Source organism: Anser cygnoides, chromosome 3 (assembly GCF_040182565.1).
Source record: "Anser cygnoides isolate HZ-2024a breed goose chromosome 3, Taihu_goose_T2T_genome, whole genome shotgun sequence".
Classification (NCBI taxonomy): Eukaryota; Metazoa; Chordata; class Aves; order Anseriformes; family Anatidae; genus Anser; species Anser cygnoides.
In genome coordinates this window covers 116,410,057-116,477,189 of record NC_089875.1, presented here as the reverse complement: position 1 = coordinate 116,477,189, position 67,133 = coordinate 116,410,057, and the positions used below count along the sequence as shown (strand labels likewise).

Below are 67,133 nucleotides of genomic sequence, written 5' to 3'. Positions count from 1 at the left end.
GTTAGTATTACCTTGACAATGAATCACATATACTGTCCATGTTCTGTGTGATATTGCTCTAAGTCTGCGTTGTGGTTTCTGTGTTTTCATGCACGTGCATGTATTCAGAAATCTACTACAAACTTTTCTCAAGATTCTCAGCAGCTGAAAGGCATTAGTGATGCTACTGAATTCAAGATATGGAGGAGCCTGCCTCTCTCGAAGGGCAGTTGAGCATATCTTCCCTCCCTTGAGGCAATATAGGATGAACACATGGTCTTGCTATTGCATTTTGTGGGGGATTTGCACACTTCTCAGTTTTCTCCTTGGTGGCATTGCTTCTCGTCTCAGCTCTGAACCACTAAGCTGAGTTCGCATTCTTCAGCTTCACTTCTCAAGAGTGGAGGAAAATATCTCCTGAATGCTTGATTCAAGCATGGCTTTGTCTCTTTCCAGTAGTTTTATGATTCTGTCTGTATACTTCACTTTTGCTAAGAACATTTAAGGGGAAAAAAACATCTTGCTTGGTAGAATTAGAAAACTTTTTTGTTTCTAAGAGAAATTCCAACATGCCATTCTGATCAGTTTGATATTCATTCCAAGTTTTTACTGGGTTTGATATAAGAGAGGGAATTTGCTCATGTTTTCTTTCCTTTTTCACTCCAAACTTTAATGGCAAAACACTTTTTCCTAGAGAAGAGCGCAGTGACTTTGGAAATACGGATCACATCAGCTCCTACCAGCATACATGTGTGCAGATATGCAGTGTATATATCATTTATGTTCATGACCTTGAAATAATCTAAACAAGTTCAGCAATGGCTGGTTAGCATCTTATTCCCTGCCATGAAACACCTGAGTCTTTCCCTACTCTCTTTGCTTCAGTATGAAGATGTTAGTCTTAAGTGATTTGTTCTCAAAGTTGGGAAAGCTCCAGATAAACTTCCACTAATTTTCATTTTTCCTTCTATGCCTTCCAGAGGATGCTATCTTAAAATGGTGCATTTGCAATTAAGAAGAGTTTATCTGTTAAATCATTTTCTGCTTCTTGGATAGATTTTACTTTGAGTTTTTCTTTGCGTTATAAGGTCCAGCCCTCTGTCTGGGAGCTGCCCATACCCCAGTAGAGATCATAACATGAATGCATCACCATTTAGAGAGAGAGATTGTGAACAGCAAGGGATTTCAAATACATAAACAGACCTCTTCTGAACACTGGGAATTGTTAAGATGAAGGTTTATAAAACATCATGGGTGTGCGTGTTTCCAAATCTTTTATTCCTTTAGGAAGAAAATATTTTTGGAGGATAACACTTCAGGTTACACGTTTTTGCTGAAGCTCTACTCAGTTGTGATGTGGGACATTAGGCTACCACAGTGTGAAGACTGTAAAATTAATCCACTGAGTGGAGAGGGCCCTCCTATTTGCACAGAAGTTTTCAACATCCCTCTGGTAGTATAACTTATACTGCAGTTGGAACCTCGTAAAAGAAAGGCTTAGGAAAAAAAAAAAAAAAGAACATTGGGTCTGTTCTTTGGGCATGATTTCTGGTTATGTATGTATGTATGTTTCTATATGTGTTGCAGTCACTCGGTTCTCTTCTTTGATCTACATCTTTTATTAAATATGGTCTATTGTGGGTGTATTGCCTAGATTAATAGAGAGGTTTGGGTTGGAAAGGACCTTAAAATCAACCAATTCCAAGCCCCCTGCCATGGACAGGGACATCTCCCACCAGACCAAAGCCCCATCCAGCCCTTTCCAGGGAGGGGACATCCACAGCTTCTCTGGGCAGCCTCAGTGCCATGCTGCAATAATTTGTATTCAGTCATCTGACATAAGCCATTTCTCATAAAACACATTGACAGGGAAATTAAGAATTAGTTGTCGATATTATCTCAGGACTGACAGACTGTCATAGTTCTTCATGTCCATACCTGATTGTTACAGAGACAAAAATTGGCCATAGTCCAAAGACAAATATATTGCTTTCATCTGATTTAAGCCACCAGCAATAAGCCAGGGCTGTATCTATTCTCAGTGATAGTGCTTCACCTGAAAGAGGTTGAAACATCACAAGTTGAGTACATCGGTACTAGGAAAATCTGCAGGATCGCAGATAGCTTGTAGGTCTGGATGTCATCCAGTACCTGGGTGCTATGAGGATCATCTGGTCTCCAGAACAGCATGGCCACATCCAAAGTACTTTCTGGGAATGGTTTCTGGACAATGGTTGGAAATTGTTGGTGGGGTTCTAGTTTGCCTTGGTTGAAAATGTTCTGGGGTCCACACAGTCAGCTTAAGTTTAGGTGAAGAATTTCCTAGTAGGAATGTGGCTGATGGAAACAGTCACCATGAAGTCTGAAAAGATGGGAGAGGGTGGAGGTAGGTAAGTATGAAGTATGCCCTTAGGAAATAACACCAAGGAACTGCTATTACGTTGTTTAAACCCAGCTTATCTTGAATGAAGGACTGACCCATTACAAGCTGGACATAGACCCTCATTCCCCTGCTGTCAAAAAGCTGAATGTGCTCCTAAATTGTGCCAGAGAAGTCTTTCAAAAATCACAGGGAACATGAATCCCCCAGGTACATGATATATGTAGCAACTCATCTCGGATGTAGTGTCTCACACCAAATGAAGATGGATAAACTAAAGCTGATCCTGAGAGTGATGAACTGTGACTTTCTTCAAAAAGAAAGCGAAAGTACTTCATTTATTTGGAAGGCAAAATGAAGGCTGAAATGGTATCAGATCCTGTAATACACTGGGGAAATAAATGCTGGAATGGGGAAAGAGTTATCTGATCTACAGGACAGATTCAGCGTAATAACAAATAGGTGTATACTCAGACTGGTCATTAGAGAAGGATTTCTATTCATCACTGAGTAAGAATCAGGAAAAAGCCCATGGAAAAAGCAAAAGGAACAAATATCTAAGCTGTACAACAGAAAAAGAAAAGGACTGCAATCAGTTCGCATACTAGTTGCCTGAAGTGCTGGGTGCTGAGATCATCTAGCTCCAAACTTTCTCTCTAATGCTGTGTTCCCTCTTCATCTGGATATTTATATAGCTCTATAAATCACATTAAATACATTAATATTAATATCTGTACATGATCTCAATATATACATCTTATATAAATGTTTGAATGTATATAATATATATATAAAGAAGATGCACTCTTTCATCTGTGACAGGGAAGCACACAATGGGGCAAAATGCTTCTGGGAAGTGCCAGTGACCAGACCCTTTAATTCTAGGTGAATTGGTGCAGGTCAGACAAACTCTTCCACAGACAGGTCCTTCCTCCTTTTCCCCAGCTTTCTACCATCAAGAAATTTAAATCATCAAGAGTTTATCACAGAGTGTTTTAGTAGTGATTATAGTTTAGCCAATAGCAGTTGTTATAACAGCTTTAATAATCCATCCGCACAGTACGAATCCATCCACACAGTATGAACGACCTGGTAATCAGGTGCATAATAGACTGTCCCCTTTCTCTGTGGTTGCAAGAAAAATCTTTGCTTTTGCACAGGTTTCTGTATGTTAGGCTACAGCTCCAGATAACTTTTTTTTTTTTTTTTTTTTTTTTTTCTGTCAGCAAGGCTAACTTTGAGGTATGCTTATTGTTGCGTTCTCTACCTGTGTCGTACAACTGGTTATAATGCTGTATGATGGGGGATAAGTCCTGGTATTGTGGACTTGAGGAAAACAGGGACCCATGTGTGAAGACACAACACAGTGTGATATTGGGCTCCATCAGTAACATCAAGTTTTTGTCAATCCCTCTCTACCAACTCAAAAGGATGCAGCTGTATGTGTGGGCACACAAATACCAACAGGTTACCAATGTGTTCAAAAACTAAGCAAGCAGGAGCAAAACTGAGAACCACAAATTTGAAGTCTTATTATATCTAAAGGATAGTGTTGGAGAGGTGGTCAATGCACAAGCAGAGACTTATTTCTCCTAATTACACCTACTGTGATATGTTGGGTGAAATCTTACCAAAACTACTCACTAAAATCATGGTGTAAGTTAGATTAGCTTAACCAAACAAACAAAAACATACAGGAATAACAGGGAAGTTTGTAGCTGAAATAATGGCAGGTACAAACCCAAGTACATTATCTCCAGTGAAAGATGCATAGGTTTGCTGTCACAGACTGGAGCCATTTTAGACTGGAAATTTGGAGGTTCTCTGTGATGAGGAAACAGTGAGTATTTTGGAGAAAAGACACGGAGAGGATTTTTGTGATGCAACTTGGTAAAGAGCCTGGGAACTGAGAATAAGGAGCTTTTGTTTGATTTTTTTTTTTTGTTTGTTTTATTTTGTTTTGTTTTCATTTGTTTGTTTTTGGTTTTGTTCTTTTTTGTTGTTGTTGTTCATGTAATAAGTACAGTTTATATTCCTTTAAGTTCAGAACTTTGTTCAAGACATACTTGACTACCAGCTTGTCTGTGCTTATGGGAAAGGAGGTCAAATAGTTGCTGTTGATCACTTTGCAGTGGATTAACCGTGCTGTGTAACCTTTACAGCACAGTAATTAGCAGCTCTGTGCCCTGTTATGAGTGATGCGAAATCATGCACTCATGGAGAACCTCAGAGCAGAGAAGTGTGTGTGTGTGTGTGTGTGTGTGTGTGCACTCGCATGAGCAAACAAGACCAGTGGAATAATCCTATTGTGTTTAATATGATTGAGGCTGGACCAGCAGAGTTATTTGAAAACAGATCAAAGAAGCTTACTGAGATGATGTATCTTCAGGAAGATGGTAGCAAAACGTTCTCAGATATAGGGTCTGGTTTTGGGTGGTGCTGTGCGGAGCCAGGAGTTGGACTCCTTGATCTTTGTGGGTCCCTTCCAACCCAGGATATGTTATGATTCTATGATTTATTTTATTTTATTTTTATTTGCAATGAAGATGGTGAGAGTCTATGTGGGACAGTTATGAACTGAGGTGTGTTGTGATTTTCCACCTCATCAGACTATCAGCAGTGTCTTTAATAATTCCATGTAGGTAGAATTAAGTGTTTGGAATCCACTTTTGTATCTAGGGAAACTAAATATAGTACGAAGATGCTACACTTTCTAGCAATTAAAAGATAAAATCATTGCTGAAATTGCTGGAGGGTGTCTGCTTTCAAATTCAGATCAAATCCTTCTATTAAAGGAAACATTTAAAGGGAACATTTTATTTATTTGCAGAGGAGGGAGTCCAAACCAAGTCTGAGCAGTCAAGATTCGAACAGGAAGTTTCTTGTTTCAAATCCATCCAGAACTGCATTTAGTTCACTAACATACAGCCCGCGTGAGGCTAATCTCTGCCAACACGTGTTTGAAAGCGTTCTTAAACTGATGGTACGAAGTAGAGAAATGCAAGTAGACACAGATCAATCAAATACTGTTCCCTGTTCTTTGTATTCCGCTATTTAAAACATTTCAAAATCCATTTCAGAATTTTGCTTTCCTTGTTTAGACAGCAACCCCTTTTTCTGTGGTGGTCACATCAATATTTCATATGCCCTGGTGTTTTTTTTTTCTTTTTTTTTTTTTCATAAATGGTTATAGTTATGTTGTGTTATTAAAACAAACAAGCAAACAAACGAAAACACAAAAAAAAACGAAGAGTAGGGAATCTGAGAAATCATCGAGTCCGTCTCTGGCCCTAACTCTTCTGAAACTATTTCTACTAGATGTTTACTAGATGTTTTTAAATGTCTAGTATGAACCTCTTTTGTGGCAATGTTATCCTCATTGCCTTCTTGTCCTCTCTAGCACAGGCAGGGAGCAATATTATTCACTTTTCAATGCATTTTGGCACTGGTCAGTGGTCTGTCTTGTATAGTTTCCATTTCAGATTTAACAACTTCTTTTTTTTTCTTATTTTACTGTCTTGTATTTTTCTGCAACTCTGCTCGTCTTGTTGCTTTTTATTTTTTTTTTAATTTTTTTTTTCCTAGACTCTTCAGTGAATTATTCTCTCATTTTATATGTGGGGGTCTGCCCACATTTACAACCCTACCAACACAAATAGGGTCTACCAGCCAAACAACCCAAATAGGTGATAAGTACAGTTTGTCATTCGGTATGTTTTCTTTTGACCATTTTTTCCATGAGCAGGGGAATTTGTGAAGCTTGATTTCTTATTATTGTTTATCCATAAACGTACGTCTTCCTTCTAAACCAATCTTGCTTCTTCTGTCCATGCTTCTTAACCTTAGCAGATGTTGAAAGAGAGATCCTGTATGCAGAAATATTGGAGTTTCTACTGCCTGAGATGTTTAATGTCTCAGAGTGAGGACACTAAACAAAAGCTGATACCACGTTAGCCTCTATCAATGACACGAGTGATGGTTTTGCCTCCTTTCTTTCCTGGGAGTTGTGGTTCTGCATGTCTTTTATCAATGTTCCTACTCATTTTTCAAAATGTTGAAAGGGATATACTTATATCATAGATTTCTACTAATTTATATTTTGAAGGGAATTAATAAGTTCAAAATTTATTGGGGGAAACTTGGGCAGTGCAATTGGTAGTCTTCTTTTCCTTAAGAGACCAAGAAACTAGTTCAACTGCCTAATTTTCATTAGATTTTCTGAAGTAGTGTATATTCTCAGGGATAAAAAGATTAGAAATGAGTACTGAGGAGGCCTTTCACTTCAGAAATTTTATTTTTAAAATGTTGAGAAAACTTTGTTTTTCCATTTTTCTTTTTTAACCTATTTCCTCTTTTGAATGCTTCCATGATGAAAGTGCTATATTCTGTTTATTTGTCTCATGCTTAAATATAAAAACCATATAGGTGTTCAAAATTCAGATATTTAATATTTCATGAACTCGTGCTAGGTGAGATGAATCTTAGCCTTCATATATGACATCTTCATATGATATAATTAACTCCAGAAGTCTGCTTGCCTGTGCATGATGTGCTGTTACTTTTTTATTTAGTTATTTGCTTTGTACCTCTTCTTTGGAGACTTGGGACCACAGGCCAAAATCAGAAGATCCCAAGGTGCTGTCCTTGGCTGAGACAGGCTTTGTTGAAGTGAGACGTACCAGATGGTCAGAGTGAACTGTCAGCAAGTGGCCTAGTTTAAAGCACTTACCTTTGGTAAGTTCTGCAGGCCCAGGGGACAGAATTAATGGCTTGATTGATCACATAATTTTTGTATGCAGTAAGTTGAAAAAAATATTCCGATGGGCATGCTAAAGCAGACATTGCTCACATTTGCAGAAGAGGTTGCTACAAGTTGTTTTGCAGGGATGTGTATGGAACAAGTTTGAATTAGGTCCAGTTTTACACCTAGTTCTCCACTCCTACAAAAACGGAGAGTTTAGAGAACAGTTTGCCTGACAGGCATGGATTTTGTAGTGAGATGAAATGGCTTTTGGCAGTAGTGAGACCTAAACTCTCTGTTTATCTGCAGTAATTGATATGAGCTCATTATACGTAGGTTCCATCTCAAGGCATAGCAAGGTGCCTGAGAGATTATTGGACAAGACATCTGAGAAAAGTTGTTCTAGGTGAAAGAAAGAAAGGAATTAAGGAATCCTCCATAGCTAGATGCGGTGGAACATGCACCCCTGTAGGCTCAGCTGATTGTGGAGCAGTGGAGATAGCTACTGTGCACAAGTTAGGAGAAAATCATATATCCATATCATATCCATACAATTTCTTTTCACATAGAAAATATTTTGCTTCACTTGAGGATTATGTATTAAGAATAATATATATATTATATTATTTTTTTGAGGGGATGGAAGAATAAGAACATAGTTTCCCTTTCTATCTGACTTAAGCTATTCGTCCAGAAGAATTGGCACTACATGCAGTTACCTACAAGTAGAGGGAGAGAGTTCAGTTTTGACAAACATAACTTATTGAAGTTTTCATGCTATCAGTTCCCTTGTAACTTTTCAAGAACTTACAGGTGACCAATTCATAACTTGAAGGTCAGATTGTTTATTAGTGAGAAATCTGAGTTTAGTTTGTGTATTGACAAATAATAGTGGTAGTTTGGATACAAATTTTCAAATCTTGAAGAAAAGCTTCTGCACCAAGAAACTTGCAGCTAAAATATAATGAGCAGGTGAAGACAGGCTGTTAAAGAAGTGTGAACTTGCGTTAGAGGCCAAAAGAACAAATTCTGATTTTTTTGTCTACTTTCTTTGGACTGTGACTTGAGCCCTACCGTTCACTTGAATGCTCAGCTGAGAGTTGCGCAGCACCGGGTGTCCGGGTTTCAGTTAGGACAGAGTTAATTTTCCTCCTAGTAGCTGGTAGGGTGCTATGTTTTGGATTAGGATGAGAAGAGCGCTGATAACATGCTGATGTTTTAATTGCTGCAGAGCAGTGCTTACACCAGGCCAAGGACTTTTCGGCTTCTCGCTCTGTCCTGCCAGCGGGCAGGCTGGGGGTGCAGCAGGAGCTGGGAGGGGACAGACCCAGGACAGCTGACCCAAACTGGCCAAAGGGGTATTCCATACCATCTGACGTCATGCTAAACAATATATAGGGGTGGCTGGCCGGGGTGGGGGGGCCGGCTGCTCGGGGATAGGCTGGGCATCGGTCAGCGGGTGGTGAGCAATTGCATTGTGCATCACTTGTTTCCTACACATTATTATTATTAGTACTATTATTATTATTGTTATTATTATTTTCCTGTCTTAATAAACTGTCTTTATCTCAACTCACCGGCTTCACTTTCCCGTTTCTCTTCCCCATCCCAGAGAGGGAGGGGGGAGGGTGAGTGAACGGCTGTGTGGTGTTTAGCTGCCAGCCGGGTTAAACCACAACACAGGGACAATTTGAAAGATGGGTATCCCAAATGAATGAAGAATTGGATTTTGGTGGTATATTGCTGTTCTAATCTGAAATCTGTGGATGAAAATTAACTGTGAGGTTTTGGTGCAGTAAGGATGCACTACTCCTATCATACACATAGTCTGTTCCTTTTTACTTATGAGTGTGGATTCTTTTCCTGATTAGGACTGTTAATGTAAACATACTCTTTTCCCACTTCTCTGTTTGCTTAGCCATTCAGATCTTCTCTTCATCAAAAAAAAATCTCAACAGTATTTCTAAATGGAGAGAATGTCACCTCCCTTCTCTCTTTCTCTAATTTCATGATTCTTTATTTAGACTAGTGTCTTCCACACTTCACCTTTCCCAAGAGAGGACTTCATGGGTAGTTTTGAGATCAGCAGTTTTCTGCTCTCTGGAGATGAGGAATTTTTGGATGCGTCTTAAATTTGTTACTGGACACTGCATATAGTCATGAGTTGCTTGCCATGTCTTCTCAACCTATACAAATCCTTCTGCAAAATTATTGTGCATTGTTTTAAAACTCTGTATCTGCTCCTTCCCAGAAATCTGTAACCTCTCAAGAGCTTTCATTTTGATAGCAGCAGACTGACTGATGCACTTGCATCACCATCCTTTGCGGTGCAAGGTGTCTCAGTGGGTTGGTCATTGTGGGGAAGATTTCAATGTCAGGAGCGTTAGAGCTCATCCAAGTGACACGTCAACAGGGAAGGGTTGGACATGTGCACAATTGCTCCACTTGACAAATTGCGTCCAAGAATTAATATTTAAAATATCACCCAGAGTGGTACTAGTAGCTTTAGCATAGTCAATGACTCAGTTAACGTGTTTTGGCAGCTAGAAGATGAGGCCCCAAGAGAGAATGGCACCCACCACCACTGAGCTCTTCTGTGCCTTAAGCTCTGCACTGGCATTGGATTAATTAATTCTGTCACATGTCATGATGCATGACTTGGAGGTTCGCACAGCCTTGCCCTCTAATGAGCCCTGGCATTTACTTCTCAATGAGAGAGTGTGAGTGCCCTAAGAGTAATTAGGATGGACACATCCTGATGGATGAGGCTCTTTTACTCACATTCTCCTCTCTCAAGCCATTGTGTGTAGCCAAGCTGAAACTACATAAGCAGAGCAGAGTTACTTAAGTTTTATGTCAGCTGATCAGTGTGATGTTAAACATCAAGGCACGCTTTTTTTTTTTTTTACAACCATGTGAATGAACAGGCTTGCAAGGCAACTTGAATTTGGCACATGGCCACGGTTACTTTGAACCGATGTTCCATGTGCTGCACCAAGAACACTGCACAGTGGTGGAAATGATTCAGTTCACAGGGGCTGCACTGTGCTTCGTGCTGTTTGTTGAAAAAGTACATTACAGTGCTGGTGTGTACCAGTAACTGAAGTCCTTCTATTCTGATAATGTTTTTGAGGGTTTTGTATTAAATTATTAATTCATTAAAAGGCTGCTCTAGAAATAGAAAATTTCTATGTACTGGTAAGCTGAATGATGTTTCCCTTCCCTTCCCTTCCCTTCCCTTCCCTTCCCTTCCCTTCCCTTCCCTTCCCTTCCCTTCCCTTCCCTTCCCTTCCCTTCCCTTCCCTTCCCTTCCCTTCCCTTCCCTTCCCTTCCCTTCCCTTCCCTTCCCTTCCCTTCCCTTCCCTTCCCTTCCCTTCCCTTCCCTTCCCTTCCCTTCCCTTCCCTTCCCTTCCCTTCCCTTCCCTTCCCTTCCCTTCCCTTCCCTTCCCTTCCCTTCCCTTCCCTTCCCTTCCCTTCCCTTCCCTTCCCTTCCCTTCCCTTCCCTTCCCTTCCCTTCCCTTCCCTTCCCTTCCCTTCCCTTCCCTTCCCTTCCCTTTTTAAATCAACTATTCAGTCTTGTGTTATTACAAGCGTGCTCATTATTGACTTTTTGACTTTCGTCTCTCTGTTCATGACAGTCTTGACATGAAAGGTAATATGCTAACTGGGTTCTTCCAAGCTTAGGAAGACCAGCAGTGTCTTGGTTCTCTCCAGCCAATAGAACATACCTGATTACTTATCTTCCAGCTATGTCTTTTTTTTTTTTTTTTTTTTCCCCCAAGGTTCCTGGAAAAAATTGTCCCACAGCTTGAAACTGTAAGTCTTACACCTTCACTAAGCGCTGCTAAAGTAGTTCATCAGTCAGTTCACAACATTTGCATTGGTACCACATCCTAAACGTATCCTGGTACACTCAAAATACTGTTATGGAACTCATATACACATATAAGAATTAATGACTAGTCCAATTAAAATAAGGCAAAAGCTTCTACTAGCCCAGTTAAAATGATACCCATGCATCCACAATCTAAATAATTTAATTAAAATTAAAGGTGTGAAATCACCAATTAACAGCAATATACAGGCTACATTGTCTTATTGCTCTCCCTCTTCTCCAAGCTACTTTCTCACCCTTGTGGTTGCCTGTGGCTTCCTGTGGTCACCAGCTGAGGATTGTCAAGTGCCTCAAGTTACCCAAATTGCTGTTGATGGCAATAGTTTCTTCACTTCAATTTTGTGGTTTGCTCGGGGATATTTTATACTGTTGTTAGCGAGTTGCTTTTCCAGTGATCTATGATCCTGCACTATGCTATGATTTTCGCTCACATGTGGTTATTGGACTTTTGCCTTTTATGATATGACTAAACCTTACTAAATATGAACAAGTCCAAGGCTTAAAGCCTCTTAGCAGGGTCTGTGGTTAAAAGAATAACGATCTGACCATTTGCTTTTGCTGCTAGAGGTTTGCCACCTGACTGCTTTGCTGCTATAGCAAGCAAAGCAAGTCAAGACCAGTTAAGATGAGGACTAACATCAGGACTTGAGCTATGTGGTTTGCTGCTAGCACTGACAACATCATATCATGAACACCACCTGCAATAAAGTGAGGAATAAACTCCGTCCTCTTCCACTGCTGCCTTTCAAGGGTTGTTTGCCATAATTTCTGCAGCTGGGGGAAGCAAAATCTTTCTTGATATAGTGATGATCAAGAGATAAGTGACATGTCCCCAAAGGACTTCAGTTTATAACTTCTGGTGTATGACTCCATAGCAAATATCAACATATTCCCTAAAAGAGATGTTATAGGCCAGAAGTTTCAGTGGGAACCTGAAAGTCCAATTCTTCTGGTACTGCTTTGGAGGAGAACCATACTCCTGTTGTCTTCTGTTGTCTGCCAAAGGCTCTTAGACATTACACCCATCTTTCCCTTTTCCTCCTTTTTACCCATTCCTTGTTTTTTCCAAGCCCTGATCCTTCTGTGATATATCATTCTCTTCAACCCTCAAACCCTTTATTTATATGTGAATAAAGTGGAGGAGAGGAGAAATAGGACACCGTGTAGCATCTGCCTTTGGGACTCATTGCCTACAGAGCAGCCAGTTACCTTGGTCACCTCTTGAGGCTTTCAGGGGAGCAATACAACACTGGTTGTGGGGGTGGGGGGGTTGGAGCTTATCAACCCGAGAGCTTTTCCGACATCTGCAACTGTTTTGGCACAGTGACAGTCTGGAAGTCTGAAATCTTACCTAGTGTGAATTTTCTGTTCAGAAAAGCTTGTGTTTTTCACCTTTCTCTGCCCTGGTTCTTCACCCTGTAAATAAAAGATGGCTGTAATGATGAGCATTATCTGCAAAGCAGCTTCAAGTCAATTGAGCATAAATCTCTGTGTTCCTGTTAATTCTTTAGTGGACAGTCCTGATGTCACTTGCCATACAAAGTTTTTGGTGCTGTAGCCTGGATTTTGGGTCAGCCGGAAAGTAACTCTGGAGTTCCATGATCCTTCCTTTTATACCCTGTGCTCCTGTACCTCCTGGCCTGGAGGATTTGTACCTGTGCAGAGCCAGGCAAAAGCTGGTGAGGCTGCAGGGTAAGTGGAGGTGAAATAACTGGTGCCAGTCTGTAACTGGGAACTGGGTTAAACTGCATCATCCCTCTGACATATGCTTCCCAAACCCTGAAAAGGAGAGAACATGCTGCTTTTCTTTTCTACTTAGCCATCAGGGAGTGATACCCAGCCTCAGTATGAGACTCTTCCCTGGCTCAGAAGAATCTCCTGATTTCTAGAAACCACTTGCTTCTTCCTATCTTACTTTGACATTGTACAATCCCTTTTTGTCTTTTACTTGTAGGATACAACTCTATCACTTCTCAGCAAGCACAGAATGACACTGACGCAATTCATGATGTTCTTTTTTAATAAGAAAAAATGTGTCTTAGTCTGTATTGATTTTTGGCAATAAAGCATCACTTGAATTTGTTATTTATGAAAATCTGTCAGTGACTTCTGTATCCTCTCACTCTCCAGCTGATGGCAGGAAGGTGACAGGGCTACTCTCTGGTTACAGAGCAACTACAAATATTCTCTGCAATATTATTTCCATATCCAGGAGTGGGTTCATTTTCCTGTGTTGCCCAGGAATGCGCTTTTCCTTTTGTTGTTTTGATAAAAACAGATTCTGTGAGGCAGAGTCATGTAGGATCACAAATCTGGCTTGGTGAGGGAAAATCATAGTTGTAAATTTTTTTAGGCTTTAAATTTTCTTAATATAATTTAATTTTACTATTTTATTATTTTATTTTTATTTTATTTTATTTTATTTACTGTTGTGCAGGTTGAAAGTCAGGACTTCAGTTAATAGAAAAACATTCTGACTTCTGGGTGGCAGTGATGATTTGCACGCGTATTCTCACTACAGCCCAGTTTTAAAAATTCCTGGACGTGATGGCAAACATGAATGAACTGCAAGACCAAAAGAAGCTTTTATTAACTCTTCGCAAGCATCCTTTAGTCTTGCAGATTCGTTTCCCCTTTTGCCAGAAAGCAAGAATCACTCGATGAGAAAACAAAACAACAACGACAGAAAACAAACTGAAACAAAATACAAAAAGCACACAAACCTTCAAGTTTAAAAGCCTCCTCGGTTTGGTGGCATGGGCAATAGGCAGGATTACGGCTGTGCTCACAGGAGGGCTCCGGCAGCATGTGACATGCGGCTGGACAGAATTTGGCCAGCTCCGACGGCTCTGGCTCACACCCCTGCCTCTGCGCCGGGGTCACTGCAGCTCTGGGAGGCTGATGGGCACGGACACGGGAGCTGGGTGCTCTGGAAAGTGATTTTGGTGCTGTAAAGTGGAGGACCTGCAGTGGCACTGCTAGGGAGAGGAGAGGAAAGGGGCAGCACAGCATCCCCAGCCTGTGCGCCCAAGTCGGGAGCAAGGGGAAGGAGAGGGGCTGGCTTGTCCTGAGGGGTCGGCGTGATTTTCCCCTCTCCCCCCTGAATGCTAGAACTTGAAACGCCAAGGGCACTTTGGATTTATGCTTTTGCAGATTGCTGTGATCTGGACATTGAATAAAAGCAGCTGTGGAGCTCTGGGGGGGATGCTCTGTACGGAGTTCGTGCATGAGGTATGTCCTGCTTCTCCTCTTGTTCTTGTAAAGGAAAATGCTGAAAGTGGAGGTGTGTGAGTGCAAAAAATGCAAGTGCAAAAACGCATGCAGATGTGTACAGGTGGATGTCTGCACTGTCTATATTTAATATATCCTTAATTCAGGTCTGTATTTATGGCAGCTTCACTAATACTTAGTATCTCATAGAATCCTCTTGATTACCATTCTGCCTGTCTCCTCCTTCCTATGGAATAAATCATCCTAGGAATGAAGACTTCAGGGTGTAACCTTCTGAAAGGTATTTGAGAATGTCAGAAAAAAAATCTGAAAGTTTTAATATTTAGTGGCTGCATAATCTTTCTTTCTTTCTTTTTCTTTCTTTCTTTCTTTCTTTCTTTCTTTCTTTCTTTCTTTCTTTCTTTCTTTCTTTCTTCCTTTCTTCCTTTCTTCCTTTCTTCCTTTCTTCCTTTCTTCCTTTCTTCCTTTCTTCCTTTCTTCCTTTCTTCCTTTCTTTCTTCCTTTCTTTCTTCCTTTCTTTCTTCCTTTCCTTTTCTTTCCTTTTTTCTTTTCTTTCCTTTTTTCTTTTCTTTCTTTTCTTTTCTTTTCTTTTCTTTTCTTTTCTTTTCTTTTCTTTTCTTTTCTTTTCTTTTCTTTTCTTTTCTTTTCTTTTCTTTTCTTTTCTTTTCTTTTCTTTTCTTTTCTTTTCTTTTCTTTTCTTTTCTTTTCTTTTCTTTTCTTTTCTTTTCTTTTCTTTTCTTTTCTTTTCTTTTCTTTTCTTTTCTTTCTTTTCTTTTCTTTTCTTTTCTTTTCTTTTCTTTTCTTTTCTTTTCTTTTCTTTTCTTTTCTTTTCTTTTCTTTTCTTTTCTTTTTCTTTTCTTTTCTTTTCTTTTCTTTTCTTTTCTTTTCTTTTCTTTTCTTTTCTTTTCTTTTCTTTTCTTTTCTTTTCTTTTCTTCTCTTCTCTTCTCTTCTCTTCTCTTCTCTTCTCTTCTCTTCTCTTCTCTTCTCTTCTCTTCTCTTCTCTTCTCTTCTCTTCTCTTCTCTTCTCTTCTCTTCTCTTCTCTTCTCTTCTCTTCTCTTTTTCTTTCTTCTCTTTCTCTCTCTCTTTCTCTCTCTCTTTCTCTCTCTCTTTCTCTCTTTCTCTCTTTCTTTCTCTCTTTCCTTCCTTCCTTCCTTCCTTCCTTCCTTCCTTCCTTCCTTCCTTCCTTCCTTCCTTCCTTCCTTCCTTCCTTCCTTCCTTCCTTCCTTCCTTCCTTTTTTTCCCTCTCCTCCACCTCTTATGATGGTGGTAGTGTCACTGGGTATGTGTGATATAACCAGGGATAATTTCAGGATGTAACATGTCTAAGCAACAAAATGGACTTTTGATAAATATTTTTTAGCATTTCTGGAGGTCTGTACAGGTCTAGCACTACCTTTACTACAAAATTTGGAATGAATTTGGAAAAGAACATATCATTTCAGTCTCTGGGCAACATGAGGGGCATAAAATATTGATTGGCTTGTTTGAATACAGATTATATAACTGATATTGATTTGATATCGATTACTGGCTGATTTTAAAGGACGAAATTGAAATGGATGTCCCAGAACACTCTCCTACAACAAGAGAGAAAGTACTGGCAGAAATGGTGTGTTCACGTCCCTTCCTCACAGCTTTGGCTGCTGTTCCTGAGGAGGAAGCAATCGCCAGAAGCTGTAAGACGAAGTCGGCACAGTGAGGTGACGGCACTTCACGCCAAAGGAAAAGCAAGCTCCTGGTGTTTAGCAGAATTATTAAGTCGTTTCAGATGCAGAGTACTGCTGAGGTACACCTGAGAGCCAGGCATCAGCAAATCCTAAAGCCTGCATGCAGTTTGGGAGTGAATGGGCTGTGTTTCTTTGCAGAGCTGGGTGCAGGAACTCTGTCAGCCTGGCTCACTGAAGTTTGTGGTGCCAAACTACTGGCCTGCTGGTACACGGGCAGCACAGGGACAAAATTAGCATCAGGCTCAGCCTGTAACAGGAGAGAGATCCAGAGGGGGAAAGGGAGTTAGCATTTTCAAGCTGCATTCCTAACCACTGACTCCCTGTACGCGTGCATGTCGATCGCTAACCCACTCTGATTAGGTTTGTGAGCTGGAAAATTGTTGCCTATGTATTTACTCCATGCTTATCATACAGCCTTAGGGTTCTACATAAGACCAGAACAGATGGGATTTTGTATGCTGGTCATCCAGAAAACCACTCTTCCTGGGACAGGATCAGGCTTTTGGGTGTCACCAGGACATTTGTTTGATGGACAAACAGCCAGCAATGTTGAAGCAGAGGGGTAGGATCTCCTCTGCAATAGCCCCACACCTAAAAGTGTTCCACGAGCTTAATGTGAAACAGCAAGGGAAGTGAGTTGGGACTGCCTTTCTGTTTTTCTTTAGCTTGGCTTATGTGCGGTACTTTTCCTCGCTGCACGTTGTCCTGTAATGCTACATTGGGGTGCTGCCCCCTGGTCAGCACCAAGTGCCTGCTTAAAATTGTGCTGGATGGATGATTTAGCCTTGGTTTTGGTGATCCATGTAATGTGGCTGTGACTACTTTTCCTTTACTTCTAGGCTGTCTCTGCTGATTATGCAGTTCCTATACGCGAGCAGCACGTGCTTTTTTTTTCACAAGGCAGCCTGGGGAAAGCAAGGAATGTGAGACCTGCTTTATGGCTGCAGGCTGTCAGTACCATAGAAATGTTCATATTCAGTAAAACCTTTGCAGCTTCTTCACATCCTATGAAATGTCTGTTCTGTTTTCTTTCCTTTAGGCTCAGGCTTAAAGGTACACCCTAATTCCTTCTGCAAGGCTAAAGGGGGCTAGTATCTGGTGCATGTAAGTCAGCTCGCCACCAGGACTCCCAGGAACTTTACTGCAGGGATGTCCCAACAAGAAAACACAGCCCTGCCTACCCTAGAAATGGAGCAGGGGTGCATGCCCTGAAATTTGTAGGCAGGAGGAATTCAGTTGTGGATGTAAAAAAATTCTGGTGTGCCAGAGCACTCTGTGGAGATGCAGTGGGAACACACATCTTTTCCTCCTAATACGTTGGCTTTCAAAGTTGAAGAATTTTGCAATGAGGATGCAAATCCAGAGATGAGTATTTAATCCAAGTAGGGCCCCTGGTGCAATGTGTTCACCTTTGTGGGCAAGCTGTGAGTGAGTTTTGGGTGCTGCCTCCCGTGTTCCTTGGTGAGGGCACTGGAAATGTCCTCGGCTGTGGGCAGGGGCTGGGGTGCAAGGTACTGCAATGTGCTGGTGGTATATAAGGTCCTTTGCAGTTAGGTGGTCTTGGGAACGAAAACCCAAGCAGAAGAAAATGCATGTCATTGCTTGTCAAACGATTTCATGGTTCTTGTGTTAATTTTTTTTATTCCCAAATCAAGACTCAGTGCTTCTTAAGCACTCCAGATAAAATATTGCTTGAATTTCAATTCATATTCTTCTGAATCCCTTGTAGCACTTTCCTCTCTCCTTCCTGCACCTACATCTTCTATGATACATTTAGATTTTGTGATATAATATCATGGTGACTTTCAATTTCTTGGGTGTCCCTAAGGAGCACTGTTGATGCCTAATTCTTGCCAAAGCAATGACAATTGTCACTGACAAGTGCACTTCTCCATAATGTGTATTACCCATTCAGGTCTCTTGAGTTGTCCTTCCTTGTGCACTGGTCTACTTACACCTAATTTTGCATTAACAAGTCTTTTATCTAGGCTGAATTCAGCAGTTTATTGAATATGCAGTTATTATGCTCCTAAAATAATGAAATTAATCCTTTACATCATTGCTTCCCAGAAGGATCTGCCTATGTTGGAAATCAGGATTTGGGGGGAAGATCAATGTCTCTGATCTAACAATGGGAGTTAAGAAGTGAGTGGTCCCAAGTTTCTCTTTGACAATTTTAACTAACGTCAGGAAAAACTTACCTAGGGAGGCTTTGAAATTTCCATTATTAAATGCTTTAGAGAATTGGCTGGACAATCATCTGTAACAACATAGCTGATTTCAGGTCAGGATAAATCCTGGTTAAGAACTGCATGTCAGTTTGAAGTTCTCTCCAGCCATCTTTCAGTGGTAAGGTTTGTAATGATTGCATGCCAGAAATTTTGTTTCTCTGTGTCTGGCTTCTGGAGGGCACAGGCAATCCAGGAGGTTCCTGGGATGCACTGATGACGGTTTCTTTCTCCAAGTGATAGAGGAGCCAAAGAGGAGAGGTGCTGTGCTGGACCTCGTTCTCACCAACAAGGAGGGGCTGTGGGGAATGTGAAGCCCAAGGGCAGCCTTGGCTGCAGTGACCATGAGATGGTGGAGTCCAAGATCTGGAGGGCGGTGAGGAGGGAGAACAGCAAGCTTGCTACCCTGGACGTCAGGAGAGGAGACTTTGGCCTCTTCAGCGATCTGCTTGGTAAAGAACCATGGGATAAAGCTCTAGAGGGAAGAGGGGATCAAGAAAGCTGGTTAATATTCAAGGATCACCTCCTCCAAGCTCAGGAGCAACGTACTACAGCAAAAAGGAAGTCAGTCTGCTTATTGTAAATAAATCATTCAAATATCTTCCATAGATGCTGTCCTAGGAAACAAAGAAAGAACAAAAAAAGGAAAATACATGCTTCAAACACAGCCTCAGGTCTCTGACTACAACATAACCTTCAAAATCATGCTCTGTTGTTACTGAAGCATTACTTAAAAGCATTGCAAACCTTTACCTCTCTTAGGACAGCCTGTGGTTTATATTAATTTTCCAAAACAGCAGAACACATTATTACTGCTCATATTGCTGACTTGAGTGCCATTACACCACCCCCCATCAGTCCATTGGCCCACCTCTGCTGTAAATACAAATTCACTTTGTTTTCCTTCTGGGGGAAGAGGTTTTAGCAATTTGCTGATAATTGGCCTTGACATAGAAGAAGAGATGAGACTCTGAAGTCCCACGGGGTTCATAGAATGGTTGAGGAAGGAAGGGACCTCTGGAGGTCACCTTGTCCAACCCCTCTGCTCAAGCAGGGCCACCTAAAGCAGGTTTTCCAGGACCGCGTCCAGATGGCAAGACAGGTTTCCCTGTGATTGATCCTCTTTCTTTCTCTTTCCTCGGGATGGTAGGGGACTGTAAAAATCTCCTTCAAATAATGGGAAAACAGGTGAGCTAGGATGGAAATATAAATATAATATAGATGGAAATATAAATAGTGAAAAAGTTATGCTGTGTACTGAAGTATCAATGGATAATAAAACAGCCTGGAAAGATTGCATCAGTGATTTGAAGCTGTTCAGGTAGCAGATACCATGAAGCTCAGAGCAGATGTGGCCAGTTCGTAGGCTGGAATTTGCTTTTGGGCTTGGAAAGTCTCATGCTATGCCTGCAATGTGCCAGTCACAAGGTATCTATGAAAGCCTTAAACCAAATGTAGTGCCCAATAAGTAACAGACACCAGTCAGGTCCGTTCTGATTGCTGTGACTCACCTCCACAGAACATCCTGATTATTATTTTTTTTTTTTTTTGAAAATTCCCTGAGATTTTCTCCCTGCTCCTTCGGTGCCCTCCCTATGCGAAGCAGTGAGCAGGGAAGTGGCTGCTGTTCTGTGGTCTATTCCTTTCCTTCAGGACACGGGGATGATGTGTACTTGCCTTCCTTGGGATACGAAGAGCCTGGCCAAACCACAGAGGACATGGTGAAACACCACAGAGAGAGAGAGCACGAAGCAAAAGTGATGCAGGGCTGGCAAAATGGCATTATTTAAACCAAAAAAAAAAAGCCCCAAAACTCTCTCTCTCTTGTCTCAGAAGTATTGAGGGTTGCTATTGCTCTTTTTTAGAGTCCGAGTCAGGATTTTGGATCTCCTGAGATCAGCTCTAGTGGAACAGTTCCATTTTAAAGAATATATTATTTAAAAGTGGAATCGTTTGTATTAATTAAATATGAATTGTCTACAACACAGGAATAAGCATGACTCCATTTCTCACAAGGAGCAGCAGATTGGTGTCCTTTGTTGTGGTTTTAAATCTGTTTTCAGAGGCACTGGGGGCCTTTCAGCATGGGCTGTGCTGGAAAGGTAATCTGTACATGAGCTATGTGGGCAAGGTGTGGTGTGTTGCTCTCTGTTCCCATGTCTTGGTCACTGGAGACCTACTGCAAAGTAAAGTTTCTAGTCTTGTGAGGGAGCAAGAAGGAACCGATCCTTGATAACTGGTTTATTTTCCAGGGCTTGCCCAAATATGCCTGTCACGCCTGATGGAGCAGTCATGTGTTACAAAACATCTTTTGAGAGCTTGTTTTTTCAGTCTACGCTTGTTAATCGGAATCAAGGATTCAGTAAAAACAAACCAAAACAAACCAGAGGGATTATCTTTATTCCTTTCTTATTTTTAAAACAAACAAACAAACACAGCCACAAAACCGCCAGTGCTCAAAAAGTGCACAGCCTTGGAAAAATGGAAGTCCTCGGCTGGACTTTGCCAGCAGCTGTTTAGCTCTACAGCTCCTCTGCTGTAGATTTGCTAACTAATGTAAATATAGCTGCAGACACCCACATAATTACTTGTGAATTTATTATTGCCTCAATTTTTATAATCATTGCATTGTTTCAAAACTCAGCAGCAAGTTTAACTGCATACTTTTAAGACCGAAAAGAGACAGAAGCACTATCTGGGGCTTTGTTCCAAAATTTTGATTCCACTTTTCATCAGGGTGTTTAGCCTGAGATGGGAGCCACATAAATCTGACTGTAGGTTTTCTCCTATCCCTGCCCTTCCAGTTTTGCTGTGATGTTACATCATGTTGATTGGGCAGGTCTGCGACAGGTATTTTCCCAGTATCACCATCCAAAAAGTTGAATTTCCAAATGTTTTCTGATTCTATATTATGGGAGGAATATGTGACATTTTAATTTTACTGATTTCTGTTATGGTTAGCTCAAAAGCAGCAGTTTAATGTCACAGAGCACAGTGCTCACTCAAAATGTAAGAAATATGAATTTGAACTTTTAACCTAGTGAATAATTAATGAAGGTGATTATTCCTCTTCAACAGGAGTGAGAGAACCTACCCTGGAATAACCAGCAGCCTGGTGGTTAAACAAGTTATCTACTAAGAAGACAGATTCCAGCACGTAGCCTGAGACTTCAGGCTTTAGACTTAAACTGAGATTAAGCCATGACCATCTGTATTTCTTAAAGAAGTCTCTTCAGCTGTGTTAGTAGGGGAAAAAAGAAGAGGCAAGGCGAATCAAGGCAAGGCAAGGAAAGGAAGGTGCTCTGTGACTGTTTTGAGATGAGTTTTCTGGTCGCTGTTATTTACCTTCCAAAGTACAGCAGCTAGTCAGGCTGCTGACTAAGGAGGCATGCCACTATCAGAAAACAAGTCTGGAGAAACACTGTCGAGCTGGAGAAAAATGAGTATTGAGAATCAGGCAGATAAAGGGGAGAGCAGCATTTGTCACCAGGTGTGTTGGGCTCATGGTAAATGTTATCAGTGTAGCAGCCAGGATGGGTGCAGGAGGACAAGGCAATGCCCATGGGGACATTTGCCCATGCCTCCCATGGCCCATGCTTGCACAATGTGCTCCAAAAAATACAGGGGATGTTTAAAATAAAAATTATTAAGAAAAAAATAGAAATTTAAAATAAAAAGTAAATGTTTAAAATAAAAATTACATCTGACAATATGAACTGGCTTCCAGCTGACATTGAGAGCTAACTAACTTTGTTATGGAGAATCTGAGAAATGGCTGTCACTGGACAAAGAAAAGAGAAAGGTCATTCCCCTTTTCCCTCTTTAGCTTTTGTCTTTTACTGATTCAGATAAAATTATTCATAGTTTCATTGTTTTTAAGACTTACTACATATCGTGAGAGAAAAGAAAGTTAGTTTCTGAATTAACACACTTGATAATGTTATCACTAGCTGTGATAACTCTTTTAAAGTGAGCTCTGCTAATTATTTCTCTGCACTTGCATAGGGGTACATGGGTGTCTTTTGTTTCACTCTACAATTTACACCTCGGTAAATTCATCTGCTTCCAAAAAGGACTGCAAAACTTATATGTGGTCCATGACTTTGCATATAATCCATTCCTTGTGCTCTCTTGTCAAGCAGTCACATTAAAGCACTGCTGCCACAGTAATTTTCGCAGAGGACTCTTTTGGCAGCATCTAGTTGTAGCTCCCTTTCTGTGATTCTGTGGCACGTGCTGCATACTGCTCATCCTCATACTGAATAACTTTTGCCTCTGAGCTACACCATGCTTTTCATTTTTTTCAGATGTTTTTGGGAAAATGGTTGGTGTTTATATTTCCATTTCCTTGCAAAGTTACAAAAATATTTTTCCCATTTCATATTAATTTGGCTGTTCTCCATAAATAGAATGCATCCATTTTTTTGGCAAGCTAACATTAGTTTATAGACTGTTTTCTTACTAATTTAGATTAGGGTATTCAAGTTTAGCCTGCATCTGCCAATACATAGTTTGGCCATGTGGCAGAAAGCATAATCTGAATCTGGTTATTACAGCTCACCTGTTTGATAAGCTTGATGTTTTAGAGGTTCACAGGAACTTGAAAACAATGGAGATTGGTACACGTATGGATCACTTATACCACCAAAGCTTATATTAAAATAACATTATATGGTCCCTTTCCCTGACTTATTAACTTCTAGGGGCTGTGAATCAGAGCCTTTATGACCTTTATAAGGCATTGTAATACTGTTGTAACTTAAAAAACCAAATGCATAAAACAAGACAAACTAATAGGGTTAGTAGTTCAGATCTTTGTTTATGAAATAATTCATATTGGAAAATACACATCTCCTAAATTTGCTAGGCTTTACCTGAGAGTTTAAAAATTATCCCTGTCCTTAGTTGTTTTTACCCAAGCCTTAGTAGGAATTGGATGCTGATCAGGATTATGATTTTTCTTGACATGGAATTATGAGAGGCATAATTATTCTGCCTTCTTCATTACATTCTCCTTTTTTTTTTTTTTTTTTTCTCTCTCTCTAAAAGTGAGATTTTCTTCTTGAATAGAGCTTCATTTTGGGGGCACAATTACTTCTGGCCTAATCAGGAGGATGTAACTATTTTAAAACAGTAATCAGGTATTTAAATTGTATATTATATTTCACTAGAACACTTTTTGTGTAAATCATGCAAAGACTTGGTTTTGATCTTCTCATATCTGAAACCTCTTTTACTCTTAATTTACCAGATATTATTTAAAGTAATGAGGAAAGTTTTTGTGCCTCTTTTTGGAAGTCAGAGATTAATCTCCCTTTTCTTTTGTAGAAAATTGGCAACAAATCTGTGTGCCTGTAAATAATATTGTTTTTTACTTAAAGCCAAGATAAGTAGTTTTTTTTTTTTTTCTTTTTCTTCAATCAGATAAGACTACTCCGTCATAACAGTAACATTTCCAAGCAGGTAATGACTTATATTGAGAAAAACATCAGAATCTCCCACATTGTAGCTGTCCAGTTTCATCAGTGAAGTCTTCCTTCTACCTCGTGGTCGTGACTTGTTTGGAAACCTGCACCTTTCCTTCAGAGGCAGGTTGAAGAGCCCAACGACTGAGCTTCTGGCTAGGGTTAGCATGTACAGAAGTTGAGACTTCTTCTCTAAAGCTACTTTTTCAAGCATGCTGGCAAATTAAATGGTATTGTCCTCATGAGCCACCAAATAATAAGTTGAGTGGGAAATCTTAATGTGGCTCAGGAAATGAAGATGTCCATAAACACTTTGATACTTATTCCTATCAAACCTGGCTTCTCCCATGGAATGGTAATGTTCACCCAAGGCCTGATTCTCTTAAATTAGGTGTTTTTGTTTGTTTGTTTGTTTGTTTCTTGTTTTCCCCAAAGCTTGAGGGACAGCAGGGAGGGAGATGTGGGTACTTTAGTTGTAGGTAGGTATCATCAGTTATGTCTCTGGCTACACAGGGCTGTTAGTGAGAAGACTGTCTGCCTTCAGGATGTAGAAGAGACAGAGAACTGGTTAAATAACGAAATGTTTTTCTAGGGGAATATTGAGTATCTCTGAATTCATTAAACATGGCTGAACTGCAGCATCTTTGGCATCATGTTAGAAAGTTCTGATGTGGAGGGTGAGGGAATACACAAAGATACCTGAGATCAAGGTGGGGTAAGTCTTTTTCAACAAAAACACTATTATTTGTCTCCTCTGGAGGAAAACAAAATGTTAGGTGTTAAAAGCAGCACTTGCTTCTCTATCACCTTTGCAGTAAAGTTAAATAAAATGATTCTTTCTCCCTTGTCTTGCTTAAATGTGCATGAGCATTCCTTGAGCAGCAGCCTATGAAGTTAACAGTAAGAGCCTGTCTTTCTGCATACAAGGAAATAGGCATAATTCTGCTCTGGCCAGGCAAAATGAAGCTGTATTTTATTTGGTCGTTTTTTTGGTTTTTAATATTAAAGGCTTCACTGATATTCTGAATTTTAAGCCCCCTTAAGTTAGACACCAAGGGTGGGATTCATCTTATCCAAATCTGGTGTTTCTGTCATGGGTATCTACAAGAGAAAAAGATGCATTAGTTTCCAGTTATCCATGAGGGTGAGTCCTTGCATCCTAATGTAGGTACACAGAGATCAATTCAACTGCCTAAGCATGGACACCTAATGTTCATTTGAGATGCTTAAAGGTAGATGCCTTGTTGTGGAGTCCTGCTACATTCAGGGTCAAGAAGAGGCACCTGTAGACAATGACCCAGTCTATACTGGGCTAGTGTCAGCTTCTCAACCTGCAAGGATGTCTGCCAGATTCTAGTTTTCCCTTATCAGGGTTCACTGTATTGATCTTAAGCACATTTCACCATTTTCCCAAAAAAGAAGTAGGAAACTCAACCAGCCTGCCTAGGTGAGTCTTATTTAATACTCCTGTTGCTTCTTCAAAACCATAATAGCCAATTAATGTTTATAACCATAATCATGTGAAGTTGTTTACATGAGAACACAGCTAAATAATTCTAAGGATAATTTATGGATACAACTCTTCATTTTACTGTGAAATTTGCACAGCTCCAGTCTGTAGACACAGTGTCCCTCAGGATATGAAAAAATTGCTAGGACTGTCTAACTAATAATTCCCAGTTTCTCAGGATTATAAGAACAGTGCATATAGATTAAGACAATAAGTTCAGCATGCATTAACACATCAGACTATGAAGCTATTCAGACATTAGCAATTGCCCTACTTCTTTTTCCCAGATTCTCAGTCTTGGGTCACTCTTCTGGGTCACTTGTCTGGAAACATGAAGCTCCTTAAGATATTCAGGGAAGGCACTTCAGAGACCCTGCCTTGCATGCCAGAACACACTGGTTCCTAGATATTGCTCACGTGGATTACTGTGGTGATTGCAATATGAATCATGACATTCTCGGATAAATAAAGACACAAAATAAAATATGTCAGAATGCTTTATGCAACTTTGAATTGGATCATGAAATGCCCTGGGAGCTGCTGGAACAGAAATGGAGATGGGAGGAAACATATTATATATGAAGAAAATTATCTTCACAATTTCTTGTGGCAAGTGTTATCTATTGCATACTCTGTTCTTTTTTTTTTATTATTATTATTTTTTCAGGTACTGAGCTGGTCATGAATGGGATGGCATCAGATCACAACGCTTCCTCCCAGCAAGAGTACCTCCCACACTACCTCCAGAAGGAAGACCCCTTTGCATCAAAGCTTTCTAGAGAAGCTGACATCGTAGCTGGGTTTTATTTGACAGTAATTGGTAATGATTTTTTAATTCACCTTTGAAATATGAATATGTTACTGAATCCTTGAAGGCAGTCACAAAGAAGGTAGAAGCTGCAGTGCATTAGATGTGTAATTGCATATTCATACCAGAAAGAAAAATCTAGGAGGGAGAGGAGGGAAGATATTAGAAATATGGTTAATGTCAACAGACAATGCTGCTCCAGCTAGTCAAATGTGAAAACTAGTGGACCTTCCAGTGAAAAGTGAAGAAACCTTCTATTTCTAATGATAGGTAGCTAGCCTGCAGTTTAATTGTTCCTGACCAGAGATGTCTTCTTCTCTTACACTGTGTGGATTTTCAAAGTCTCTCTCATGTGCCTATGCATTAAGAAAGAACATCCTCAGATGTGTTTGCTCAGACCTTGCTCAGGTCCTGACATCAGCTGTCCTCTGTTACTTACTGTATCAAACAGCATTTTCTGCCATGACCTTCCCCTATGTTTTGTTTTGCAGTCTTTCACTGTGTGCAAAGTGACTTTGTAAGCAGAATAAATGCAATTATTTATTAGCTAGTGCAGAGAGATGATAGCTAGGACTGATTTCTAGGTTCATTAATATGCCAGGCAGTTGTCATTCAGTTGGGAAACACTGGTCTACATTGCTTCTAACAATAAGCAAGTCCTTGTTCTTGCTGATTTACCATCTGAGATTTTGCCCTTTGGACAGCACTGACTTTTTTTTTTTTTTTTTTGGTGTCAACATTTTTGCTCTCAAATACTTGAGCTTCTAACTTGCCTTAGCACTTGCATTTTTTTTTTTCCTGTGGTTTTCCTTGTGCTTTATGGCTTTAGCTGATTTATTTTCCCACAGCTCAACCACTATTTTCTCAGTAAAGCCAAGCCCAGGTTGTGTAACAGTGCTGCACCAAACTGTGCACCAGGTCTCAGAAACCTGAACCCCATGGTTAAAAACAGGATATACAAGATATTCCTTCCCATTGATTTCTTTCAGATTCATTCTCTGATTCTACTTGTGCACAAAACACAAAGACCTTTCAGTCCTACCTTCATGTTTCTCATTCACTATTTTGCATGCGTGCCTCTTTTACTGCCTTTCCTCTGACTGATCTAAGAGTAATCTAATTTTACTTTCTACTGTGGAAGTCTCACAAAGGCTTGAATAATGCTTATTTCTCACCAGTCTTCTGCTTATGTCTTTAGTGAAAAACGAATTTAGAATGATAGAGCTGATAAGTGAAGCTGTAGCTCTGCTCTGCTCTGCTTAATATCATTGTGCTGTTTTCAGTATTCATGCACCATTTTGTATGTATCTTAGCTCTTCATATTCTTTATATATGTGTAATATAAAGATTATTTTTATTGCTACTGTGCAAACAGATTTCTTCACTGAACTGTCCAAAATAACCCCCCTCAGGTCTTTTTTGCTCAGTTAAGCAAACTTACTTTTAATCCCAGCAAATATATCGGAGGAGCTGAAATGAATTCTTCCAATGTATACTACGTTGCCTATTTATATGGGGTGTATTTAGTGTAGATTTATCCAGTTCCAAATAACCCTGCCAGGTGCGAAACATCTTGAAAAGCAGATACTCAAATTAAGGCAAAGACAAGAAATCATAAATTTCCAGTGAAAAACCAACCCCCAACCATGCAGGCATAGTCTTAAGGGAGGAGTGTGAGGAGACCGACTTTATAGTTAAAAAGGGCTTATAATGATTCAACTTATCTGTTGATTATATGTGTAACTTTTTCATTGCAATGATTTCAAGCAATCGTTGCCTGGCTGTGGGTCAGCCGTGCCCTCTGCAATTTCAGCTATGGCAATTGGTTTCATGTTTTTTAGACCGGTTTTTGACCAGCAGTGTTTTTGACACTGTAATACGGTAATGGATGTTATTTTGCCAGAGGCTGAGAGAAGTATAGAGCTATTTACAGGGGTTTGTTTGGAAAAGGAGAGTGTTATGCTTTTTATCATTAAGGAAGAATTACACCTCAGCCACTAAGATAAGAGCTCAGCCACTGAGAGAGGGTACTAAACAGAAGTGGTAGATGAAGCAATGCTACGTCTTCCTGCTCCGCTTGTGCATAGCTGGGGATAAGCAGTCTTTAAACAAATTTTGCTTAAAAAAAAAAAAAAGAAAAGAAAAAGAAAGAAAAAAAGAAAGAAAAGAAAAAAAAAAGGGGGCCTTTGTTTGGCTAATGTTTTAAATGTGGGTTATACTTAAACTACCACTAGCTCCTGTTGCTGTGCAAACCCCTATTTTATTACCCGTTCATGTTTAGGTGGATGGCAACATTTTAATAATATCCCGGGCCATGCAAAAATATGAGAATTTAGAAGAAAATTCATCATTGTTGTTCTCTAGGTAGCTATTTTACTTTCTGCAAACAAAAATAACCCTGAATTTCCGTCTCCACTAAGCTGATTTCTAACAGTTCAGAGTCCCCACTGCTTTTGCTGGGACATGAAGAACTGCTGTGCAGAGATTTTACGTGGTGGATAAGGTCTCTGTTTGGGGTAGTGGGGAAGGAATTATAACTCAATGAAACAATTCACTGACACAGTGGACTTGCCAGTGCTAGGTTAAAGGATAGACCAGATGATCTTAGAGGTCTCTTCCAACCTAAATGATTCTATGATCAAATTCCACACGACAGGCTTGCTGAGGCCATAAATTGTCTGTAATTGGCAGTTTTATAGTTAATCACAGCTCCCAAGTATTCAAAGAAGTAAGCAAAAGCTATGTGCCTAAATAGCTCTTGGGCACAGTTGTGGTAACTGTGCAGTATTGCAGACATACTTGATTTACTTTGTAAACTGTGTTATCAGTAGAAGATGGAAAACAGCTGGAGCATCCAGTGAGGGTATGTCTGTGTTTTCTTATCAAAACTTGTGGTTCAGAACAAACCTGTCCATGGTCTTCTGCTGCCAAACTGCATCTCTTCTTCCTGTGCAGATCCCTTCAAGAAATGTTCTTCCATCCTGAGGATGTCCGGTATGGACATTCAGATGGTAGAGAGAAGGACCAGCTATGGGGAGGTGGGAATTACTATTGGGCATCTGTGCTTGAAGCCAGAGAGGTGACTTTAAAATGTGGTTCAACATAGGAAGAAGCTGAAAAGTGAACAGGACTGGGATCCTATCAGGACATCTGGTGGAGTTTTTAGGGTCAGGACAGTCGAACAACTGAAATATTTCAGTTTGTAAAGATAAAAATGCATTTCTCTGTTTTTAAAGAAAATCAAGGGTCTTGACCAAACCTTACATTCTCTGTAAGACATGATCCTAACTAGTTCACCTCCACGTGTATTTTTTTAATCACCTTAAAAAATAATAAAAAAATCAAACAGTACACATAGTTTTAAGAATCTGATTATTTTTACATTGTCACTTCCCTGCTATCTTTTCCATCACTGAAGTGATTGATTTACTGCATGGGTGACTCACTACCGAGCAGAGACCTGCTGGCAGTCAGCTTCTTTGGAAGCCCGTGGCAAGTAACCATCAATTTGCAAACTTGTTGCGCACTTCCTTGGTGTATTATAAAACACCTTAATTGAAAACAAAATCCTGAATTATTATTTTTTTTTTTCTGATGGTTTAGACCCCTCTCAGATAGGAGAAAAGGAGTCTTATTTGTTCAGATTGCTTCCTTCATGTGCTTTTGCCTTTCACTGCAGGTTACCTATCTGTGCCTGGAGCTTTCCCTGCAGGTGTCACATTTTCAGCTATTGCATCCTTGTCTCGTTGTGTGGAGATAAGTAATAGGGTTACACTGCCATGGACAGCTCTGCCCTGAACTGTTTCCTCATGGAAAAAAAAAAAAACACTTTCTTTTATATCTGAAGAGTCTTTTGTTCCCTGTTTCCAGCTCCGGGCTCTGCCGAGGCATACAGCCTGCCATCACCTACCAGAGCTGGGAGCTTGCACCAGCAAGGACTTTGGATAGCTGTTAGCAAAACCTTTTCAAAAGCAGGGAAAATAAAAACATTAGATGACTTGTCTAGAGAGATTGTAAAGTTTCTAACATCAGGGAGTTTAAAAAGAATCCAGATAAGCAACAGTCAGAAATGATAGGTGCAAAAGGGGACTTAAATTTATCACTTGACACCTTCCAGTTGTAGCATTAGGAGGAAAGTGAACTGGGACCATCTGAAATATTGCTATTAATAATAAAAAATTCCTTCAGAGACTTATTTGATCAAGAAATCTCTCTGGACTTCCTGTCTGTTCAAAAAGATTCAGGACAATGACAGGTGTTTTTGAAAGGTCTTTCAAAGAAAATGATGGCACACTAGGTATCCTTAATTTCACTGGAGATGAAATGGGTATAAAAAGATTAAGATATATGAAATATACTCAGCAACATTGAAAGTGATTCACTTAGCTGCAAAGAAAAAAAATTCAAATGAATACCTGTATCTACTTATAATTTAGATTGAATTTTCAGAGCCATAAAAATGGGATGTGCTTTAAACTTAATTCACCAAAGATAAATCAAATTTGCTGAGAAAACCTAAGATTAAAGGATAAGCCAACTTCTGTTATAATATGTTTATTCTTATTTTTTTAATAATCTGGAAAGCAATACTTGCAGTATAAAAATAGGAAGTGTTTCCAATTAGATGAGCATTACACTTATTACTGAAAAATTCAAAATCAAAGTACCCTTCTCCTGGGTTCACTAAACCTTCAGTTCTGCAGTCCTTCATATTTCTTGTGAAATAGTCTGTTTTTAGCTGCTGGAAACCATTTTTCTCTGTCTCACAGATGTTCCCAGGTTTGGTTTCTTGGTTCTGGAAGAACACAGCACCTTTGCAAGGTGATCGTTTCATTGATGGGCCAAAGAAAACACCTGTTTAATTCCTGAGGTCTAATTCCTGAGATTTGGCCTCACAAGCAGAGAATGCAAAGAGAAGCTGATGAAAATTATTTGGTGTATTTGGAGATGGCAGTTTGGCTGGGTGGATGGTGAGCTGCTGTCCTTTGGGAATGCGTGAAATACAGCTGAGTGTCAACACCAGCACAATGTGTAGGAAGGCACCATGAAAAATGATTTTGCTGTCTCATCAACAGAGGAAAATTAGGTTACTTAGGTCTTTTTTTTTTTTATAGTAGTGTGGAGGGTTGGCCCCAGGTGGCAACCAAGCACCCATGCAGCCACTTGCTCACTGCCCTCACAGTGGGACGGGAGAGCAAAAGTGAGAAAGCTCAGACAGGTAGAGATGAAGATAGGGAGATCACTCTTTTCTTCGTCTTCTTAGAATTGCAGAATCATAGAATGATTTGGGTTGGAAGGGACCTTAAAGATCATCTAATTCTAACACCCCTGCCATGGGCAGGGACACCTCCCCCCAGCCCAGGCTGCCCCCAGCCCCATCCAGCCTGGCCTTGGGCACTGCCAGGGATGGGGCACCCACAGCTTCTCTGGGCAACCTGTTCCAGTGCCTAACCACTCTCAGAGTAAATAATTTCTTCCTTATATCTCATTTAAACCTACCCTCTTCTAGTTTAAAGCCATTACTTCCTTTCTTATCACTGACAAAAAGTTCCTCCCCAGCTTTCCTGCAGGCCCCCTTTAGGTACTCGAAGGCCGCTCTAAAGGTCTCCCAGGAGCCTTCTGTCTCCAGGCTGCACAATCCCAGCTCCCTCAGCCTGGCTTCGTAGGAGAGGTGCTCCAGCCCTTTGATCATTCTCACGGCCCTCCTCTGGACTCAGTCTAATAATTCCATGTCCTTCTCGTGCTGGGGGGCACCAGAGCTGAGCACAGCACTCCAGGTCTCACAGGAGAAGAGCAGAGGGGAAGATTCACTTCCCTCGCCCTGCTGGCCTTGCTGCTTTTGGTACAGCCTGGGATTAAGTTAGCTTTCCTGGCTGCAAGTGCACACTCACGTCAAACTTCTCATCAACCAACACCCCCAGGTCCTTCTCCCCAGGGCTGGAGAGCCTTCTCCCCAATCCATTCTCTGGCCAGCCTCTATTTGTGTTTGGGATTGGCCTGGCCCAGGTGCAGCACCTTGCACTTGGAAGGACCTTGCACTTATTACTTATCTCGGGCATAGGGCCTCAAGGCCCACAGTCCCTTTGGGCGTCACCGGCTGCACCATGGAGGGACTCCTGCTTTCTCACTTTTCTCTCGATGTTTAGCTCCTTTTTCTCAAATATACCTTCACAGAAGTGCCACAAACTCCTCTGGCTGGCCCAGTTTTGCCTGCAGTGTGTCCACAGCAGAGCTGGCTGGAACTGGCAGTAGCTCCACAAGGCTCCACCAGGCAACCCCAACCTCACTCCAGAGAGGCCACTGCAGCCTCCCCACTACCAAAATCTGGCCATTTACACCCAATTCAAGTAAGAGCACAGGGTGATGGAAACTGCAGTACCTTTAGGGGTGAGACTCCTGCTTTCTGAAATAGGTGTTGTGTTCTTTACAACTTTTTCACTGCAAAGCACTCACTCCAGGTCCAAACTCTTTCAGGTATGAAATAGTAAATAAATGGTTTCCTTTAAGGGAAATGGAAACCCTGGAATTCGGGGTATCAGTGTGATTAGCTCCATGGATGATCAACCACCTGCAGCATGGGGCTATATGGGTCTTAGATGGTGATATGGCAGAAAAAGAGATCAAACAATATGAACAAGATCTCTTTTAATGCACTGAATTCCAGATAGAAGTTATAATCAAGATTTTTTTTTTACATTTTTCTTTCTTATTGTGATATAAATTATTTTTTATGGTAAAATTTGAGATGTGATATTGATCTAAATATTTTTCATTATTTTAGAAATGTATCCCTCAACCTCCGATTATAGTGTAGAATAAAATTTAGGCTGGTCAGAGATTGGCGTCCTTGTGATTAGACAGCTTAATTTTATTCTTGTGGCATTATGAACACTTGTGAGACAAATGGGATTGATGAGAACAGAGGAATTATGGGATTTCTGTTATATGCATTCATTCAATAGCTGTGCAGGCTCAGGTGGTGAAGGCAATGTCTTGCTGCAGAGAGGAAAATAACATTTGTTGTGGGCGGGGGATATCTGCAGTAGATGTCTCTATGAGCTGTACAATGAGGATGAGATGATCATGTTTCAGTGTAAAATATCTAGCCTTGGGACTAAAGAGTTAGGCTGAAAATACCAGAGAATTTCACAAGGAAGGTGGGATATTGCTGTTTTTAAGGAGAACTCTATTGTTTTTCTTTTTCTTTCCTTCTTTTTTTTTTTCTTTCCTTTTTTTTTTTTTTTATTATAGGAATTCTTTCAACTCTGGGAAATGGGTACGTTATTTTTATGTCTTCAAAGCGAAAAAAGAAGTTGAGACCTGCTGAAATAATGACCGTTAATTTAGCAGTGTGTGATCTGGGCATTTCAGGTAATTTCATGTCATATTTTTATTCATTTTTACTATCCCACCATTCTTTCTGGCAGCAGCAAGAGACAATCCTCTGGAAGTCCTAAAGAGCCCCAAATGCCTTTTGTTACTGATATGTCTTCTCTACTATTTATATATGAAACAGAGAGAATGATAGAAAAACAACATTCCTGAACAGCTTGAGGAAAAGAAGTAAAAAGTACAGAGGAGAAAATAGGGTTGGATTTGTCAATTCTGTGTCAGACAAAGCTCATGTTCACCTCATGTGACTGTGCAGACCTTCAAAGACAGCTTCCATGAACATCCTGGCACAATAAACATGAATTAGATTTGCATTAGTATTGAAGAAAATCGTATTTTCTGGCTGTAGGGTGCAACAGAAGGGATCCAGGTACTTTGAGAATACATATCAAGCCAAATCTTAGTAGGGATGGGGGTGAGGGGAGGAAATTAGAAAATGTTAACAGTCATCAGACTATCAAAGCTAATACTTTTCTTGCTAGCAACCTTTCTCTTTTATGTTTATGTCAGATAAATAAGCATTTGTCTCAATCTATAGAGTAAGAGCAACATCAGCCAACTGGAGGGATTTCTACTTCAACCTGAAAGCCTGAACGCCCTGGAATGAGAGCAGGAAGCTTTGTAAAGGCTTATGCAAAGCTGGAGAGTTAAGAGCCTTTGGAGATCATTTCTTTGGCTCTTGACATGAATCTCATTAAGCTGCTCAGGGCTACATACAAATGAGAGGGAGAGGGCTGGACATCATTTGCCCATCAAAGAGGCAGTCCAATGGGTATAAAGGCCTGATGTGACTCAGCTATGACCATGCAATGTCCCCCCATGCAATGACCCCACATAAATGGCAGGATGTTCCCATGCTCCCAAAGTTATCAGTTCTCTATGTTTTGCCATAACCCCTGTCCCCAGCTCCAGTACACCCTTTTCTTCCCATCAAATGTTTTTTTTTTCCTTTTTTTTTCTGTACTCTAAATTCCTAAAATAACACAGAACAACATAAAATGATGTCTCTCAACCCCTCAGAGATGAAGTTTGTTGCTGCCGCCACTGCACACAGTTGAGAAACTGCTTCCAGTAATTCTGGTGCCAAATACACAAATTACAGCAAGTTCAGGAATCCTATGAAAGAAAGGATCTTAGCATAAGGGTTGCTAGTTTCTCTCTAGGTCTGCCAACAGCATACGACTGATCTTTGTCACCTTGTTTTCCATGGGAGTCTCAATTTCTCTGTGTGCTAAAATGTTGTAACGCAAAATAATTGTGATTGGTACAGTAGCATGTGCTCGTTCTCCTTTCTCTTCCCTTCTTTTTTCATTAACGGAAGATGTTAATTCAAGAAATGTGATGTGTTCTGGTTTTAGACCCATTGTAATGGAGATGAGACTTTTTCCAAAGCCTTTATATTTCACCTGCTTGTCTTAGCACTTTGTTCAAGAAATGGGTTCTGCAGTAGCCCTACTTCCTGTAGATTTCCACAGGGTGGCACTAGGCACTTGTTTAATATTGTATTATCCTCGTTTTGCACTAATACCAAACCGAGTCCTGTGCTGCTGAAGAGAAATTTGATTTTGTGCAAATAAATATCCTTTAGAGGTAGCAATGTTTTACATGAATAAAGTTGCTTACTCTCAGAATATATCCTAGCCCTTGCTGTATTTCATGTTTTTCTTGAAACCTTAATCATTGGGGTCAGTTTTTGCTTGAAAAATTACAGTATATTTCTTCTGCTTGCATAAAAGTGTACTTATATGACCTAAGCACAGCCTTCAGGGTCAGGTAGAATTTTCCTTACAGGTTTATGTTAAAGGAAAAGATGCCCAAAAGGCGTTGTTTAAAAACACATATAATTTTGAGTGTTTCAGTTTTTTTTTTTGTTTTTTGTTTTTTTTTTGCTAATCATGTTTTTGGCACAGAAAACAGAGTAAAAGCTTTTTTCAGAAGGATTTTGTTTTAGTAGAAATGTTTTGCTTTTCTGTTGGGAATGAAAATGAAATATTTTATTTCACATCACTTTGATTTTAAATGGAATGTTTTTGGGAACAAGCCAAAATATTTACTTCAGATCACTTTGGTGAATTCCTATGAACTTATTTCTGTGAATGTTACCTTATGGAAATTACAGTTTGCAGAACTACGTCTGCCTTATTTATAGACCAATTCACAAGCTACCATGACATTACAGACATTATGGTTCAGCCAGAGAAACTAGCCTAGGGCAGCCAGAGAGGTTTTGAACTCTCTTGAGGTGCTCTGGCAACTCCTGTGCAGGAATATACTGTCACAGGAAGGTGGAGGTAAATATTTAATGTTGCTTGAATGTTGCAGTTGAACCATTCAGACTTCTGAGCATTTCAGGTCAGAATGGTAAGTGGAAATGAAGGATTCTGAAAACATGCAGCTGTTCCTAGATTGTAAATTCTTGAGTTTTCTGTTCCACTGAGTTTTCTGTTCCATTGATTTTTGTGTACATCCAGTTTAAGACCAAAAAAAAAAAAAAACCCACAAAAAAAACCAAATCACAAAACAAACAAACAAAACCAAAAACAACCCACAAAAAACAAGCAACCAAACAACAACAACAAACAACCAAAAATCAGGAGGTGAAGATTTCCAACTAGCAAATCACAATTTGCAAACTTTCTAATTCTCCTGATATTTGCAAAGACTCTGAATAATGTTAGTCTGTTTTAAGGCAAGAATGAAACAACCTATGACCTAACCAGACTGCTTTCATCATGCACCTTCCACTTTTACAAATGGAAAACTGAGGTAAGGAGTCACAAGGGCAGCATCTCCAAAATAGCTAGATGTTTACCTTCTGTTTGAGGATGCTTAAAACTTTTGACTATCTGTGGCCAGGTGACTTGCTGAGAGTCACTTAGGAAGAATGTGGTATGGACAGGAGCTGAAGCCATTCTGCAGCTCAGGTCCACGCTCCAACAGTAGCACCATCGTAGCACCATCTTCCTTTGTAATCTAGCACTTTACCACAGAGTGGATCCTACTGTTGGGCTTTGATAGGTTTGCAGAAGTCCTCTTTGAAAGCAAATTTCTTTATGATGTGTTTGAAGACACTCACTTGATTATAAGGCTGCAGCTTCACTAGATCTATGCTTGATCATGTGTAGGCTTACCCATCAACCGTACTGGAATGTGTTTACAAGTGGACTTAAACCATGCTCTGAAGTTTTTCTAATGGGAAGAATTTGTACATGCTTAGTACCCGAGTATGGGTTTACTTGTTGTTCATGTGGTCTGCAATGAAGCATTTGTTTCCGACACATGCTGCAGGTTTGACTCATCCTACCACAGTGTAGATTTTATGAGATCTGGCTACAGCTGTCTTTGGCTTAGTCCTGTGGACAGAAGGCACACAGCTCAATCACATCTGTTGTGCCCTGAAGCCCTCTCTTCACTCTCAACATTTTTATTGGTGTTAGTTTTGGGCAAAGAGGAGGGTTTGTTCTACTGAAGAAAGGATGATTTAATCAGTTATGGATTTTATCAGTCAACTGACATTCTTTTCTCCTTTTGAAGTTGTAGGAAAGCCCTTCAGTATCATTTCCTTCTTTTCTCACCGCTGGGTGTTTGGATGGATGGGCTGCCGTTGGTATGGATGGGCTGGTTTCTTCTTTGGCTGTGGAAGCCTTATTACCATGACAGCTGTCAGCCTGGATAGATACCTAAAAATCTGTCACTTGTCTTATGGTAAGGAAGAAAAACTGTATTAAGTGACACTATCCCCCTGCTCAATCTCCCCCTGCCCTCTCCCACCCAAGAAAACCTAGGCCATTAGAGTTGTGAGCAAAAAGGGTAAGGAAACAACATTTAGAAATTATTTTTCACTTCCACATAGTGAAATAAGAGGGAAAAAAAACACAAAGCAAATAAAATACAATATAAATGAGGGAGTGAAGGATTTACATGACTAGAAACAATTGCTTTGGTCATCTCTGCCAACTTTCTCCATAATGTAATTCTGAACATTAGGAAGAAATTCTTCACTTAGAGGGTGGTCAGGCACTGGAGCAGGCTCCCCAGGGAAGTGGTCATGGCCCTGAGCCTTTTGGTGTTCAAGAAGCATTTGGACAATGCTCTTAGATACATAGTTTAATTTACGGATTGCCCTGTGTGGAGTCAGCAGTTGGACTTGATGACCCTTGTGGGTCCCTTCCCACACAGTATATTTTATGATTCTAAATGTTTCTGAATCAAAAACAGAACTTCTGTTGAATTAAATGATATCATCAAGGTAGCTAGTCTTCTGTTTAAGATATAAAGTAATTTTGAGTAAATTGTACTGATGGTTGATTAGTCCCTCTAAAAAAGGTCAAGTTTTAACTTAACAGTCAGCTGTTGGATCCTGTTACACTTCATTTGCTGGGTGGCAGAAATCCTCTCCTTGGATAAATTAAGCATCTTAAGCTTTTTATCCTGTCATTGCAGTGCAACATTTCTAGACTGAAATCATACTTAAGCTCTCCAAAATGCTATTGTTAAATATAGAGAGGAATGCACATATAAAATAAACATATTTGCATGACCCAAGTAATCTCAGCTATATTTGTAGCTAAATTTGTATTGCTGGACATATTATCCCTTTTGCTGTTGTCCCTCTACTTAAGACATGAGTTTTGGTAATCACTCACAGATAAATCACTTTGTATTTATCAAGGTCTATTAATGTTAACTGGCTCAACTACTGCACATCTTACAAGGTCTTGTGGCCTGATACACAAAAGTATTCCTCATTAGATGCCTAAATTATTTTAAGATATGTGGCAAGCAATTTAAAACATCTAAAAGATTTGGATGTGCAATAGGTCATAATAAATGTGATATCATCTCTCTAATATGGAGCTGGATCTTGAGAGGAGGAAATGAATTTAGCAATGAAAGCTGTTATCACCATATGCATCAATATCATATATCTCTTGAATATGAAGTATTATATGCTTCATTCTTTCTGGTTAAAGGATGTTGTCACAGGTTGGAAAAGATGTTTTTCTTTCGTTGGAAGGGACTAACTCCCCAACAAAATAAGGGGAATTCCCATGATTGTTGCTGAGGTAGCTGTTTGGATTGCTCTTATATAGACTCTTGTAGGTTGTAAATCATCACAGCCTAAAGTAGAGACCTAAAATAATGCCAGGTGGAGCCCTTCTTACAGGCATGTATCTCCCTCCATGAGGTATGAAGTGGGTCTGGGTGGTGAGCTCAGTGGTCACTATAGAAACCTGTGAGGAGGTGAAATGAACCCTACAGAGATTGCTGTCAAACAGCCAAACAAGCTCTTATGGAAAGTGTTGAATGACAAGTTTAATTGTGCCAAATATGTACAGACCTGCAGTTGTAACTCTTGAATTATCTTCCAGGTACTTGGCTTAAGAGACACCATGCCTTTATTTGTTTGGCAATAATCTGGGCCTATGCAACGTTCTGGGCTACGGTGCCTTTTGCTGGTGTGGGAAGCTATGCTCCTGAGCCTTTTGGGACCTCGTGCACTCTGGACTGGTGGCTGGCACAGGCTTCAGTGGCTGGGCAGGCTTTTATTCTGAGTATTCTTTTCTTTTGCCTCCTCTTCCCAACTGCAGTGATTGTGTTTTCCTATGTTAAAATCATTTTAAAAGTCAAGTCATCCACCAAAGAGGTTGCTCACTATGACAGCAGGATCCAGAACAGCCACATACTTGAAATGAAGCTGACCAAGGTAAGTAGGAAGATTTAATTCCATTTGCTCTGTCAGATCATAAAAGTACACTTGGAGAATTTCAGCAATATGCTCTCCTATGCTGAGTGATAGTACAATCCGAAAGTGAGTCTTTCAGTTTTCTCCCCTATCACTGTCAAGATGGGAAAAGACATGAGTTGAAACATAATTTTGTGATTAGGGCACTCAGGTTGGACCAAAAAACCTCCAGAGCTTCCTAGAACCTGAACCATTCTTATGTGATTCTGAGATTTGGAGTCCCTGAGATTATGATTCAGGCTGAAGATCTGCCTTCCCGTGTGACCTTGCACGAGCCATGTCATCTCTGTGGCCCTCTTCCCCAACACAAAACTGCCTTTTCTTTCAGAAACAGTTGTAAAGAATTATTTTAAGGCATTAGAGGTGTTCAGGAATTATAGAAGGAAAACAGGTAGAAAGCAGACTATTTTATCAGAGAAATAAAACTTTGAGACAGTTTGTATTCCTCTTTGAATGAAGATATAAACCAAACTCACTCCTGTGATATTGCAATTGTTTTTATGAAGATAATTTAAGTTCAGCCATCAGCCACTTATAAAAATGCACTCAAATGCAAATCTATTTTCCATCTATGACCATATCCTATTTTCTGTTTCTGATTTAATCTATTTTCTGTTTCACAATGGTAACAATCATGATCCTTGCTGGTTATACTGGTTATAGCACTGGGAAATCTCTCAAGGTAAAAGTTTTTAGCAAACAAAACCATATTTCTTACTTGTAAAAGATTCACCAGCCTCTACAAACCAGGCCAAGAAGGAGACAAGCAGCATCCTTTACTTGTCTGATCAAACATTCATTTTATTTCATTTTTGAGGGGTTAAACTGAAATTTATGTGATATACAGCAACAGGTGACTTCATGTCAGAACATAACTGAGCTACCAGTAAGGTCATACCACTGGTAAAACTGTACTTGTGTTTAAAAATGGTTGCTTCATTACTGTATTGTTTTGCAGTTATTCATCACCTTTCCTTTAAAGAACGGTGGAAATGTTTGATTTAGGGCATTAGATTTTTATTTTAATTTTTGTTCTTTTATTTTTTATTTTGTCCTGGTGGAGTTGTCTTGTAAGACTTCAATGTGATCTGAGTCAAAACACTAGTAATTTTTGCTTCCCATCTGGATACACAGTGGAGAACATTATCTTGGACCAACAGTGTAGTTGGGGTGCGTGTAAATATAAACAACGAGTCTCCAACACAACCCATCTAACTCCACAGGACTATTTCTAAAACAAGCTTTGTCTGAGATCCTTAGCTCACATGCATTATTTCTTCAGTGTTGGAAAACAAAGAGGCATAAAAGAATAAAATTTCCCTGTCAGTTATATTACCATCAGGATGTGGAACCAGAAGGTCCACAAAAGTTTCCGCAAGATCCAAAAAAACTTGTGCTTTCTGATGACTTTTTGTTCCAGCCCTGCTAATTGCCTTATTCCAAACGAATGCATAAATGATACTGTCAGTCTGGGTGCATAACAACATTTGATCAATGGCAGCAGTATAATGGCATATGTTCTTCAGTATGTATTACTGCATTATGTCATTTGAAGCTATATCAGGATGTGACTCAGTGCAGATAGATTGGTTTGGATAAAGTAAATGTATCAGGAATGTAATCCAAAAGTTCAGTAGAAATTTGCTTTTCAGAGCATCTGCAGATTTTAATGGAGTATGAAATCCATGCTATGTGTAAGGAAAAGGAAAACTAGATATTGTGCTGGTGTTATCACTCTCAATTAAATTCCCAGTAGTTTCAATTCTGTCTTACACATGGAACTATACTGATGTTTTATCTGCTGAAATAAGTATTCACAGAGACTTGACATCTCTTGCCTTCTTGAATGACTTCATGTTCACTTTTTCCATATTTGTCTTGAAATGAATTTAAATGGCTGACACTTTTCTAGTGGAAGGCCACAGACCCCGTCCTGGTTGAAAGCAGATGAAGCTAATTCAGCAAAATTCTTCTCCTTCCTCCTCTTACAAATGCCCATCCTTGTGGCAGGTTATTAGTTCCACTGCATTTTGATGCCTTCTCTGTGGGACGTAAGCACAGCCTGTGAGAGAGGAAGAAGCCCTGCATTAGATCGGGGTGTTGCAATCTCTTCTTAAGTTGTTTTTTCTTTAATTATTCTAATTAAAGAATAATCTTCCTAATTCTCTTTGCTCTTGCCTCAGTGTCTGATTCTGTGTGTTACAGAAGAGGGTGGTATATTAGATTTAGACAGGAACATATCCTTATAAGCAAACTCACCTGCAGAGGCACTCCCGCATGCCATCAAGACTTAGTCCTTCAGTCCTGGAAACTTCTTCAAAGACTTTCTTTTTATGACCTATAGAATCTGATTTCAAAAGACTCAGAATCTGAGGACTTGCACTGAATTAATTTATTGTACTGTTTTGTTTTCCCAGGGCACTCTTGTTTTGTTCTGAAATGGAAAATAGACTTCTTTTTGTTTTTTTTCAGGGAAGCAATTGTCTCTCTCTACTCTGTGCTGGTGCGGCCTCACCTCAATTATTATGTGCAGTTTTGGGTGCCAAAATATAAGGAAGACATTTAACTATTATAGAGTGTCCAAAGGAGGGCTGTGAAAATGGTGAAGGGCCTAGAGGGCAAGATGTATGAGGAACAGCTGAGGTCCCTTGGTTTGTTCAGCCCAGAGCAGAGCAGGCCGAGGGGAGGCCTCATGGCGGCCTGCAGCTCCCTCACGAGGGGAGCGGAGGGGCAGGCGCTGAGCTCTGCTCTCTGGGGACAGCGACAGGACCCGAGGGAACGGCATGGAGCTGGGACAGGGGAGGGTCAGGCTGGGTGTGAGGGAAATGTTCTGCACCCAGAGGTGGTCGGGCACTGGGACAGGCTCCCCAGGGCAGTGGGCACGGCACCGAGCTGCAGGAGTTCAAGAAGCGCTGGGACAACGCTCCCAGACATAGGGTCTGGTTTTGGGTGGTCCTGTGTGGAGCCAGCAGTTGGACTCCATGATCTTTGTGGGTCCCTTCCAATCAGGGTATGTTATGATTCTATGATTTTTTAATTTTATTATTATTGTTTGTAATGAAGGTGGTGCGAGTGTATGTGGGGAAATGATGGATAGGAGTTTGTTGTGATTTTTCCACTTCATCAGACTATCACCAGTGTCTTTAATAATTCCATGTATGCAGAATTAGGTGTTTGGAATCCACCTTTGTATCTAGGAAAATTAAATGTAGCAAGATACATTTTTTGTTCACATTGCAAATTTATGTCAAGCAAGTTATAATTTTTCTTTTCCATTCTGTTGCCTGTTCCCTTGCATTCTGCCAAGCTCCGTGCAGTGCTGTCAGTAAGGACAACTCCGTGAGATTAATTTATTTTTCTCTTTTTTCCTCTCACAAGGTGGCAATGTTGATCTGTGCAGGATTCCTCATTGCCTGGATCCCTTACGCTGTGGTCTCTGTGTGGTCAGCCTTTGGACAGCCGGATTCAGTTCCCATTCAGTTTTCAGTGGTACCAACTCTGCTTGCAAAGTCAGCAGCCATGTACAACCCAATAATTTACCAGGTCATTGATTGTAAGTTTGCCTGTTGCCGGTCAGGTGGATTGAAGACGCTGCAGAAGAAGAACTCTTTGAAGAAACTGAGGTAATTTCTTCTTTGAGATGTAGGGTATATTTCAGTACAAAGTGCTCCCCAAAATTACTGAACATAAGAATCATGGTTGTTCAATTTTATTTTTTATTGTTTATTTATTTAATTATTTGTAGAGGGGGCATGGCCTTTGTTTTTGACCATGATTTTTCTTGTCATGGAATTTGTGAAGTGATTCTAGCGGTAGAAACAGAAGCAGGGAGAAGATTTTTAGATTTTTTTTTTCTTATGTATCCAGCTGCAATTTTATTAATAATATATTTGAAAAATAGAACCATTTGTTTTAGTGGTTTTTGGATCTCTGCTCTCCTCCTGTTCCTTTTCTCTCTTTCTCATAAATCAAAATGTAATAAAGACTCAAAAAAGGCCTCTGTTGTATTTATAACTTTGTGGCAAAATCTGTGCAGACCACCTTCATGGAAACACTAACTGTCAATGGAGGAAAATTGCTTCTAGCTCTGTCTTATGACAGAAAACTATCCTTTATGACAGAATAATAACAAGATAATATTGAATATTAATGTCAGTGTAGCCTGCAATAAAGGCCACAGATGCTAACTGATTTAAGTGACTAGAATTCCGTAGAATTTCAAGAGAATAATTTGCTTCTAAAGCCTAGAACTTACATGACTCAGTATGTATGCATCAGAGGGCCTGTGCCATCATTCATTTTGTTCCCTACCAATTCCAGCACTTTTTAAATGTATTGTCCAGAGAACAAATTGATATCTCAAGCTTGCACAGTATGCTTTAGCAGATGATTCTATAATCTTTTGTTCAGATTTATCTCATCTGCAGAACATATGGAGTTTATATATGTTGTATATGTTTAATTGAGGTACCAAAGTCCTAGTTTACCAAAGATCCCTCTGCAGTTCTATGCAAAAGTGAGACGAACCTGAAGTAACCCTCAAAGTGTCTGGAGGCTGGATTTGTGTTTAACTTCCAAGTTATCACTCCAAAAAAAGAAAGGAGGTTTCATCTAGTACCTCATGCTGAATGCAAGAATTCTAGGCCTGTGTAGTGAAGAAAATGTTCTAGAAAAACAAATTCCCAGAATTAGGAACTTAATTGTTATCTTGTTTCAAGCAACATGATTATGCTTTCTCCTTCCCACAGGATGTATACCATATCTTCACACAGAGATTCAACGGCAATGAATGAAACCCAACTGGAAGTATGAATGCTCATTTCACATACAGCAAATGAAAACCTGATGACAAACAGTTATGCCGTCTCAAATTCCTCTTTCTGTAAATAAATTAAAACATGATGACATTTTTATTTTACTCCCCAGTACAATTTAGTTCTTTCCATCCTAACTAAAACAGTGTGATTAGAGCTGGGCAAATATTTTAAGTTTTCAGAAATGGAAGAAACAAAGAAGATTCATTTGTATAAAAGAAATTGCATTCACTTCAGAGCCTTTGAATATGTTTTTTAGTTTGCTTTTTTTTTTTTTGAACACTAACAGAAGTGATATTTCAGTGATGTTTTCCCTCAAGAAGGGGAAACTATTCACACAGGCCAGTTTTAGTTTGCTAAATTCAATTTCCCTGAGTTCCTAGTACAATCACTGGAGAATAGGAGCATAAGAGAAACAATTCCTTAGAGGACAAATCAAAGTTAGAACTCCATTTGTCAGGGCTCTGAGTCACCCATTGGAGAAGTATAGCAACGTTAGCCTACTGATTACCTTTGTGAATCTCTCTCCAACTCATGTGGCTACAAACTGTCTTAAAACCACCTTGACTTCAGTCTTTCAGTATTCAGATTTTTTTTTATATTTTTTTTGTGAAGGCAAGATCAGAAGTGTCACACATACACCATAGATGATGAGTATTTGTGAATTAGATGGGAAAGATCTCTTTCTCAAATGCTAGTTTCATTTAAATATTTTGGAGTCACAAATTACTTTCTAACAAAAATGAAAACATAAATGAAGTCAGCCCTATATTATAAATTAGGCAAATGAATAATTTGCACATCTTTTTGGCATTCCCCAGCCAAAAATGCAGTGAAATAAGACAATAAGCAGAGGTTTGACTTACTGAATGGTAACTGACCTTTATCGTCTTGTATTGTACTTTCCACAATCCTTTATGACATCACTATTAAATATAAAACGACAAATCCCTCCGCAATCCTAAATTTGCAATTGGATTCAAAGCTGGTGAATTCATGAGAAAGGTTACAGCATACGTACGCAGAAGTCTTTCTCAGGTGCAGTTGTGTCTAATTTTTAAACACTAAACCCTGCAAGTATGAAGATTAAAAAGGATTCAGACAGACTTGTAGACAGCATGTAAGTTCTTAATACACTCAATAGACAAACAATGTACCTTGAAAAGATCTTCAGAGTAAGGCAGCCAAATAGTTATGAGGCATCTGGGTCATATTTATTCCCATTCTCTTCTTCCTCTGTAGATTTACCTTAAGATAGAGGCATCATAACAGACCAAATATTAGCAGTCCATTATAAGCAGATTATTAACTCTTCAAATAAAGATTTTGGTGTTTTTCTGTGATTTCTACAGGAAGAACATGATATTATGTAAAATAAGTTAATTGCAAATCAGAATCTTCCACACTGATTTGTGTTTACTATTTATAAAAAAAAAAAAAAAGTTACAGGAGTTAAAGTTTTATTTTGAATTGTTCCTTTAAGGAGAGAAAGCGTTTATGAAAGTGTTTCGATTGTTTTCCTGTTTAACATTTAATAGCACAATCATGTTTAACATATTCCCTGCCATACTGAACTGAACTTCTTTTGTAGCTGATCTGTAGTGATGTTAATCTCATTTTCTCATTTTATACAATAATATCATAAAAGTTTAAAGTAAACTGATGTTTATTGGCATGTCCCAGCACTCCCACTCTGCAGTACAAACACTCGCTATTTTCTCAAATGGTATTCAGACAATATAGCAGAAGCTGAATTTTGTTGAATTTCCTGAGCTGGGTAGAAGAAAGTATAATTTCCTCTTTTACAGTATTTTAGCAAAAGAAGTTTGAATATACTCTAGGAGAACTCACAAAAAGACAAGGAGTTGCATGTTACCTATACAATGTTTTGTGATAAATTTTCCCAGGAATTCAAGTCCTTTTACATTTATGGACCTTGCACTATAAGGCAATTTTATTTCTTGACTGTGGTTGCAAATTGCACCTTAGAATTGATTAAGATCAGAAGTCGTACTTTACAATATTTCCAGATTCGGTTATGACACCATTAACCATCTTCCCTTTGTTTTTCTGCAGCTTTTATTCCTATCTTCATCCAGACAAATTTTGATTGATATCTATAGAGGTTTATCCTAACTAAGGTCTGATGTAAGGACATACTGTGGCCCAATAAATGCAGATTAATTGGAGCAAAGTAGTTGGTATGGAGGAGTAGTATGTAATGTAGGAGTTACCCACCAGTCTAGCCAGATTTCTGCGTAGATCAATTCACAATTTTTTTCAGGAGACCTTCCTGCAGTTTCAACTAGGGAAGCTCTTCTCTTTATTTTCTAAAATTATGTACTGACTTATAAATGGCTGCTGAGTTATCCCAGAAATGATTACATACTTGTGGTAGGTCTAAATTTTATATTGTTAAAGGCTGTGTAATATATTTGGATTCCATTATAGGGAATGTTCTAGATACATATGTTATCTGAAATATGTCAGAGGTTTACTAAATTGCAAATATGAATTTCTAGGGTCATGATGAATGTTTTTCATATGATTTATTTAAAGGTATTTATTTTCTGTTCAGTACCATAATTATATTTATTTGAAGACATAGTGTTACCACCACTGAATGGTATCTTGCTCTGTACAAGTTGCTAGGACTCCAATTTGAGCAGGATTTAGAGACATATTTATACTGAGTTCAAGTAAAGAAAGTTTACTTCTTTACTTCTAAAGATCTTTTCCTGAGTCAAGTAAGACATAAACATTCAAGCATGCAGTACTGTAATTTAAATGCAGATTATGAACCTAAAAGCTAATGGATCTCATCCAATTCATTGATAAAAGAGAACTAGAGGACTTTCTTTGTTCACCTGTATAAAGAAGACCATATAATTAATTTGTGATCATAGTGGTAGAGGAATAAGGGGTCTTATTATAGATTAACATTTTCAAGGTCTACCTGGAATCTTATTGAAGGCTGTAGCCTGATGGTTCAAAAGGCAATTTGCCATTTATGCTCAGGATAGAGCTTTGTCCTCTCCATATGTTGAGCCTGATAATTCATAGTTGTATAACATGTAACCTTGGCCTGAAGTTACCAAGAGACAGTGAATCTCTTACTTTTTGTTCAAGAAACCTTCTAAATATTTTCTAAGATTCAAACTTATGAGCTTAGTCAAAGCAAAGTAAAACCTAGTCAGTGTGAATGAGTGAGAAACATGACTCTAAAGGAAGATTTTTGTACTGCATTTTCAATTTTTCAGCCTCCTTGTTATATTAAGAAAGTTTCTCATTTTATATATTAACATTAGAATGAATGATTTTCAATGAAAATAGTGCCATTAAGAATAATAGCTGTAAATGTTATGTATCCTATGTGTGCATACAGATTAAACTGCCAAGAAGCAAAGTATTAGCTGAATTCACTGTCAGTGGCTGGAAGGATACAATTGACACAGGTTAAAACTCCATCTAGATAATGAGCTGACCTGGGCAGTAGGATTGTTCCAGTGAGATTAAGCCACTGTTCTGTATTTCAAGGTTACAGGCAGTGAAATCATCTGAAGCAAGTGGATATGAAGACTTTTGATTTGGTCATTACCAGTCATATTTGTAGAATGCCTTTGAACCTTCCTCCACAGACTTGGAAATCTGTTGATAACACAGAAGTAGCTGTCAAGATTTATGATGCTGGAAAAGTGCTGATACATGAAATAGAGGAATTAAGCAAACTGTTAAGGTAGAAAAACATTTGGCAGAAGTAGAACACTAAAACTGAAAGTTGTGGTTGTAAGCCTGAAGATTTTACAGAATATTTGTCCATGCAGATGAATGAAACTGCAATAAAACGTCTTTCTACACCTGTAGTAATAATGACTAATAATGAAAAAAAACAACAAAAAAACCCCACAACAAACCAAGTTTTTTTTTCTTAAGAAAAACAACAAACCAAACATCAAAAAACCCACAACCACCACCACCACAACAACAAAAACCACCAAGATTTATGGCCTACAGCAAAAATCCCAGCCAGCAGAAGGTCTTTGGTTTTGTGACAGCCAAAGGGAAAGAGCAAATTGATGAATCTTCGTATGAAGAGAATATCATTAATGAATTCACAGGTGCAATGTCAGTGAATTATATTATTTGGCGGAACTTTTCTGTTGGATGATGGTGTATTGACAATGTCTTTTGGACAATGTTCCACCTCCAGTGTGCAGGGTGATCTTAGTTGTGAGAATAAATCTGAATTTCTCCTAACTGAGCAGGCACCTAGTTCTTCTGTAACTCTGCATTATCCACTTCACGCTCATTGTTCTACTTCTTCTTCCCACCAGGGAACTTCCAGACACTTCAATGTGCATCCCTCAGGGAAGTTGCTTTGACATCTTTTTAGCTACATTTCCCAGCTCATAGTGTTCCCAGATGACTCATGCTTCGTGGTTTGAAGCTCTTAATAAATAATGTTCACCGGAACACCCATTTCTCTCCCTCCTCTCTCCTAAGATGAATGACTGGTTGGTTTCCTCTGCATCTGCATCTTGCCAAGCATCACAAATCTTTGTAGTTTTTCAGCCCCAAGGAAGAACACCTGAAACTAGCGTTTCTGGAGTGCTGTTACTGAGCTTATGAAGGGAATGCAATGAAGGGAAGAGGCCTTTATTATCATGACCATGTTTACATGTGTTCTTGAGCCATTGTACATCCCATACTGAGTTTTCTATTTCTGTTATTTCTATGCTTGCTTTTATTTTCAGGATGACTCCTACTACCCCTTATTTGGTAGACAGAGATATAGGATAATTTTGTAATTGCCTGGCATGATCGCTTCTTCAGTTATGCCTCCATATTAATTTGTAGCTCAAGGAATGGTTCTTGGATTTAGAAGTCAGAAAAAAATCTTTTTAAATATAAGGTTTGGTTACGGGATTTCCGGTTTTCATTATTTCTGAACTTAAAGGATTCTTCACTAATCATGTATAATCAGCCTTTATCGGACACAGATTATAGTTTCATGCCACAAGTGGGTAAAGAAAAAAACCCTACCACCCATTCTATTTTATAGAGATCTGTTCTAAGAGGGACATTCACACTCTCAACAGATAACTTGTGCAACATCTGGATGAAATATGCTAATAAACAGTAGAGATTTATAAAATTTCCTGTGTCAGTATGATAGACACTTAGTCTATGTTTTGGATGTAGCACCTAAAGGGAATTTGGGGAGTAGACCTCTTAACCTTTGTATAAAATGACAAATTATGTATGAAATACCAAGTAAGCATGTGAGTGCTCTGACCAAAACCTTATTGTAGCACAGAATACATATTTCAATGATAGAGAGTGGACAGAGCATGTGGTATACGATGCATTTTAAATGATGAATAACATTTACATTACATCAAGCTTAATCCTACATTAATGAAAATATTAAACGTTTAGAAAATAGATACCTGTGGAAAATAAATATGAAAAGAGAGATCTGAAGGTCTTCTCAATTTGTAAAAGGGGCCACACAGAGGCTTTGCTTCCCAAAACCAGAGGCTGGTGTGAAAGTCTTGCTCTTTCCGCACCACTCTTGCAAAATATAAATAAAGTTGCATTCTTGGATACAATTTGCAAAACCTAAAAGTGTTCCTCTAAAGGATATGAACATCCTTTATCTTGGATTACAAGCATTATTTTAGATTGTTTGGTGTGTTGCGAAGAACTTGTCTGGCTTCCTATAGTTCTGGTCTCAAAGCTAAAGAGGTTGGTTGTGCGGACTCCCCAGGGAGTGGTCATGGCACCAAGCCTGCTGGAGTTCAAGAACCATTTGGACAATGTTCGCAGGCATATTTTTGGGTGGTCTTGTGTGGAGCTGGGAGTTGGAATCGATGATCCTTGTGGGTTCCTTCCAACCTAGGATACTCTATGATCCTATGAAAGATTTACAGCAAATAAGTATAGTGGAAAAAAAAAAAGTTAAAAGAAAAAAGTAATCATGTATAAGCAACGGAACCTAAGAGGAAAAGAAGACAGGGTTAAGTTAAGTAGCCTAGGAGAGAAAAGGTCTGATAGTAAATTATATCAGTCTATAAATAGCTTTAAGGCAATAATAATGTAAATGAAGGAAGGGAATTATTCACAGTCTCTGAAGGTGATAGAATGAGAAATCAAATCTGGAAGCTAAAGCAGGAAAAGCTGTGATGAGACTTTCTGAACTAGAGGAGCAATCAGGTTTTGGAAGAGATCTCAAAGGGAGAAGTTAGGGCATGATTTACCAGATATGCAAGAACAGATTAGCTGATCCACTAGCGGAAATGATTTACAACTGGAAATATATCTAAATAGTAATTTTTATTCCCAATATCTGCTTTTTTATTTTCTGACAAAAAAAAACACATAATTTAAAGGTTGATACTATATTACATTAGGACATGTCTGTATTGGTGGGGAAATGTGTGCTGACCCCATCATACTGATGGCTAAATTGTAAAGACTATTATTACACTGAAAAGAGTTTAAAGAGGTCTGTTATACCATGAAACTCCATGTTTAATGAAGTGGTTTCAAAGTCCAAAGTTGGTGCAATGCAGTGGCATATATGGATGCCAAGTAAAGCTTTGTAATGAAAGAAATAGCTTTGCTTTCTCAGTTATTAGATGATTTTTTTAGAGAGGTATCATTTTGCAACATTTGCAGTTCAAGCCAAATTAAAATGATGCATATTCTGCTGTAATATCTGTAATTCCTTGGAAAAAAATATTTTCAGTTATGCAATCAAGATTTTGAGAATATGATAATATATCTGGAATCTAAAAATGATTAAACTAAAATATACCAAATAACTTCAGGGAAATTACATGAGAAATTACCTTTAGAAAAACATTTGCTAGTGGATTGTGATTTTCATTCTTATGAATTGTATTTCTAATAAAGTTAAATTTACAAAGATGTCAGTAGACTTTCAGAGATAGTGATCGGAAATAGCTGAAATTCCAATGTCATCTCAAAGCTTAGATGTATTCATTGTATAGAAAGTAATTCCTACTACTGATGAAGACATATGGAAGAAATTCTTCACTGTGAGGCACTGGAACAGGTTGCCCAGAGAAGCCGTGGATGCCCCCTCCCTGGAAGTGTTCAAGGCCAGGTTGTATGGGGCTTTCAGCAACCTGAACTAATAAGATGTCCCTGCCCATGCTGGGGGGGGGGGCGCGTTGGAACTAAATGATTTTACGGACCCTTCCAACCCAAACCATTCTATTATATTCTAAGGAGGTGTGTCCTGTTCAGAGATTAATTCAAGTGCAGTTTTTAGTGTAGGTGTTATATTTTCTGTTTCCTTTTTTTTGGCAATAGAACTGTATTTGCCTTTAATGTCATGATACTGACTTATGCTTAGAATTCTAGAGTAAGAAATCACAGGCACTTATTAGATAACTTTCTCCTTCTCTGTTTAGGGGATCAGATTCCTTCCTGCTGAAAATAGTTGTGCACTTCCTTAGAAGTCTAGGGTCTACATCTATTTCCAGTGTTTCTAATGTAAGAAGTGGTCTTGCATTTCCTGTTTGTCTTGCATGTATTCCACTGCAGTGGCCTTACCAGCCTTGAAGGAGTTGCAGCTGGTTTACAAGAAGTGTGATACAGGACCTGGGGCCACAGGGAAGAGGGGCAATAGGCAAAGGCTGGGCTCCTCTCTTGCCTGTAAATGAAACAAACCAGAAGCAACTCCAGTACAACCAGTGGACAGCCCAGCTTTATGGAAACATGCCTGACAAAAGAAATGCCAGATGTATCCACCTTTTTCTAGGGGTTATTTCTCCAGCTCTTCGATTTCTAGACTTGAGCTGCCATGATCTCTGTTGCTGAGAGGAGGTACCGATTACAGTAAGCATTTTACTTGGCCATTAGCATAAAGGCAAGGAAGGCTGAAGGCCATGTTGTTCCTGATGCTAAGTGATTTCAGATTCTTCCATGTTCTGCTTCATTATATTTAAAAAAAAATGCATTTAACCCAATGGCCTACTGGATCATGCAGCAGAACTCTCAATAATAGCATGTTGGTGTTGCCAGCAACATTCAAAGTTCTATACTGTTGTACAAAATTAAGAAATACATAACTTTCTAAAATATTTATTTCTGCATTTTTCCATGTGCTGGAGCTCAAAGAGTCTTGGAAGATCTGAGTATGATTATTAATGAGCCTCAGAGGTAAGAATGGTGGGAGAGTTCATAAACTGCTACAGCCTTGTAATTCACAGTATGAAATTCAATTGTTATTGTCTGTAAATGTTTTAACTGTGTTGTGTGTCAGTGCAACATCCTAGAACACTGTAAGAGGAGAGTCATGGAGTGAACCTGTAAATAACTTTTTATGTAAGTTCTCAAGTGGTGTTGATGAGTTAATATGTCGTTAATGTATTATATTGTGTTATGAAGCAGTAAATAACCCAACATACTGGCTGTACTTAACAGGGGACACTTTGCTGTCATTGTACTGAAACAACAGATTGGTTATTTTCATTTTTCTCTCCCTTTTTTATTCATCTAAACACACAGCCAGATTGATGGCATCACAAGTAGACTTTATCATCCACACTTTGTTATCTGAATGCTCTTTCAAATAAAGCAGGAGAATGGACTGATGTTGTTACATGTCGTTTTGTCTCTGGGTTTTGGTTATAAAGTTGTATGTTTTTACCTCAAGGCTGCTTATGGTGCCCTTCCAGTGCAAGTGTGTCTCCTAATCTGTGTGTCTGTCTATAGACCTTTGCTATGACTTGAGTGGATACAGGAAGAGGGTGAAGCCCATTTTGGCGTGATGAGAAGCACCCAAAACCTGAGACTCTTTGACTCAAAGACCTGAGATCTTTGTCTCTGCCATCCTGATTGAAAGAATTCTTTAAAGAACAAAACACTTTCTTCACCTGTTCTCCCCTGCCCCCATGACCCCAGGAGACAGCGGGCAGCTCTGTTCAAGGGATCCTACAAATCAGGCTTCAGGAGGTACAACGCTTTGGCCATCCTGGCCCAGTGGAGTGCTATCTGGCCTGGTTTTTAATTTGCTGTTCCCTAATGGGACTCGTTAGTGGGATGCACTCCCTCTGACTAGCAGTGTACTGTGCAGGGAGTGATGGCTCAAATACAGAATTGCTAAGGACCAGAAACTCTGCCTGGAGCTGGTCCTCCTGCCCTGTGCTCTGCAATTGGGCTGTCCTGGCTCTTGTGCAATGTCCCCAGCATGTTACAGTGTTTTGGGGGTGGGGTGGGATGGGGTTGAGCCCAACTTCCATGGGAGGTGGTGGACCTAAGAATGCTGGAAAATGCAACTAGAGCCTCTCTGGAGCAACAACAATGCTGAGGTTGGCTCCCATGGCTGGAAGGGTTTTTCTGGGTGGCACAAGTAGACAAGTCCAGCTGTGGAGAGCAAGGGAAGGAACTCAATGTTGTTCATTTCCATTTTTTACTGTTAACATGACAGACAATGCATGGCCAAAAATCTTGCTAGGCAGCACTGCAAAGTGATCGGGCAGGGAGAGGCTCAATAGCCCTTGGGTGCTTTTCCACCCGTGCTCATCCTCTCCTCTTCATCAATAGTTTGTCTGTAAATACATCCGGCCAAGGCTCAGAGGCTGTGGGAGTTAAAATCATAGAATCATAGAATGGGTTGTGCTGGAAGGGACCTTAAAGCCCACCCAGTTCCAGCCCCCTGCCATGGGCAGGGACACCTCCCACCAGCCCAGGCTGCCCCCAGCCCCATCCAGCCTGGCCTTGGGCACTGCCAGGGATGGGGCACCCACAGCTCCTCGGGGCAGCCTGCGACAGGGCCTTGCCACCCTCATAGTAAAGAATTTCCTCCTTATATCTAATCTAAACCTACCCTCTTCTAGCTTCAAACCATTACCCTTTGTCCTATCACTATGGTCCCTGATAAAGAGTTGACATAAGTGTAAAATTGAATGCTAGGTTTTTTTGACTGGACGTGATGGTATTTCAATCTCTTCTTGTTCTGCCCCCACAGTAAGCTCAGCTACAGCCAAAAATACACTGGGAGGAACTGTAGGCAAAGAAAATAAGGTAGAAAACAGTGCCATGCTGCTGCATAAGTCCTGGCACGTCGTCTGCACTCTGTGTGTGCAGCTCCAAGTGCCCTGCCTCAGGGGAAACTGTGGAAAAGGAGCAGAATCAGTGAAGGACAGAAAAACACTGTTACAAGACGTGTAGCAGCTCCTGTACAATGACAGGTTAAATGGACTCAACATAGAAGAAAGAGAAGTCTGCTGGAATGTGGTATGGATCACAAATAGCACGGAAAGGGGTAAAGGAAGCAATTTACAATATTTTTTTTTTCTTTCATGGCACAGAAGTTGGAAGGCACCAAATACAATGTCCAGCATAAAACAGCAGGCTTGAGGCAAATGAAAGGATGTGCGTTGTCCTAAAGGCACATCATTAAATGGCAGGGGGCATTTGTCCTGCAGCAGATTTTGGGCTGCTGGCTGATTGTGCAGAGGTGCTCTCTGATCATACAAAAGCAAGGTACAAAGTGGCTTTTCTGTAGGAGCCACAGGAGTTCTGCCTGGCAAGGTCTGGTCCCACAGAGGTGACATAAAGCAGGCTGCCTGAGAAAATGTTCAAATCTGCGTGAACAGACTTGCTTTGATGTCCTTGGGAGGGGTGCTCCTCCCTGCATTGCATGAGTCCTCCGCAACTGGGAGCGCTAAGCTTTGATTTCATTGATGCAGGTTTCGATCCATCGGCAGGAATTTCAAGGCACTGAAGAAGGTGTTTTGTCTTTTTTTGAAGGTCATGCTTAAAAATGGCATAAAAATAGTTCTCTGAATGAATTGGGAGTTATTTCTATAGCTTTCTTTAAAGTCAGAATGAAAGAATGGTTTTATTTTTTTTCCTTTAATTCATATCTGCTACCCTGTTATACTGAAAAAGAAACAATAGGTTTTTTAAATAAAAAAAAGAGAAATTATGAGTAAAAACAATTTTTTTTAAGATCAGTAGGAAAGCTATAAGATCAGAGAGATCACCATAACAGATGCACTTCCCATGGAGATTTGAAGATTAGCGAGGAGCTTTCTGCTTATAGTAAGCTTTTTCTGTAATCTAGCTGAAAATAAAAGAAGAATGTAATAGGATTTTTAAAAAAGAAGCTTTAAAGCACGTAAAATGTGTGGATATTAAAACAACAAGGGGTGCAGCTAACTCAATCAGGGATTTAAATCTCAGTATAAAATATTGGTATGAACAGTTTTATCAGACTAAGGATCTTTCTTTATCTGAGTTTGATTCTCAGAAATAAAATCCTCTGAAACATGAGTATTTCTCTGAGGTGGTGCTGGAGCAACCTTAGATCTCACAGAGCTGGAACTTTGGACCAACCCTGAATTTTTAAAACCTTCTTTACATGAGAGCTCTCCCAGCTTGGCAGGAGCTGCAGTCCCTGAAGTACACGGCAATCTGGGCAGGCCAGAGATGTTCTCATAAAACTGTTGGGTTATAGGAAAACAAGTTCACGTGAATACTTCTGTAGTTTTACTGACATTGCCCCAAAGATTCACTGGTTGGAAACCACAGTGGAGTGTTGAAGGCTAGATACCTTTACAAATCTCGTGTTCAAGAAAGATGACCATTCACCTTGAGGAAGACAATATCCTTTTTAGGATATTTCGAAATGATCACACGCTTTCTTTTCTTTTTCTTTTTTTTTTTTTTCCCCCTCTATTTCTTTACTTTTGACTGTCAAGTAGAACAACAAAATCAGAAAGGAAGATGATTCAATTGGCCAGAGTTTGAAATGGTTCACTCGCTGATCTAATTCCTCTGGAGTATTGCTTCTTAAAATTTGACCCTTTTCTAAATTGGATTTTGTGCAGAAAGATAGGGAGAACTTTCAAGACCTCTGAAAGCTTTTCTTGAGATTCGGAATAGCAAGTAGTGTAACGTGCACACAAAATATGTGGAAGGCGAAGATTCAAGTGTCCCTTCCCTCCCATTAGGAACAGGGACTTTAATCAGGATCTGTTGTTTTTCAAAGACCATATGCCTGTGCAGTTAGTTTCTCTATTTTTCTCTGTCTTGATTGCTATTTAATTGTTTAACCAAATTGAGTTGTCCTTTGAAGAGACTGAGAAGTAGAAATTGAGGCTCACATCCCTATCTTTCCAAGAAATATTCTTACTTTTTCCCCATCACTCTAAATGTTACGTCTGTAAAATCAGGATTCTTGTCCAAGAAACTAGGCTGTATCTCTGAAAGAGCAGTTCCAAAATCATATGCAAACTTTTTTTGATATGGATGTGAGTCACAGTTTCTATGTCTCTGAATTTTTTCTTCACTGAAATCAGTCTTATGCCCAAGTACCTTAAACTATGAAATCAGTCTTTGCTAAAACTATTTCCTAGGACAATGCCTTTCTTACCAAGCTGATAGAAAAACCTTTTAACAAGGGATTCATTCATTTAAAAGGAGATCAATCTTACAATACTTAGAATTATCCTGGCACAATTCTGTGGGTTTTGACATCCCTTAGTGAAGTGTCTGGAAAGGTGTTTAGGATTTTTTATGAATTGGTAGCCACGTGATGTGGTTTTGTGCTTATGTCAGGTACCAACATGAATTAATGACATAGAAAGAAGAAAATCAGAAGGAAAAAAAAAAAAAAAAGAAAAGAGAATAGAAGAAAAAAAAAAGAAGAAAATAATACTTTAGCTGAAAGCAATTTATTGCTCTGTATCACACTTGCATTAAGATAGACCTAAGGATAATGGAAAAATAAAAGTTTTCTCTTTGAAGCCTCATTGGTGTTTACGTAAATGAAGTGGAATAAAGGCATAATGAATGATGCCGAGATAAAACTGCCAGCTTTAAATAAAACAGGGCTTGAAGCTGAAGCTTTGAAATTTTCTATCCCTGTTTATTTCTCATCCAACACAGTCTTCCAGAAGGCACAAAATATACACAGGACTTTAGCCATATGGAATTTTACAAAGAAATTAGCTAGCATTAATGCTCTAGTGCATCACAGTCATCTCTGAGCACATCACTGGCCTTTTCATAAAGTTTTCCTTTGTTCTTCTCTAGTCGCACCTCCATTTTTCCTTTCCCTGGTAAAATTCTCTTAGTCCTAACTTGTCATGTTTCATTACTTTTCTTATTCTCTGTGTAGACACAAGCCAAGATAATGTTTTTATTACATTATAGTAGTCTCATTTTGGAAACGTTGCTGCCAATCTGTTTTTTTTTTTTTCCTCTGTGTGTGTGTGTGTGTGTGTAATAGCTTATATATTTTGCAAGTATTTTTATTTTGCAAAGTATTGCAAGTCTGTTTATATGCCTAAGCAGCACTTTTTTTTTTTTTTCCACTTGTTAAATGTTGAAAGATATAACAATGGAAATAATAATACTTCAGACAGAAATAAAAATTGACTGTGACTGTCTTATGAACAACTGTTCTTGAAAGCTTCAAAAAAAATTGCAATTTATCTTCAAATAAATCAGTTTATTATATTTGCTTACCTTCATGTAAATCTCTTTTGCTTGTTAAAAGATGTCAACTGGCTGAGAAGGACATAGGGGAGATGCAGGGGGAGGACGGAGTGTTTTCTGTTCCCACATACCAAACAAATCTAGTCCTTTTCCAAGGTCAAGTTCAGCAAAAGGTAGGAGAGTGTCACACCTCCAATATTTGTATTAATAAGAGTGGCATACTTGGCAAAGCAGTGTTGCCAGAAGAGAAAAATACAGTATCTCAAGCTTAAGAAAGGAAGGATACTTTCTGGAGAAAGATTTCTTTACCTATCACAAAAGGATTTATTTCATCCTATGCTGTTAATAGGCACCATGTATATGCCAGAAGAAAGCAAGCATCAGTAAATTTAGAGGCATACCACAGTGAGGACTGCGTTCATTCAAACCGATTGGTTTTCAAGGTGGCATCAAAAGCTGAATTGAGATATCCACATTTAACAATCATGTAATTATTAACATTAGCCCCTTTAGGATGCTTACCCTACTATCACTAGAAATCTGGGGTAAAATCCAAATCAGTTCCTAGTAGATATTTGAAAGGTTCCTCTGAACAGTTTTTGCTCTTGGAGCTTGCTGCAATGCCCACAAAGCCCGAGGAAGAGTTTCTAATGCCTCTGGGGACTATGAACTCATCACTCTTCATCCAGTCTTCATGGAGCAGACTGTGGCCATATAACCTGGAGATGGCCAACCTTCATGGGCAAGGTTGAACTGCCTCTTCACTGTGGTGTAGAGAGACATCAAGACACATGAGTGGTGTAAGTAATAGCAGGTGGCTGCTAACTTTAATGTAGGGGGGTAATGAAGAGCTTTTTCAGCAACAGCTGAGCATGAGCACTCTTCCTCCATCCCAGAGCAAAGTCGTTGTAACAAGAAGGCCAATTACTGTGTCCAACAGATGTTTCTGAGGAGAATCGGCTTGGAGTATACAAATACATCCTTAGAGGTAAAATATAGGATAAAATGTTGTAAGCATTGACCTCAACTAAGAGCTGGAATAAATTGTGGAGGGAATGGATGGATTCGTCATTCTTTGATATCTTTAGTTCAGACCTGAGTGCTTTTATGAAAAATACAGTTTAGATAAATATGTAGATTACTGGTTGTCATATAGGAGTAACTGGGTGACACACAACAGGGTGATATGCAAGAGCCCAGAGGCAGATGGCCTGACTGTGCCCCTCACCTTAAACTGATGAGCGTCTGCAAATATGATGTTGAAGAGCAGATGAAGATAGTTGACTGTCTATTTGGAGGGCAAGGGACTGTAATTTACACAAAGGCAGATGAATTTGGCACTTGAGTTTTCTTAGAAAACATTTCCTTATTTCAGGAGCAGTCTTTCTAAGACACTTGGCCTTTTTTTTTTTATTCTGATCAATTAATGGTGTCAGAACATGAGAAGGACAAATCAGACAGTCCCTTTTGTTCATCGAGTCTTGTCCTTGCACAGTACTTTGGCAAGAATAAGCCAGTGTTTTCTGCAAGCAGTATCAGCTATGATGGCTCTGAGACTATGGCTGTGTTGCAGAGTCTGATGTGGTCTGAGAAGGTGACAGGACACTGAAAGCATGTTGACATGGTATTGCATCTAGGGGAACAAGATTCCTCATGGAATCAAGTCCTCTGTCTTTTGCATTCAGTATTTAAAATTATAGGAGTAGCTTGCAAATGCCCTGAATGTGGGAATTTTTATTTTAGGAAAAGTTATTTTTGCTACAGGGCATCAAGAAGAGCAATACAGCTTTTAAATGCTTTTTTTTTTGCTAGGAGTAGTAATGAGAAAACAGAATAGTTTCAGAAATTAGGCATTATGAGTAGGAATACAAGAAGTCTTCATCCTTCTATAACTCAGTGTTTCAGGAAAACAAAAAATCTGGAAATTACACAGGAAAAGCCTCTTAAAAACAGCAACAATAAGACTAATGATACAAATAGAGTAAAGTAATTAGCTGGAAAATCCAAATGCATGCATATTAGCCCAGATGAATTGAATATAACCTAGAATGTAGAAAGAATTAGGTAAAGATGTTCCTACAGTCACACACATTATTTTAGAGAAATGGGGAGGCTGAGAATGTACACAGCTTGAGAGAAGACAAGGAAATAACATTTTTCAAGAAGTAAGCCTGATGATTTCTACAGGGTAACCTCACTTCTGCCTGGAGCAATGTAGCAATCTAAAAGGAAAATAACCAAGAACAAGCACTCAGATCCCATTTTCCATGCTGTGTAATACCTGGTTCTTCAAATAGCAGTGTTGATGGATGGAGACTGTTCAAAATGTTTTTTTTTGTTTTTTTTTTTTTTTTCAATTGTTTGCTGCCACTGAGTTTAATAAATCATCATTACTTATCACCACTTCTTTTCCGTAAATGACAAGTTCTTGAAATTAACTTGTTGGTGTGAGTATCCAACAACTAGAGTGTTCATATAGCTTTCAGCTCCAGTTTTACTGATGCAGCAATTGCAAATGTGAGGTTTTGTCTAAGGTGTCACGTTGCTGTAAATATTTATATGTAGTAATTCCCATTTCCAGAAAAGATCTAAGCTGAATTGCAAAACGGAAAACTTGGGGGCTTATATATTCCTCTGAGGTAACATTCTCAGGAGCCATCCTGTAGATGAGCCATAAGGTCAAGCAGAGATGCCAAAACTTTCCCTGGATGGAATTCATCTGTCTCTGTCCTTTTTGCTTAGGAGAAAAGACCTTGAGTTTTCATTTTGTAGCATCATCATGCTGAAGTCTATTAGGTGACAAAAGCCAATGGTGACAGTTTTTAAACCCCTTTTAAAGGTTGTAACCAGAGTGTATATGGCATAGGTACTAAATGCAGGTGTGCACACCTCACGGGATTTCCTGTCTGAAGCTACCAGATCTTGGAAAGCAAGTCCTTATCACAGTGCCCAAGCTAAACTGGGACCTGTGACAGTTTCTTCCAATTACCTTGTAGGAGGCTTGTTCTCCTTCTTTGGCGATCTTCAAAAGCTGCCCAGACATGGTCCTGGGCAACCCGCTGTAGGTGGCCTTGCTTGAGCAGGGGGTTTGGACCAGATGACCTCCAGAGCTCCTTCCCACCTGAGCCATTCTGTGATTCTGTGAAATCTGTGTGTGTTAAACATGAAGGGTAGGAATTATTTGTTGCTTCCTTGAACTTATATCCAACAGTAGTCAAGAAGACTTCTAGCAGGCAGTTTGAACACGAACATTTTACCTAATAACAATCAAGACTCAGGAGAGTATACTATCAGTATAACTACGTGGTGGTGTAGCTGGCAGCTGTTTGACTGCCTTGCATGGTAGGATAGACACAGAATGTGGGAGAAAGGGGTTTGTCTGGAATGAGATGAAAGTAGGTAATATATGGAATATGTCAGTTCTTGGATGGGATGGTAATTTAGGATTCAAACAGAAAACTTCAGTTTTGGTGGGATTTGCATAGACAATTTGTAAAACCTTCTGAAATCAGACCAATTTCTAATGCCAGACACTGACTGCATTGTCAGAGGAAGGTGAATGGGTTTCATCTGTAGCCATGAATTCCAGACAATATGTACTTTTCAACCCACATATTTAGCATTAAAAAGAAAGACAACCTCTGACTAAATTGTGCTTTTAGTAAGAGCCTGGAAAGGCCAGCTAAAGAGAAAAAAGAAAGAAAATAAGAGAAACAAACTGTCTTTCAAGTCACTGAATATACTTTACTTTGTTTCATTTTCCTTTGTGTTTGTAGCATTCCCTTAAAAAATTCCCAAAGGGCATGTGATTTGGAGACACACACTCTGCCCTTTTGTTGCAAGTTAATACATGAGATACACCCAGATTGACCCCACAACGGGATAAATGGAAATTTTCCATTCCATTACTCTTAATCCTGGCTCTTTAAAAGGTAGCACAGTTGACAATGTGCCAAATGTAGCACATAATGAACCTTATGAATCACAGTCATTGTTCTTCTGGGGTAAAGACACAGAACAAAGGTTATTCTATGTATTAAGTACTTCAGTGATTAAGGTCTTAATTATGAAGAAAAAGAAAATGGTCGCTTGGATGTGTGTCTCTTCTTATGTGAAAGAGCTTGCTGATGCTTCAAGCGCCAAAGCAGCTGTACATATATATCTGGTGGATTGAACTCTCTTCCTCTCATCCTAATATAGCTGGTGAGAGTTTAGCACTGATCTTAATAAAAGCAGAGAGGAACACAGAAGAACTTGAACATGGCCACCTCCAAAGCTGATTTAGTTGATAAGGAGGAAATAGAAGCATATAGCTTGTAGCTCTGATGCTACACCGATGCTTTGTTAGATTTTTCTTCTCAGTTGATTGTGTGGTGAAGACAGCTTCTTTGGTATTGTCTTCGGATCTCTGTTTTGCTGACTATGTGGTCTGTACAGCAAGGGATCATCTCCAACAGATCTCAGAACACTCTAGTCCTGAAAAGCACTTTTCATGTGACATCAGAAAGGAGCATAAAAATGATTTGTTATAGCTTGGAAGCAAATTGAATATTTATTATCATTTAAATATTACTTGTTGGATACATCACAATTTGCTGTTACAAATTATCTGACCTTGTTGCAACTAAAACTAGAACCTCAGAAACATGGTGGAATTTAGATTATTTTTTTTCTAGATGAAGAGCTGGTCACATATATCAAATATTCAAGAAAGCTATAGTGCTATAGTGTGACATTATTTTCTTTTCCTTCTTTTTGTTTTTTTAAAATGCAAACCAACCCTTGTGAGAGTTTTTTTTTTTTCTTTCTTTTTAATAGCTATTTAAAATTTTTCAAATTTTCTTGGGGGAAAAAATAGAAAAAGCCTTGCCTAAAAATGTAAAAATAACTTCGTGTTCTGCACAAAGACTTGTTGATGTAGACATATACAAATTTTACATATTTTTGCACACACACACATATATATGACATTGTGAATAATCAAACAGAACAAGGAAAGAAAATGACAAACTTCTGGCATAAACGCCCAATTTTTGGAGCAGAAAAGCTCCATCTGTACTAGAATTAAATAGTGCCAGGGTTCATTCTCTGCTGCTGAATTCAGCTGGCACAATATGGACAGATCAATATTATCAAAATATAAAATTATATTGTAATAAATAAATAAATAAATAAAGGATAATCTAGATTGGAAGAGCAAGATGACCGCTGGAGGTCAGTTAATCCAAAATCCTTCTCAAACAGGGCTACCTTCAAGGTCACTTTTGTTTCAGAAGGCCATATCCGGTTGAATTTGAGCAACTCCAAGGATGACAATCCCATGACTTCTCTGAGCAACCTGTGTCAACATTTGACTACCTTTATTGTGAAACTTTTTCCCTTGTATGTCATAAAAATTTCAGTAGGAGCTCATTGTGTCTATTGTCACTAGTCTTTTCACTTTTCAGGCAATGAGCTTTGCTACTACAGAGGGAAAAATTGGAAATGATTTTCAATCACTTTGGTTCAGTATAAAATGTCAGCAAGTTTGATCCCAGATTATAAAGGATATGCACAGTATTTTAAGGTGAACAGAAAACTTGTGAAATTTAATTTGGGGTAGTTTATATGAAAAACAATAGGTAAATAATAATCTAATTGCTTTGGCTTATCATCTGTGCAGTTCTGCATATTTTTCCACAAGGAAAATGTGTTAGTGAACAAAAATATCAAGAAAGTACGAAGAAAGTTTGTCTTTAGACAAAGAAAAGGTGGAAGAAAAGGAAAGTGAGTCACATAGATAAGCGATAGAAACAAAGAAACGAAGGTACAAAGTTAGGTTTCTTCTTTTTCTTGATGTGGAACCATTTTTAAGGTGGAGTCATGTGTAAGTATATTCCCAAGGGACAAGTAGAATCATCTGTCCTGAATTCTTCTTTTTGCAAACACTTAACATAAAATATTGCTGGCTGGATTATCAGTCACCTTCACACTTCAGTATAGAGGATATTTTGTTTGTGCTTAACAAATGCAAAGAGCTCTCTGCTGTTTGGGCTGCCCGTTTTAAATGTAAATATGAAGACATATGTTTGCTTTTGTTTTTGACCTTTCTTGGTAGCTCTGCAGCTGATGAATCTAAAATGACAAGAGGGTTTCTTCTCAGCTGATATTTCTGCTAAAACTATGGCTAATTGTAAAACATGAAGGGAAACAGAGGAGCTGGCTGTAAAATTGCTGCACTCAATAACCTCAGTATTAGCCATTGATGTCAAAACAGGATGATCAATTCCTGAAGCAAAGATTTAAAGACCCACTAGAGAAGAATCTGAATTTTTAAGATAGGAGAAAGCCATTTCTTACTAACTCAGGACAATTCTATTATATACACCAGGAGAGTGCCTATCTTAATTAGAAGTTTATATTTATACGGAATATGTGGAAGGAAAACCCAGATTTTAGGGTCATTTGGAGATCAAAGAGAGTTTAGTCATCACTGGAAAGCTGTGCTGAGCAATCTCATTGAAGGAATTTTTCATTTGCAAACCTTATTAGTGAAGAGACTGTGATCTGGAATACCAAAACCAAGTGATTTGTAACTATTTTTCCCTGCATTTATTAACACTGACACTAAGAAACACAGAAAAGAATACTGAATGAGGAAAATATCCCATTGTTGAAGAGAGTGTATTTCAGTAAGTGTCTCAGCTGGCAGGGGAGTCTGAGATTTAACTGCGCTCATGTAGTTAGTCCGTTGGCCCTGTGTCCTTCCCAAATAAATAAAGATGAAGCAGGGTTGTGACCATAACAAAATCCTTCCTCACTTACCCTAAAGCAACATGACTGACTTAAAAATCTGCAAGCGATTAAAACCCAGGCTGGTTTGGATACTTTTTTCCAAGTTAAATAGACTAGGTGGGAACCAATTCACTTAACGTTGTGACCACATTAAGGGATTAATCTCACCCAACTTTGCAAGGGGGACTCACCTCCAGACTCCTGGTATAGTGTCTATGTGTATGGACAAACATCAGAGGTTCATTTTGCATCACACATGACTCAGTTGCCTAATCACAGCTGTCTTGTGCCACCAAAGACTTCCTGGTGTATTCAATTGAGCTGTGAGCATGTCAGAAATGATGCAGGATTTACAGCAGACCAGTAAAATGTAATTAAAAGATGTATTTGCGTGTCTCAGATGGAGCTATTACATATGTTTAGGCATCTGAACTGCACTTCTGTTGACTCCAGAATAGTTCCCTTTGCTCTGCTGGCTGCAGTCACTAGACAGAGAGTCAGAAGACAAATTGTTCCACCTTTTGAGAACTTCTTCTGTTCCCCACAGATAGAAGTCTTCAAGTTGCAGTCACTATTCTCAACTTTATTCCCAAACTCCAAGCAAAATATTTTCAGAGAAAATTGCTGGCCTTTTTCCAAAACATTGTATGGTCTGTTAGAAGTGAAAGTGAAGGCAAGATCATGAAACATGCAAAGTGGGAAATATTGAAGCTTAAATAATGTAAAAATGTTTTAAATAACGCCGTATTTCAAACCTTATCTTACATTTTAGTGCTTGTGTAATTACCTTGCCAATACTAATTTGGAGAGGAAGTCAGAAAACTGATTTTCAAAAATCATAGCTCTTACAAACCGTGGCCCAGAAAATACATCATGATCACTGCTCAGTTATGTTCAGCTTTTACAGAGACGAGAGATAACAGACTTTTAAAAGTGAGATTAAGGGGCTATCTGCATCTACAGAGAGTGGGCTTATGTATGATGGTGATCCTGAAAGTTTCAAAAATGAAGAAAACCACAGACCAGAAAGAAGGGAAAAGTAAAACAAAAAAAGTAGGAAATGTGATTAACCTTTCTCTGAAAGACAAAAATGCAAGTATATCAAAGCCATTTAAAATGTATAGGTGCTTTTTGAAAATTACTTTTCTATATCAGCAGTCACAGGAGAGGTGTGAAAATTTTCTGTACCGGTAAAAGGGAAGAAAGGAATAGGATTTTTTTTTTTTTTAAATTACGATGATTCTCCCCAAAATTGGCTGAGTTGCTAATGCTAGAGCATTAAATCTACTTGAAAGAGGAGACATAATGGGAGTATGCATAATAATGAATGGTGTAGGAGTAGCAAAAGAGAAATTTAAAGCACAAGGCTAACGAGATCACCAATGAAATTAAGTAGTGGCAAATTTTACACTCTGGGATGGTGTTTTTTTTCCACTGTAATTTATGGTCAGTGGAATCGTGCTCTCAGCAGTACTATGTGAACCACAATGACCTTCAATGAGACACTGAGTAATTTTAAGGCTAACGAGCATAGTAAGAGAAATTCTAAGAAATAAGAACAAAAAAGTCCTTTTTAAAGGGTTTTGATTCTTGTCTTTCAGACATTTAATTTCTCTTTAAATATTAAGAATCCAGAAAACATTTTATTCTGGAAATAATTAACTGCAGTTCTGTCTACTGGTTTTGCTGTATTAATCAGTATTCTATTCTATTCTATTCTATTCTATATTCTGTTCTTTATTCTTCTATTCTTTATTTATTTTATGCCACCTGTTTCTCAGCAGGACACATGAACCCAGAACAAGCTGTCTCATTCCTTGGATGGACAGTTCTATCCCCTGCCTCAATGTGTTTAGCCTGAGTCTTGAGTTTCTTCGCCAGTGGGTGAATGGCAGAGGGCATTCAGACCCTCAGAAAGAATCCAATGTATTTTCTTTCCCCTCCATAAGCTTTCCAAATTTGTAAAAGACTTTCTATTTTTAAAAGGATAAATGTCCTTGAGATGTAATGTTGTTTTATACCCATGAGTAGTGGTTTGCCTATGGCACTTATTGTATCATAATTGCAGATGCTGCAGTACTGAGTTATAGATTATTGACATCATAAATCACAGTGGTGAGTTCAAAACTATTTCTCATCATACTAAAAATATCTAAGGTACTTTAAATATTCTTTTTTTTTTTTTTAAGGGCTTCACATTTTAAAATGATTATAATATTGGATGAGCATTTTAGTGATCCAATGGTAATGCAGAAAGTGAAGACCATATTGCTGACAAAAAAAAAAAATTATAAAGAAAGACTTTGCTCACGCTGACATAGACTTGAAAAGAAATCAGATGGATTTACAAAGTTTTACTTTAGCCTATGTACACAAAGGGTCAACTTTGATATGTAACTCCCTTTTGATCGATACTACATGACATATGAAATGACATTAACCCACAAACCCATTGTGCAAAATGCTGTACAAGTCCAGAAAAAATAGAAAGAAAAAAAAATGCTCAAAGTGCTTATGATCTGAACAGAAAGGCAAGGGATGAGATGAATATAAGCAGACTGGGAGCAGGTGGATGAGGACAAGTAGGTACTAGACAGTGGTACATAGTTGTTCAGCATGAATCACAGCATCACAGCATGGCTGAGGTGGAAGGGACCTCTGGGTCCCTCTGGTCCAGCCCCTGCTCCAGCAGGGACACCCAGAACAGGGTGCCCAGGACCATGTCTGGGCAGCTTATGAAGGTCTCCAAGGAGGGAGCACAATTCCACAACCTCTCTGGGCAACCTGTGCCAGTGCTCTGTCACCTGCACAGGAATAAAATCATTTCCCGATGTGTTTCAGTTTGTGCCCTTTGCTTGTAAACGTGTTTCTGCACAGCAGCACTCAAGCTAATGCAGAAACTTCTTCATGGGCACCACATCAGGAATGGTTTCTAAAGGAGGGACAATTGTGATAGTTT

At 39.1% G+C, this 67,133-nt stretch overlaps 1 protein-coding gene across 1 annotated transcript; it reads left to right on the top strand.

Annotated features, from left to right (window-relative positions):
- Window positions 1–23,945: 23,945 nt before the first annotated feature.
- Window positions 23,946–43,981, top strand: OPN5 (opsin 5). Its single transcript, XM_013194527.3, has 6 exons — window positions 23,946–25,978; window positions 33,218–33,337; window positions 36,893–37,063; window positions 38,731–39,065; window positions 42,483–42,727; window positions 43,853–43,981. The coding sequence occupies exons 1-6, from the start codon at window positions 25,840–25,842 to the stop codon at window positions 43,914–43,916; spliced, it is 1,074 nt and encodes a 357-aa protein (XP_013049981.3). The 5' UTR covers window positions 23,946–25,839; the 3' UTR covers window positions 43,917–43,981.
- Window positions 43,982–67,133: the final 23,152 nt, after the last annotated feature.

Bases quoted from the DNA above. Each gene is read 5' to 3' on its own strand.
- OPN5 (XM_013194527.3), top strand. From the start codon at position 25,840: ATGAATGGGATGGCATCAGATCACAACGCTTCCTCCCAGCAAGAGTAC. The intron at 25,979-33,217 runs GTAATGATTTTT...TTTTTATTATAG, and splicing joins GTTTTATTTGACAGTAATTG to GAATTCTTTCAACTCTGGGA. The intron at 37,064-38,730 runs GTAAGGAAGAAA...ATTATCTTCCAG, and splicing joins AATCTGTCACTTGTCTTATG to GTACTTGGCTTAAGAGACAC.